The following is a 67,746-nucleotide window of genomic DNA, read 5'->3' on the forward strand; positions in this document are numbered from 1 at the left end:
TATTTCCATGATGTGTTCAGTGTTTGTTTCTCATTCCAATGGAAAGAGAATCTTTTTAAACAAACCAGTCGTCCCCTGTGGCATTGGCTGGGCCAACACACAAGGAGCCGGGAAGGGAAGTATGCTGAAGAGTGCAATGACCGGGACAAACAGGTTTCTGCACCTGAGTCAAGGGAGAGGCAGGAAGTAGCGGAATCTCATGAACCAGGAGGAGGTTTTTGGACGGCAAAGAGCCAGGTTTAATCATCTCTGGGAGCATTAAGGCGAGAGGGCCAGATCCAGGGCTGCAGACGAAGTGCAGCTCTGGTGTGGGGGCAGAGGGGGGTTTCAGCTACCCCAGTGGATGCCTGTCACAGAGCGTGGGGGGATACAAGGCCCTGCACACCCGGCTTCCTGCTATTCACCGTGACTCTCAGCCAGCCAGTAAAGCAGAAGGTTTATTTATTGAACACAGTCCAAGACAGGTCTTGCAGGCACAGACAATAGGACCCCCTCAGTTAGGTCCATCTTGGGGTCCCAGGGGCACCACAGCCCCATTGGGGGGCAGAGCCCCGTCTGGGCTCCCTCCATTACCAGCCAGCTCCTGCAACCCTCACTCCCTCCAGCGTCTCTCACCCAGCCTCCCCCGGCTCCTCCCCCAGCCTTTGTTCAGTTTCCCGGGCAAAGGTGTCACCTGGCCCCAGCCCCCTCCTGGGTTCTCACGTTACATGCTCCGGTATCTTCCCTCAAGGCCAGTCTCCCATCCCCCAATGCAGACCGTCCTAGCCACACTCCCCACTCAGCATTCAAAGCCCACATTAAGAACAGTCCCAGTTCGTCACAACGCCCCCAGCCTCTGGGCAGCTCTACTCTAGGCCAGCTGCCAAAGGGGCTCGGTGGTTATACGCGGCAGGCACGCCCCCTCCGCTGGGGGCAGATGGACGAGTCCCGGTCTGCAAAGGCGGCTCTGTGGATCAGTGCTGTGACTGCCATGCAGTGGAGAACCTAGGAGCATCCCTGGACGGGGCTGCAGAGCCACACCCCCCAGTGGGCAGGGAGGGCACGAGATGCTGCCGGTTGATGCTCTATAGCTGCATGAATTGGCACGTGGATCCCTAACCTGGTCTCTAGGCCCTCAGGTCATGAGTTGCTGAATTCATCAGGGGAACGAACTTTGACGGCTTTGCCGGCGGCGGCCCACCTGTTGTGTCTCCCCCCCCCGCACCCCTTTAGGAGATCAGGCCCTACTTGTGGGGAGCCTCTTATTGCCAAAGGTCCACACTGCCCACTGGGGGAGAGACCTCTTATATCTGGTGAATGAAGGTGAAAAACTGATGGAGAAGCAACCACACAGCCCCAGGCAGATACAAGACACCTAGAACATGACTCCCCAGGGAATGCCACTGCAGCCGTCCAAAGGGGTTCTGCCAGCACTGGCTTCAGGCCCCCCCCTCACATGAGTTTCACCCATTGCCATAGAAGCAGGCACAGAGCAAGACCCTCTGTCTGCTCCCTCTCCCTTTGCCCCAGACCTCGAGCCGAGTCACCAGGCCACTCACTCCAGAAGAAGGCATGAAATGAAGCCAAGAGCGCTGTGCTCCCAGCGCAGGCAGCTCCTGGGTTGTGGTCTCGGACGTATGTCCCCCCACCACATACTGGCAGGGCTGTGATCTCTAGGTGCAGATGAGGGAGAGGGCAGCAAAGGGGTGAAAGTCATGGCGATGGAGTTCAGAACAAAGTCTGGAATCGGGGGCGTGTCTGGTGCTCAAAATAAAGGGCTGACTTTCCATATTTAGTCCAAATAAACACAGGCCAGGCTGGGAGCAGGGAGCTGCCAGACTAGAGCCTTCCAGGGCAGACCCAGCCCAATTCCCCACATGGGAGGCAAGGCTGAGCCAAGAGCCCCTGCCCAGCCCTTGTGTCACCACAGCACCCAGCTGCTGCCCTTGGGTAGCTTCTGCTGACCCAGAGCCCCCAGGTCCTGCCCTGCCCCTGAGCAGGGGGAGGAGAGATGGCAAGTGCTGCTTAGGAGCGGGCAGCATCCTCCCAGGCCATGCAAGCAGCTGGCAGGATGCCATGGGGACAGTGACACCTGCAGCTCAGAGTACATTCCCTTCCCACGGCACTGAGGGAGCCACCCTCTCTGCACAGCCTGACCCAGATACAGAGACGGGGATGGAAGCAGCCCTGGACCAAGCTCCCCACCCCTAACCCCAGCAGGTAACCTCAGTCTGTCTCCCTAAGATCTCCCCAGCCTCACAGCTATACTCCCATCCTCTCACAGCCTCCCAACTCCCAGATACACAGCTGGCCCAGCCCAGTCTGCTGAGATGCCTGCCCAACCATGGGCGCTAGCCCCCACTCTGCTGACAGTCCGCTTCCCTGCCCCCCGATACTTGGAAGAGGGCCCCTTGGTCAGCCTGACTCTGGCAGGGACAGTTTCCACCCCACTCCCTAGCAGGGCATCTCCCCCTAGCCTAGCACTGGAGAGGCTGCTGGGGCTTGCTCGCCCTCTCACAAGAGCAAGACAGGGAGGGCTGCAGGAGGGAATGTAAAGACCAGCTGGCTGTTACTACTAGCCATTCCCCTTGGGCCACTGGGATCTGGGAATGCCCCCAGGGCAGGGATGCCATGGGAAAGGCAGCAGGATGGGGTGGCCCAAACATAAGTTGTACTTGCCTCATACCCCCAGCTCAGCACGTGACTTTCAGTGAATCACTGATATCCCCAGACCTCGGCTTCCTCTTCTAGCACTGTGACCTCACTGCATTAATTAGTGTTTTTAAACACACTAAACACCTGACGAACTACTAAAGTGTTATAATTACCCAGTTAGCCAAGGCATGCACCTGCCCCCTCCCACCCCACTGCCTTCTATTGGTAAAATCAGAGCTCCACAGCTGTGTGTCATGATCCCTGTTTTCCTAACAGCTGCTGGAGATTCTCCTTTAGCTCACACAGAAGGGGTAGAAGGAGCAGAGGTCTATACCCGGCTGTAACCCTGTGATTTCAAATGGCCAGTGTAGCACAATAAAGTCTTGAGGGGCCACAGATTTGTTGCAACATTTCTCATTGTCTTTTGGCATCTTCTACAGCATCCGCCTGTGCTGTGCCATTAATAACCCCGCTTCTTCCCCTGCTGCCTTTGAACCTGCTCCACTTTGGTTTTGTCCTTGGCTGGCTGTTTGGATTCTTGCAATTTGTACTGCTCACATCGCTGTGGTATCCGGGCCCCAACACCACGCAGTGCTCACCAGACAGAAGGGCCGGCTCTTCTCCCCATTCGCCGGCTGTGATGTGGTGTGGCAGCCCAGCACAAAAACCACAGGTTCCACCCCATCAGGCCTCTTCTCCTGGGAGAGCATCAACCCCTGGTCACGCACACAGAGACCATCAAACCGGCGCCTACGCACAGCCGTTCCCCAGTGCTCCCCGCTGCTGAGCGCAGCCCCCCAGCATGGGGTTTGTAGGCATCACACAGAGAGGGGTGTTAAAGAGTGATTTCAAGGCGTGGCCTTGCGGGTGTTTTCCCGCACACGTGGGCAGCATGGGAGAGAGCACGATGGCATGGTGGGGAACATGCCAATGGGCGCCGGAGGTGTGGCTGGGTAAGAGTCAATATGGAGGGCAGGGATGGGCTAGGCAGGGACGAAGGGCAAAGACAAGGCATCTGGGGAGTGGAGCAGGGGGCAGCAGTACAGCGACACGGAGAGGAGTGGCAACAAGTCCGGGAGATAGTGGGGCAGTGGATGCCAGCGCGGGCTCCGCCCCCAGAACAGGCAGCCCCCCCATGCCCTCCCCCCAGTGCGGGCTCAGCCCCCCCCCCCAGCACAGGCTCCGCCCCCAGAACAGGCAGCCCCCCATGCCCTCCCCCCAGTGCGGGCTCAGCCCCCCAACATCCAATCCCTGTACAGTACAGCGTGCCCCGCCCCGCAACCCCCAGGCACGGGCACGGGCACCTCCCTAGCCCAGCCCCGCCCCGCGCCATTCAGAACTACACGCCCCAGAATGCCGCGGGCGGGGCGGGGCTCTGGCCACGGGGCGGGGAGGTCAATGAATTGAAATGAGCCAATGGAGAAGCAGCGTGAGCCGGATTGGGCGGTCCGCGCCTGGTGACTGGTGGGAGTGGGTGTGTGGGCGGGGCTGGCAGGTGGGGGTTGGGGGCTGGCGCGGCGGGCGCCGCTCAGTCCCAGCTGCGGCAGGAGCGGAGCAGAGCCGGGACGTGGCCGAGGCTCATGGCCTGGCCGAAGCAACGCTACGTGAGGTGCGCGGGGCAGCGCTCCGGATTAGAGGGGAGGCAGGCACTGACTAATCCGGATTGAGAGTTTGGAGGGGCAGCGGCCAGTGTGGGTTAAAGGACTGGCCATTCCTAGTTGAGGATGGGGGCGGTGCTCTCCGATCCGGATTAAGGAATTAGTGGATCTGGCTAATCCTAGGGAGGGTGGGTGGGAGGTCGGGTGGTCTCTAATCTGGATTGTACAATTGGGGAGATTGCCAAATCTGGATTGGGGTGTTGTTTGCTAATCCTGATTAAAGAGGGGAGGGAAAGATGTTGACCAACCCCTCCCCCCAACCCAAACAAACCCCAAAGTTGGGAAAGTCTCTCATTTAAACCAAGCCCTGGCTCCCTGGGGCAAACTATTCCAGAGCCCTGCCCTGTGGGTTTTTCCTTCCCTTCCTTAAAGCGTCCGGTAGTGCCTACTGTCAGAGATGAGCGACTTGTCTTATCTGGTTTGGCAGTTCCTACTTCCTTTAGTCCATTCGGGGGGCGAACATAGAACCAATCTGCATTAAGGAAATCTGGGACCCCGGCCAGTGCCAGCGTAGAACCTGGTAGGAGTGGGTGTATAGGCTATACAACCTTCCACCACAGGACTAGTTTATTTGGACCTGAGACAAGCCATGCCTGAAAGCTGCTAATGGCTATTTGGTGGTTTATGTGAAATGAGCTCGATACCCACCTCACAGCTGGGGCTAACTGGTGACCTGAGTTGGCTCAGCGGAGAGGCCGTGGATGGGGCGGGCTCCCTGTCGCCCCAGAGCAGAGTCCTCCACTTTGTCTAGTAGCCTGATGACTTTCACCAGCACTAAACTCTGAGGGCAACAAATACAATGGGCAGGGCAGGGGGGAATTGGCCAGTACTAAAAAGGTGGGTATGCTTGGACCAGCCAATCCACAATAATAAACTGGGGGTAACTGATATGATTGGCCACTTCCCTTTCTGGATGTAGTTCTTTATGCCCAAATATTGTACCTCTCTGAGGTGGAATGTCTCTTATTTTGGTTTTAATAAGATCAAACTGTATTTGGGGAATCTCTCTTCCTGATCAAAAAGGAGGTGTTGTTTGTGGGTGGGTGGATGGTGTCTCTGGATGAATAAATTGGGGCGGGAGCGTGGTTAAGGGGCGCTGGCAGATCTGGATGCATGAACGTGGGGTGTAGTGCTGGAGAAGTGGTCGGAAGCCTTGTGTGAGTGGGACGGATGCATTTAGCTCAGGCTCTGGCAGAGCATAGCGTGTTGGTGATGATCTTGGAGTATGCTGTGGTTTGCTTTCAGAGTGACTCTGTTTCCAGCACTGGGATTAGCAGCCAGTGAAACAGCTGTAGGTTGATCCCATTTGCCTTTCAGCAGAGGTTTAATAAATCCAGGAATCTCTTTGCAGCTTCGCTGACACGCCTGCAATCTGTTCCTTTGCAGAATTCCTTCTGTGAGCTGGCAGTCCCAGGACAGCACGGGGCCTGACCCCGGCCCTACGGCCCGCTCCCATCCGCTCACTTCCACGCAGCATCCAGCCCTGAGAGCTGCCCAGAACAGTGCAGTGACTGAGACCAGGCCTGCCTCCCTGCATTTGGCGTGAAGGGAGACAAGCATGTCTGAAGAGAACCTCCTGAGCATGGATGAGGGAGCCCTCCGGAAACTGGTGAGTCCCTCCTGAGGTGCAGCCCCATGGGAATGTGCGTGTGTATCTCGTCGGTAGCTCCTGACCTTGGCCGTGTCCTCTCCGCAGAGCGCTCAGACCTTCCCTGCTGAAAGAAAAGAGAAACCACTGCTCAGTTCACCTTTCTGCTTGAGCCTTTCCCCTGATAGCGTGGCAGCTGTAGCGCATGGTGGTTGGCTGAGCGCTGGGGCTCTCTGGGTGCCTGGGAGTATGTGTCAGGTGTTCAGCTGTAATCAGGATGGGACGAAGAAATGGAAACAACTCCTGTAATTTCCAGAGCACAACCTGGGCAGGACGTATGTACAGCCTGCTGCTGCCAGAGTCAGGCCCTGCCCACTGGGGTTGTGGCTCTGTTTCTGTTTACACTGTAACTGTTGCTGGGCTGGGGGGACTCGGGTACAGCCCTGCCATGCTTTGGTCTTGCAGTGTAAATGGGACGTTTGTGCACCTAGGCTCTGGCACAGTTTGGGATCTGGTTGAGACCAGTTCTCTCCCCATGGTGGAGGCAGATCAATGCCGTGGCTGTTAGGCCCTGTCTACGCTTTCTTTGAAACTGGTTTCCTAGCTGCTGGCTTGCTCGGTGCCTGGTGGCGTTGCTGCGCTATGGGCATGCGATCGGATGAGCTTGGCTGGCACAGCCGGAGGGGTTGGGAGGCTGCTTGTTTGTAACTCAGGAGGTAAAACGTCTCTGCCTGCTCCCCAGAGACCCCCTGGGCCAGGTCTGGGCCTGGGAACGGCGTGAACGTGGCTGAAGCTAAGCAGTGCTAGTTTGTACTCAGGCCTGGGCATAACAGAAGGGTGAGCGGTCCTAGCCCACTGCTGTGTGGGGTGGGGGCAATGAGACGGGGCGAGTCTAGTGGAATGGCCTGGGCTGGCCAGCTCCCTGGGCCTGGGGGTGCTCCATACCGTGGGGCCTGAGCGAGCTGTGTCTGCAGCCCCTGCGTTTGGCGCCGGTCGCTGGCTGCAGGGCCTGTTGCCCGTCACCCCAGTGCCTGGAGATAACAGTGACTGGCCCCTGGGAGCGCCCTGTGTGAGTGCCTGCCCGGCGTCCCTAGCTGCGTGCTGAGCTCTTGGCTAAGGGGGGCTCTGGGGTCCCTTCCCTGTCTGGGACTGCGAGCTCTCCCCACTGAGCCAGGCGCGTTGGGCTCCAGCCACTGCTCCCACGAGGGTGCTTTGCGGCCTTACTTCCCCGTGGGGCTGAGTGAGGTGGGGAGCGCCGCAGTGTGTTGGCCCAAATCTCCTGAGGCGGCTGCTGCTTGCTCCCATGGGGGGCACAGGGACCCTGGGGGATCAGCTCCTGCCCCTGCCGAGCCCCCCCCCCACCACCAGTGCCTGACGATGGGGGACATGCATAGGCAGAGAGGGCGGTGGGTGCCCAGTGAGCAGCAGGGTTAGTGCTCGCTCTCTGAGGAAGCAGGGGTCTGCCATGCCCTGCCTATGTGATGGCCCCGTGCGGGCCCGACCCCCTTGTTCTGGCACCGGAAGGGGAGAGGGGGGGCTCTGTGCCTGGCACGGTGGGGCTCTGGCAAGCCGCTGTCCTGTTGCTGCTGACCGTATCCCTGGCCTTGGCGTGCATCAGTCCCTTCTGCAGGCTGCCCCAGACGCACTCTGCCACTTGCCCCATCGCCTTGCCCTGCTCAGCTGTGCTGCTGAGCCTGGCCTCTGGGCTCCTGCTGCCATGGACAGGGGTTGATGCTGTTGTTGGTCACCTGCCTTGTGCTTGTTTGGCTCCGGCCTCTGTCTCCTGTCCGCTCGGGTGGCCCTGCCCTGCTCTCTGCTGCTAGAATCCAGGCAGAGCAGGAAGCGCTCTGCCCCCTCTCTGCAGGGCCTCTGCCCTGGAGCAGCCAGCGCTCCCCATCTGCTCCAGCTCCCTCCTAGGGCGTGTCTCGAGTTGCTTAGCGTGCCTGTGGAAGGGACCCCGCGGGCTGGGGCAGAAACCTCCCATCCCCTTCCTTTCACCACCCACTTGCTGAGCCCAGCAGCAGGTAGCTCGAGGACCACTGGCTCCTTCGGCAGCAGCACGTCCTCCTCTGCCCTGTTTCTCACCCGGCCTGCTGGACAGACACTGGGTCCCAGGGCAAGGCGTCTGCAGTCCCCCCCGCAGTAGTAACCCCCACCCTAGGCCCCCCTCCCTGCTCAGTGTGTCCTGCCTGCTGGAGTGGTCAGAGAGCTCCCAACCCAGGGTCAGGAAGTGGGGGGGCTCCTGAGTGGGTGCCAGCCAGCGGTCTGCTCCGGAGCACACCGCTGGGGCCGCGGCCGAGCAGGCGGGGCTGCAGCCTATGTGGCTGGGCTGGGCTGTCCTCAGCAGGGAGGCTAGATTTCCCCTCTTCCTCCCGTGGGCAGTCCTGGCCCCCTGGCTACCCCCAGCAGAGCAGCTCAGCGGGAAGTTAGCGATGGACTGCACTGGAGATGGGGGCTGTGGCTCATTGATGGCCGATCACCCAGGGTGACACACTGGGGCTGTCGTGGGGTGGGAGTCCTCCAGCTAGGGCCCTGGGCTGCACAGCGGCCCGGAGAGCCTGGTTCTGGGGGACAATGCTGCCAAGGGCCCCATGCTGCTCTCTCTGCTGTGGGGCCAGGCACAGCTGGACTGCTCCCCCCCTCCCCATCTCGGCCGCTGGCCTCGAGCGGAGGTTTGGCTCCGGCGCTCCAAAGGCCTAAACTGCTAGTGACCGAGGTGCTATGTCAGTAATCCTGGGAAATGGTTAACGGCAGGAAGCTGAGTCAGCCTGGGGGGAACGTCCCGTCTCAGCAGGCGGGCGGGGGCTGGAGACCTGGCACCCCCTGTGGGCTCGGGGGGCCGGTGCCTTGGCCTGTCCGTCCTGCATGTGTCTGGGAGCCAGCCCTTGGGAGTGCGCTCTGGGTGGCAACGTGGGGACCGACCTCCCCCCCAGGCTCGGCGGGGGGGGAGTGGACTGACCCCCCCCAGGCTCGGCGGGGGGGAGTGGGACTGACCCCCCTCTCCCCCCCACAGGCTCAGTGGGGGAGAGGGCAGCCAGAGCGGTAGTGCGGGGAGCTGCAGAGAAGAAGGCTGTCGCCCCCACGGAGGGGAGCTGACGTGAAGGGATGGAGGAAGCTGGCAGTAGATCAGCAGAGGGGAAGGCACTGGACAGCAGACAGAGCAGCCAGCTGGAGTGAGAGTTCCTGCGGGGAGCCCGGGTGTGGCTGGAGGGTGTGACTGATCCTCTCGGCGCGGGGCGAAGCTGTGGCAGTGCGGAGAGCTGTGGGGGGCTCCGTAGTCCAGGCCAGTGGAGGGGGAGCAGGTGCTGTGGTGTACCCGAGCAGTGCGGCGGCGGAGGTGTGGGTGCAGGAGGTGAGCTCAGGGCGCAGGATGAGGCCAGTGTTACAGCCTGCGCTGAGAGGGGGAAGGGGGCATGGGCACGGGGGTGCAGCCTGGGCTGGGGGGAGAAGGGGGCGGGGGTGTGACACTCCACTGAAGCATAGTCTCGGTGGAGGGAGCAGCCATGGGGCGAGCTGGGGCACCTGGTTTGCTAGGTAGCAGCGGGGCTGGGCTGGAAGGCACCAGGCGCTCACACGGCTGTTGGGAGAGCAGCGGGCCTGCCCGGTGCCAGGGGAGCGATTGCAGTCAGACGCTCGTCACTGGCTCCATGGAGGAGGGTGCTTTCCGGGTGATGCCCGGAGGAGGGGAGCTCTGCTGAGACCCTGCAGGGGACGGCGTTGGGGCAGGGGTGGTGGCAGCTGTTGGAGGGTTACTGGGAAGGGCAGCAGTGTGGGGAGGTGGGAGGGGCATGAGAGGGGCCTGCATGTGATGCCCAGCTTGTGTGGGAGCCCCTTGCCCTGTGTGGGGCCCTGCTGTGGGCAGGCACTCCCCAGTGACAGCAGCTGGTGCTGGATGGCTGTTTGGGAGCCTTATCTTGTCTCCAGCACAGTCCCGTGACCGTCCCCTGCCCAGCGCCCGACTGCCCCCTCGGAGCCCAAGGCCCTCGCTGAACTCTTGTTTGGATTGCTTGCTGACGGGTCTCCAGGTGCATCTGTCCTGGCGCCTGGTTCTTGTAGCCAAGGCCCTGGAGTCTCGTGTGGACTCTGCTACGGTCTGGCTGCGTGACCTGAGCGGCCCTGTGAGGAGAGCGTCTGTCCTGCTAGAGCCTGGTGCTGGGCTGTCACTCGGGCCCTGCCCTTCTGTGCGCTTGGAGGGTGAAGAGAAGAGCCCGGGCGCCCAACTCGACCTGCTCTGAGTGCGTGGAGCTGCGGAGCCCTCGCCGAGGCCACGGCAGAGAGGGGCTTTATTTCTGTTGCCAGGCATAGACCACAGGTGCCCTTAGCTGTGCCAGAAACCCCTTTGTGCCTCAGTTTCCCCTTGAATTCTCCTCATACCACTGTGGAGCCAGGGACTTGACTCAATCAGTGATGGAGCAGCTCCTCCGCTGGAGGGTGTGCTCAGAGGGGGAGAAGCATGGCTGGGGATCCAGCGATGGCTGTCCCTCCTCCTCTCTGCCCCTCCAGGGGCGACTGGGCCCAGCTGCTCCCCACACAATGCGGCTTGTCACCTGTGCGCTCCTCCGGCCTGGCAGTGGCTGCTGTGCCTGCAGGATGGGGCATGTGGGCAGAGCAGCAGGGGCTGGGCCCCAGGCATTGTGGGGGAAGGGGAGTGGTGAATGGGTTTCTCTGACGCGTGTCACTCTTACCCTGTCTAGGGCTAGGATCCCCATCCCTGGCTGTGGGGGGAGCCCCCTGCCCAGGGGCTGTCCCTAGCTGTGTGCTCTGCCTCTGGCGCTGGGAGAGGCCCCTTCCGAGCTGGCATGGGAGGAGGGATTTTTCTGCTGGCTTTTGGCTCTGCCTGTGCTGGAAGAGGATTAGCCATATAAGGAGAAACTGCCTGCCTCTCCCTGCACTTCCTCCCCCACTCCACGCCCAGACGCCTCTGCTCCCCTCTGCTTCCCCCTTTCCAGCCCTAGCTCCCTTTAAACCAGTGGGGTTCTCGCTCCCTCCCGCCCTTTCCGCTTTCCTCCCCATGCTTTCCTGAGGGGTTTGCCATGGGGGTGGGGGGCTGGCCTGTTCTTAGGGGGCACCATGGGGGGGGGTAGTGATCTCTGCAGAATCCGCTCCTGGCCTGTGCAGGCGCTGCCTGTCTCGGGGCTCACCTGGCTGGTTCGCCCGGGAACCTTCCCGCCCCCGAGCTGGGTGTGTGCCAGGCTCCCTGGTGCTGTGCTCTGCCAGGGTGGCGCTGCCTGGCCCAGCTGGCAGCTGATTGGCTGGTTTGAATGTTCACACTGCTGCCTCCTCTTCTGAAAGGAGCCGGCCGGCTCAGCCCATGCGGCAATGAGGGACGTGTGGCCAAGCCTGATCATGGGGGAGGCAGAGCCCCCAGGTCCTGCGGCCTGCATGGGGTGGCACCAGCCCCGAGAGCTTGCCCTGGCAGCCCTCCTGGCAGGGCTGTGGGGCGATCAGGGGGATTGTAAATGTGTCTGAGGAACATGGAGTAAAATCCTCCCAGAGAGAGGGGGGAGACTTGCACCCTGGCACACAAGGCCTGGGGCAGAGGGGCCCGCGCTGTCGCCTGGACACCCCCACCTCTCGCACGCAGCTGGATGCATCCGTGGACTCCAGCCCAGCCTGTTAAGCTGTGCTGAGCCCCCCTCTGGACCAGGGTCGACCCAAAGCTGGGGCATGCGCCCCCCTCCCGGCCTCTCTCACATTCCAGTCTGGCTCATTAGAGAGGCAGAATGCAAATCCCCTCCCAGCTGGGGCCAGACAAAGGGCGGGCCAGGGCTGGAGGGGCGCAGGTGTAGGGTCCACCTGTTTCTTCACTGATGCTGGCTTTTGGGAAGGCTTGTGTCCCCCCCCCCCCCCCTTTGGATCCTCGCTTTACCTTCCCTCAAGCCCTCTCCCAGCCCTGGCTCTCGCTTTCCCACTGATCCCCCTCCCCCACCCACCTGCAGTCCTTCCTTTGAACTGTTGTGCCGTGTTATGTGCTGTTAAACAGCTGCCACGAGCCACCCCAGAGATGGCTGCCTGGGGCTGGGATGTATGGCTTCATAGAGACAGGTGGTCCATAGCGCCTTTAGAGATGCAGGCCATGAGAGAAGTGCACCCAACTACTGTCCGTAGCTCTGTCTGCTCAGTCCATCCGTCCATGTGCCCAGTGTCTGGCTCCTTGGTGCCCCTCTCTCCGTTCTGTGCTGGCTCCCTCCGGTCCTTTGCCTTTCCCCAAAGCCATGCGGGTTTGGAGGTAATTATAGCGGCCTATAAATGGGAAAACTTGCCCTGTCCCAGTGCCGGGGAGAGGCCTGTGAATGGCAGGGGGCTCTGGCACTGCCAGGGAAGCCGCCCACCCGTGACTTGCTGGAGCCCTGTTTACAAGGCCACATTGTATGTTTCGCTAGGCAGGCGTTAGCTCGTAACCGTTAATTTACTGCCTGGCCGGGGGGGGGGGGGGGTGCGCGAGTGCCTCTGGCACGTCCCGAGCTGAGCAGGGTGGAACGTTCAGTCCTTTCCCTGCCGATCGGCTCAGGCTGTGGTTTCCAGTACATTTGTTTCCCCTGCGCTGCTGGGCGCAGAGCATCGAGGGCTGTTTGTTTTCCCTGTCCTGGGCTCGGTGCTGACGTGGGTTAGAGATGTGGATGCTTCCCCTGCTCTGTTGTAATCTCTCCTCCGCGGAGGGAATGCTTTCCAGGGAACCAAGCGCGGAGCAATACCTTCTAGAGCCGGCGCAGTGCTGGAGACCCTGGCTGGCTTCTCTCCCTTTCTCCGTTCTCCCCCATGCCGTCTGGCTGGCTGGGAGCGAGCGGGCTCCAGAGGCCCAATATTGGAAGAGAAGCCTGGTCTCTGGCTGGGCTGCTCCCCCAGAAAGCATTAGGCTGAGGGGTGCAGCTGCGACTGGAGAGCTGCCAGCGCTGGGCGAGCGTGATGAGTGCCATTCTCCCAGCTGGCCTGTGTCCTGGCCAGTGCTCTGGGCGAGGAAGGCCATGTGGGGCAGTGGTGTGGGCTGCAGGCCGTGTCTTGGCAGGGAAGGGGTGCGGGAGCTCCTGGCCCTTCGCTCTGGGAGTGTGTGTGCCAGCCATGTTGATTCAGGCGGTCCTGCTCCCAGCAGGCCAGTGTGACCTGCCCTTCCTGCGTGGCCCGGGGGCCAGGCACGCCGCAGAGGGACGTGGGGCGGCCAGGAAACGGAGCTGACAACGAAGGCAAATGTGACCCATTATCCAGGAAATGGGGCCGGGGCCAAGCGCTGTCAGCAGGATGGGGGAGGGAGGCCCGCTGCGGGGGGGCAGGCCGGGGGGAGCAGTTCCCTCCTTCCTGCTCCGATAAGGAGCTGTAGTGCCAAAAGGCAGGGACAAGAGGCACCTTCTGTCCACACCCATGAGGGGGAAGGCTCCAAACCCCTCCATGTCCCCTCCCACCGTCCCCATTCTGCCCCCCTCCCTGCGCTGCCATCTCTTAGGAGTGATGTCCACAGGGATATCTGTCCCCTCATGCTGGGGGCTGGGCAGGCCTGTACCCGCATCCAGTGGGACGGGGGGTGGGAGGGGGCGGTGGTGCTCGCTCAGCAGCTGGTCACAGCCTGGGGATCTCATTCGGAGCAGCTGGAAGATCCACAGGGTTGAGGGCTCATCTGAGCCAACTGCCCCCGCACAGTGGGGTGCTGGGCCTGTCGCCCACGGCTAGCCGGCGATGCCGCTGCCTTGCCTTGGGGAGAGTCCATCTGATTTCCCCAGGCCTCCCCCCACCCCACCCCCGGATTTCCCTTCTCCTGGGAAGCCGCGTCCTGCAGCTGAGCCCTTCGAGGGGGCTGGGGCTCCTCCGGCTGGTCTCTCTGGCTGGGGGGGCGGGTTTGCTGCCTCGGAGCTGTGTCCACACCAGGCTTTTCCCCCCAGCAGTGGCACTGCAGACAGGGCCCTGGGCAGTGGCTGCTGTCCCCCCCCCCCCCGGGGCCCCCCCAGCAGGTCTGCACATCACAGTGGCAGGGCTGGTGGCTGGAGCAGTGGTAGGAGCCTTGAGCTTGGTGCACCAGGGGCTTGGGGGCTGGAGTGCCGTTCGGCGCCTGGTAAGGCTGGGTGCTGACGGGGGGGACCTTGGGGCAGCATTTGGAGAGGGCTGATCAGGCAGACGCCAGGCCGGATCGGCTCAGCTGCCAGGGCCTTTCCAGAGGCTGTAGGTGGAGGCCACTTTGGTGGATGGGAGGGGGAGGGGCTGGAACTGTTGGGGGGGCGTGCCCCCCACTCACTCTGCATGGCAAATGCAGGGGGTTTCACCTCTGATCCTCCCCTCCCCCAGAACGTCCTTGCTGATGCTGCACAGGGAAGCCCCTGCCTAGGCTGTGGGGTCCCCTGTGTGTCTGAGCTCTGAACAAGCTATCCGCTGTCCTGGCCAGCTCCGCTCTGCGGGCCTCGGCCTGCCTGGCCCCTGCTTTCCTCTGCGCAAGGGGCAGGGCTGCACTCTGTCCCTAGGGGGCCTGGCTGGGCTCTGGCTCGGGCGGGGGAGGGGGATGGGACATGGGCTTGTGACACCCCCACATGCCCAGCTGTTAGCAGCCCCAGTGGGGGAGCCCAGGACTCACTGGGGGAGGATCTGCTGCTAGGCGCCAGCCAGGGAACAGCCCCAGAGCTGAGGGGCTGCCCTGTCTGGGTCCCCTTTGTGCTCCCTCGGGTGCTCCTGGCAGTGTCCCCCCCAGGGCTCTGGGTACGCTGCTGCCACGGGCCATCTGCCCCGCCCCGTCCCACTGAAGCAGGTGGCTGAAACCCACCCAGGAGTTGGTCTGTGTGCTAAGCGCTCCTGCTGCTGGGGGCAGCCGACCCTGCAGGCTGGCAGCTGAGGGGGGAAGCACCCAAGCCGGCCCCTGTGGGCGGTGGCTCCTGAGGGGCAGCACGTGCCCAGCTCTCGGCACGTCAAGTCCCTGCCCTGGGGTGGGAATAGATACTGTTTGTGTGTCGCCAAGCCAGCCGTTGCTAGGCCTAGCACTGGTCTGACTCTGAATGGCCCAGGGGCTGTGGCCCAGGCTTCCCCCGGAGGAAGCCCAGTGCCAGGGCACGTGCTTCCCACCCCACAAGCTCTTGGTCCTGGGGAAGCTCCAGAGAGGAGCCGGGGGGCTCACCCTGCAGAGCAGGCAGCGGCACTAGGCGGGGCTGGGCCATGGAAGGGCAGAGGGAGGTGCTGTCCCAGGCTGGGTATGCTGGTGCCCCCAGGCGGGGAGAGGCGGTGCTGGGGGCAGAACGGCCTGCCCTGGCTGTGGGATGTCATGAGGGGGAGCCGTGGCTTGGCCTTGGCCTGCTGACGATTGCCGTATGCCCACTAGGGGTTCACCCCGGGGCAGGGCACACCTGGCTCTGGGGGAGGAGAGGCCTGGGTCTGCCAAGGGGAGGGCAGGTGGCCCCCTGGCCCAGGATGCTGTGCAGTGCGCCCTAGCCTCTCCTGAGGTGAAGAGTCCGGCTCAGTCCCGCACTGATTCCTGGCTGGGCTGGGCAGGGCGTGAGGAGTGCAGAGCTTGTGCCCCCATCCTGGCAGGGAGAAGGGCCCTGGGCCCCACGCTGAGCTCAACTTCCTCCTCTGAGCCCCTCGCAAGCTCCTGCCCTCTGGGAGCCTGACTCCCGCATCCCTCAGGGCCTCTGGTGACTGCCCCAGTGGCAGCCCAGGGCTGAGGTCTCTCGTTGCCCCCGGCCTGCACAGCCATGCTGGAGCGTGGGTGGCTTTGAACCAAAAGGGCCATTGGGGCAGCTGGCCTGGCAGCACCATGGGGGAGCCTGGGCAGTGGTGGAATCCCGGCTCTGTGGGATTGCTGAGGGCAGGCAGGAGCACTTGGCTTCGGGGCCAGGATGATGGAGAGAAGGGAGAGTCTGCAGGGGAGAGTGGGGCAAGGTACCAGCCTGGGCGGGCTGCGTGGGGGTTGGGGGCATCAGGCTGTGAATCTGAGAGACCCCAATGGAGCTGGCTCATGGGAGGCGTGAGCCCTCCCAGCCTCCTGGCTGATCCCTGTGCAGCCTGTCTGCAGATTGAAAGGGTAGCGCTGGCAGGCAGGGTTTCCTGTCTGTGGCTGGGTGGGGTGGGTGTCTCCATGTGGTGTCTCCTGCCTGCTCTGTGTGCCAGCGCAGTGCGTGGCACTGGATGACTGACCTAGGGCTGTGGGGGGAATGTGCCTGGTGCTGCTTCCTGGGGACAGCAGCTGGCCTGGCTAGTCAGTGTGGAGTCCCCTCCGCCCCCCTTTACTGGAGAGCTGGAGCAGCTGCCGAAGAGGGGCTGGGAGGAAGCCCGGAATGGAAGGGGTAATTTCCTCATTAGCTGCCCAGCCCTCGCACACCCGTCCCAGGGGAGCAGCAAGAGGCCCTGTCTCCTCCCAGCTGTTCTCCCTGCGCCTCTCTCCAGAACTGACTCGCTTTCCTTGCCAGGGTTCACGGGGTCTGAAGCCGCTTCCCTGCCCCAGGGGCCAGAGGCAGGGCCCGATCCTGGCTTACAGCCCCCCGTGAGAGATCCCTGCCTGGGGCTGTGTGGAAGAGAGCCAGCTGGACCCTGGCTGGCAGCCCCCCTGCCCCAGGGGCCGTTCCCAGCTGTGGTGAAGAGGCACCAGTTGCCGCAGGGTGTGAGAACCAGCCGCAGCGTGGCTGATAACACCTGTGCTGATGGGGAGGGGGTCCCCACTCAGAGCCAGACGGGACTAAGGTCGTGGCTCCAGAAGGGAGCAGGTATCTCTGGCATGCTTGCGCTCTCCAGCGCATCGGGCAGTCCAGCGTGAGCCCTGTGCCACTCAGCCCCCTGCTGTCTCTGGCAGCCTCGTCTCAGAGTGGGGTCCCACTGGTGCATCCCCGGGGCTCAGACGTTCTCCCAGGAGGTGCCTTGTAGCCAGCAAAATGCCACCTCCTGCCCTGGCGTACGTGTCCTGGGCTTCAGGGCAGCCTGTGAGTGAAGGGGAGAGGGATGCCCAGGACTCTGCCACTTGGGCCCACCAGAGGCCCCGTGGCTGGTACCTGGCTATCTCCCCTCCCCTCCCCCCCGCAGTTAATCTCTGCTCGGTATCCCTTCCATCCCTCCTTTTCCTCCCCCCGCTCTCCTGTCTGACCCCATCTCCACCAGCCCGAGGGGATGAGCTGGGGCTCCCGGGAGGGGAATCTCTCCTGTTCTCTGGGGATCAGGGGCAAGGTGTCTGGCAGGCCAGCGCCCCCCGCACAGCATGGCACAGAGCACTGGTGACCCGCGCTCGCCCTCCCACCCGGCTACGGGCTCTGGATAGCTGCGGGCCCTTTGGGCAGCCGTTCTGGGCCAGGTGTTTGGGATTCAGGCAAGGACTAGCAGCTCCACCGGATGCTTCAGCGTCTGGGAAGCAGAGTCTGGTGCAGCTCTGAGCCACCCTGCTGGCTGGTCCCCCCACCCCGTGCCTGCTAGCTCCCTAACCTGGTGCATCAGAGCCGCTCCCTAGGGACTCCACCACTGAGCGCCCTAGTGGTGGGGAGGGGGTCTGGGGCAGGCAGTGTTTACCCCCCTGTGGGTGCCTGGGCTTCCAGAGGCACCAAAGGGCACTGGCTTCTTGGGGGTGAGAACTGTCCTGGCACCTCCTCAGGTGCTGTCCTGGCACCTCCCGGAATGACGCTGCATGTTGGCAAGGTGAGCTCTGGCTGCGGAAACGGGGGAGCTGGTGGCTGACCTGACCCACGCCATGCTCCATCGTCCCCCCAGCGTCGCACGTGGGCTGGATCCGGCTCGCTGCTGAAATCCGGGCCCAACCTGCCACTGCTGTGTCCAGGCTGGAAGTGGGAACCTGGGCTGGAGCTGCCAGGAGGGAAGTGGGGGCTGGGGGAAGCCTGGGGCCCTTGCCTCCTGGCTGGCACCTGTGGGACTCCCCCTCTGTTGAGTGGTTGCGGCGTGTGGCCAGGAATCTGGAGTGGGGTCTCCCCTCGGGGGGTTTATGGAGCGGTGTCCCTAGCTGGCTGATGGGGAACGGGCCCAGGCTACAGATGGCTGGCGATGTTAATTCCACCCTAGCCCAGTCCCCCAAGAAACAGACAAAGGCTGGGGCTGCCGGGATGGGAGCTGCCTACCCCCGGGGGGATGTGGGTTCACCTCCTGCGCTGGGGGTCTTTCCCCTTGGGCCTGGTCAGTGGGCTGCAGGGTTTGTTTGGCTCCATGTGCTCAGGGGCAGGGGAGGCGGAAGCAGGAGCCCAGGCTGGGGCTGGCACCGCTGCTCCCACCCCTCAAAGGCTCCATCTCGAACAGCAGCTGGTTTGGGTCAAATAGTTTATTTTTAACAAATTCCATGAGAAATAGCGGCTGGAGCCAGTGGCTTCTTCAGCCCTGACACGCTGCAGTCAGAGAGGCGCTCCGGCTTGTGCAGGGCCCAGCTGGCTGTGCTCCTGCCCTCGCTTCCCGGGGTCTCCTGGGTCCCCACCCCTTGGGGCTGGGGGTCTCTGGGCTCCCCCCTCCCGCTAGGCCTGGGCCTGGCTTCCTGCACCTGGCCCAGCCGTGGGGTCCCTGGCTGGTCCCTGGAGACGAGTCCCTGTGCAGAGCAAGGCAGGAGTGCTGCCGCGGCAACAGCAAGGGAGCCACCCTTGGCTCCTCGGCCAGGCCCAGGGCCCACGTGGAGCCGGCGGTGCCCTTCGTCCTCCATGCCTGGCGCTGCCCATGGCAGCACTCTGCAGACCTGTCTGAGCAGCCTTCCCCAGAGCGGCAGCAGGGTGTCCCGTGTGGTGGGCTGGCTGAGGCCGCTGTGCTGCCGGGGGGTGCGGGGGAAACAGGTCCTGTTTTGCCCAGGGTTTGGAGGGGTGCTGGAGCTGAGGTCTCTGAGCTGGGCACGCTGCCCCCCAGGACGCTGGGAGCCCAGGTTCTCCACAGCCACCCGCGCCAGCTCCAACCACTCCCGAATCTGTGCACTGTTCCCTGCCCCTCCCACGGGCCTACCTGCTGGGCATGCCGTCGGAGCTCGTCTTGTGGCAGGACAGGGCGGTGGCTGCAAACAGTGTCTGACCAGGCTCCTCTGGCTCATGGAGCAGGGGGCCCTGTTTGCTCCAGGCGAGGGGGAGCTGCTCCCCAGGGCTCTCCCTTGGGGCGCCCAGTCGCTGATGGGAACCTGGGCCCAGTGCTTGGTCACTGCACTGTGCCCCCTGCTCCCCCATTCTCTGGGCAGGCCAGTGTGGCTTGGCAGTGCGTGTGTCTGTGTGGGGGGGACGGGACAATAGCTGGACATCGCTCCCAGCCAGAGCCCAACCGAAGGAAGGGACATAGGGATCAGAGCTTGCCGCGAGATCGACATCCGGAAACGGGGCCTCCCGCGCCCTGGCACGCTGCCCTCGCCACTCCGGCGTCTCCCTCCAGCTGCTGCAGCACCCAGGATAGGGCCCCCCGCTGCAGGCAGAGAAGCAGAGCAAACTCTGAGGGTGGGGAAGGGAACAAAGGGGTATTGGGCGGGGGGGCAGGGGCTGCGGTGGTCAGGGGGAGTTGCATTGGTGCATTGCGGGTGCCTGTCGACCCCATCCCATTACCGTCTCCGCAGGCTCCCTTTGCCCCAAGCAGACCCAGCCCTTGGGCCTTCCATTTTCTTTCCCGTCCAACCACCACCCTGTGCCCCCCGGACAGATCTTTGTCTCTGCAGAGGGGCCTGGCCTGGACGTGCCCTGGAGTGTGCTGCCAGCTTCCTTCCTCCCCGGGGCAAGCGTTGGCAAGGCGGCAAGTCCGCGGCATGATCTGAAGCTGGACAGTGTGGGCCCAAGTCTTGCCTCTGTGTTCTGCTCCCTGCCCGGGCACTGCCAGCTGCAGTGTCGGGAAAGGCCAGTTGGCCTCCTCCTGCCCAGTCCCTGCTCTCTGTCCCTGTTGGCACGTGCATGTGTGACGCTGCCTCTGAGAGCCACGCCGGTGCCCCCGCTGCATAGGCACCCTCTGCTTTGTGTGCTGGGGCCGGAGGGCTGTGCGCCAAGGGCACACGCTGCCTGGCGAGGAGAGGACAGTGCCCAGCAGTGTGTGCGGTGACGCTCCCGTGCAGCTAGCGCAGTGGCACAAACAGCCCCATTGTGCTGAGCGGGGGCGGGGGGTGGCGGGTGGGGCGCTCAGCAGGGGTGGCACTGACCGCCGCTCCCTTGGGAGAAGGGGGCTGGATACATAGCAGGCTCTAGCCGTCCCTGGGTGACCTCCCCGCTCTGCTCTGCTCTGCTCCTCAGCTGGAGGCCACGCTGGACCTCGCTGAGCGGCGCCAGATCCGCTCGGCCATCCGGGAGCTGCGGCGCCAGGAGCTGGAGCGGGACGAGGAGGCTCTGGCATCCAAGCGCTTCCGCTCGGAGCGCGGCAGCCGCCGGCAGGAGAACAAGGAGAACTGGCTGCGGTGAGTGCAGGGGCTGGGGCATGGAGTGTGGGCCCCGCCACACCTTGTGGGCAGGGCTGAGCTGCCCACCCCGGCCCAATGGGCCTGGTTTATGGAGCAGAGTCTTTGCCCCTCCCAGCAGGGATGGCAGTGCCCCTGGCAGGCAGGCCGGTGCTCGCTGCTTCCTGGATACCTGGTCCTCCTGCCGTAGGGCCCGTGTGGGATGAGGCAGGCTGGGATGGCAGCTCCTGCTTGCTCCGTGCCCCTGGTCCCCACAGAGGAGAAGCTACAGCTCGGCTTAGGGGAAGTGCCCCCATCCTGGCATCATGCCGTCTTGGCCCCTCCCTGCCCGCACCACCAGGAAGCTGAGCGTGCACTCGGATTTCTGGCACTGGGGGACAGCCCCGTTCCCCAGCCTGTGTGCCCCTGGTCAGACTGTCTCTCTGCAGGTCTCAGCGGCTGGAGGAAGAGCAGCAGAAATCCCTGGTGCTGCTCTCCGGGAAGCTCGACTCCATCACAGACGTGGAGGAGCTGACGGCTCTGGTGAGTTGCCCTCCAGGGCGTGGGCTGCTGGCTGCCCTCTGGGGGAGGGAATGACCCCGCTCTGGCTCCGTTCCGGGAGGAAAGTCTGCGCTCTGCCCTGGGTGTGGGGTGGGGAGGATCTGGTGCCAGCCAGGGTGCCTGCTGCCTTCCAGCTCGGCTCCCGTCGCTCCCTCTCCTTTCTTGTGATCAGGGCAGCCAAGCACAAGATGGGGAGCTAGGACTCGTGGGTTCTGTTCCCAGCTGTGCCCCTTACTCGCTGTGCGACCTGGGGCAGGCCATGTCCTTGACCCTCTCTGTGCCTCAGTTTCCCCTTGGTAAAACAGGCCGGGGTGCGGGTCCATTGCTGTACCCTTGCTACTGCTCGCACACTCTGGTTGGGGGTCCCCCAGTCTCGTCAGCGCCTTCCCCCATCTGCCATGTCCCATCACCTTCCGCTCCCTTCACCTACCCTGTCTGAGCAGCGTCTAGGGGAGCTGTGGCCAGGCAGTGCCTGAGCAGTGCCGTCAGGCTGCTGGCAAGGCGCAGAGGGCTGGGCGGGCATGGAGCCCCCGGAGCCAGGAGCAGGGTGGGTACTTGCCATAGTGCCAATGGAGCAGTTGAGATTGGGATCTCTCACAACCCAGGCTGGCGAGCAGGGCTGTGCGTATGGCAGCGCGGGGGCAGAGCCGGCTGTCGACTGGCACGTTCTGGGGTCTCCCTCTTGGGGGCTAGGGCTGAAGGAGCAGGGCAGTGGAGGGTGTCTCGCCAAGGGGACCTGAGTCTAGGACTGCAGTGTCCTGGTGGATGGGAGGTGGGGAGGATGCAGACGGTTTGGTCTCCCACTGGCGTGGGGGTGCGGGCGGGAGGAAGAGGCTGCTGGCTAGTTTGCCTGGAGTGTGAGCTCCTCCCCAGCAGGTGCTGCACCTCCCACCCTTGCCCCCAGTAGGCAGCGTTCAGTGAGAGCGTCTGGAGCACTGTTCCCCCAGGGCAGCGCCTGACCACCTAGCCGTGGGGAAACTGAGGCAAGGCGGGGACATGCCTTCCCCAGGTACCATGGGGAGTTTGTGGCAGAACTGTCACTAGAACCCAGGAGTCCTGGCTCCCAACCATCCACTATAACCCCTGCTCTGTGCTCCCTCCCTTCCTGCCCCTGGCGCCCATGCATGGAGCAGTGGCAGAGGGAACCTGCACTGTGCCAGGCGGATCATACGCCTAGACAGGATTTCTGGCGGCTGCTGAACCCACCTGGCCCGTGTGGGAGTGGGTTGTAGCCGAGCCTGGGTGGGCTGGACCTGGCGCTGGGGGCGCTCCCTCCCCCATCGTGCCAGGAGCCTGGGGTGGCTGTGGAGCTGAGAGAGCCCATGTTGTGTCCCTTTCTGCCACAGCTGCGAGGAGCCGGCGAGTACGAGGAGCGCAAGCTGATCCGGGCCGCCATCCGCAAGCTGCGGGCCAACGAGATTGAGGGTACGGCACCCCCGTCCCCTGGCTCCTTGCGCAGGCCTAGCCTGGCTCTGCCCCGGGCCAGCTACTCGTTAACCGGCTCCTCCCTCCCTCCCTTCCAGCTGCAGCCTCGGCAGGGAGAGCCCACAACAGCCGGAAAGGGGAAAATGAGCCACTGGCCTCCAAGGGGAAGGAGAGCTCGGATGGGGGCAGCTCTGTGGTGAGTGGGGTGGGGGGAGCTCTGTGGTGAGTGGGGTGGGGGGAGCTCTGTGGTGAGTGGGGTGGGGGGAGCTCTGTGGTGAGTGGGGTGGGGGGAGCTCTGTGGTGAGTGGGGTGGGGGGAGCTCTGTGGTGAGTGGGGCAGGGGGGAGCTCACCGGTGAGGTGTGGGGCCGGAGGGAGCTCTGTGATGAGTGGGGTGGGGGGGGAGCTTGCTGGTGAGGCGTTGGGCCGGGGGGGGAGCTCTGTGGTGAGTGGGGCGGGGGGGAGCTCGCCGGTGAAGTGTGGGGCCGGGGGGGGGGCTCTGTAGTGAGTGGGGCAGGGGGGAGCTCAGCCTCCTGGAGCTCGTCAGTTCTCGCCCCTCCCCGCCCCCTCGAGAGAAGGGCTGACTGGCTGGCTTAGGGGGTGGGAGCTGGGCTGAGCCCTTTTTCCCTCACCCTGGGGACTTCCAGCCACTTCCTCCCTGGGCTGGATTCAAACCCGCCCCCCAGAGGAGCACGGCAAGCTGCTGAGGGCTTGCTCCAGGCTCCTGAGGAGATGTGTAAGGGGGTGGCCTGTACGTCTCAGTCCCCGGGGCAGGCCGGGCAGTGAGGAGCACTGAGCCCTCCCCAGGGGAAGCCCATGTCCCCCCTTGGGCTCGGGGCCGGCCAGGTTCTCCGCATCTCTGCCTCCATTCAGGTGTCCCGCGGGCTGCCCGCTGCCGGCCCCAGGCCCCACCGGGGGGCGACTTGGGAGCAGGGTTAACGTAAACGCCCAGTGCTGGGGGGTGGGCAGGGACAGCCGGCCAGGGGCCCGCCGCTGGGTGCTCCCTGTCGGGGGGCTGGCAGCCGGGCTGGCACTCACTCCCTTGTCCCCCGGGCACAGGTAGAGGACCTGGAGGAGCGGGAGCGCATCCGGGCTCAGATCCGGGAGCTACGCAGTGAGCAGAGGGAAGAGCCCCACAAACCGGATGCCCAGGGTGAGTCCATGCAAATCCTGCCCCCGGGGCCTGATTTCCATAGGCAAAGTCCGGCCCGGCCCACACCGGGGCAGAGCCTGGGGGCCCAGAGGGGAGGGCACAGAGCCGTCTTCCCCCGCTGGTCATGCAGGGGCAGTGGGGCAGGGTGGGTGGGACCCCGCCATGCCCTGCTCAATGGGGTCGTGGCCTGTAGGGGCTGCCTGCTCTCTCCCTGGCAGCCGCCCCTTTCCCAGGCTGCAGTGTGGGGTCGGGGCAGCACCCCGTTTGCTGCTGGGCCCTGAGCAGGGGTCTTGCCCTGCAGGGCCGGGACATGGCAGTTGATGTGCGGCAGAGAGCGGTGGGAGAGGGTTTGCCCCAGTCGGGGGTCTCACTCGGGAGGGGGTGGGGGGGACTCTGGGGCGAACTTCCCTCATAAGAAGCTGGTTCTTACTCTTGCAGACCCGGCCTCGGGGACCCTGCTGCTCCTGGACCCGCTGCATCCCCCGCGCTGCTCCTCGTCCTCGGAGCTGGAGCCGCAGCAGAGAGCCGAGCCCCCGGAGCGCAGCTCCCAGAGCCCTGAGCCCGGCCCAGGGGCAGAGCAGCCCTGCGCACAGGAGGGGGACGGCCAGGGGCTCGGCCAGCCAGAGGCAGGGGGCAGTGGGGAGCCCAGCCAGGGCGGGCCAGAGCAGCAAGAGGCACCTGCAACCACGGGCGACAGCTGCCCAGCGGAGGAGACTCGCCGGAGGCTGCCCAGCGACGGGAGCCAGAGCAGCCAGGTAACGGGACAGCTGCCCCTCCCGGGGGCCTGAAGGGGAGTGCCCAGGAACGGGCTGGGCCTGCCCTCTCTGCTGGCCGGCGCCCACGGGCTGTATGGGACAGGGTGGAGTGGAGGGCTGAGCCGGGCCCTGCGAATGCTGGCCGCTAGGTGGCTGCTCACCACAGGGACCCGCTTTCCAGGCCTGAAACAGGACGTGAGCGAAATGAGTCTGGGTCTTAACACGTCCCCATTGATCAGCGACACAAAACTCCCCTGCGCCTCGCAAGGTCAGCCCAGAGTGGCATGGCAGGGGGCTGCAGGGCAGCAGGGCTGGGGCCGGATTATCAGGGGGCTGTGTTGGGATTGAGGGGGGTGGGCAGAGCCGGGGGAGAGGGGCAGGGCTGGATTGGCAGAGGGCTGCGTGGTGGGATTGAGGGGGGTGGGCAGAGCCGGGGGAGGGGGGCAGGGCTGGATTGGCTGGGGGCTGGGCAGAGTCAGGGGAGGGGGGCCAGGCAGGCAGTACCCAGCACCATCTGGCACCTGTCGGATTGAGGCGTTGCTGGGGCTAACCCTCCACCTCCCCCTTCCCCCAGGTCAGCGTCTGTGTCAAAAGCCAAGTGCCCGAGAAGCCGGCCAGCTCTGCCAACAAGACGACGCGAGCTGGTAAGGCGCAGGCGCAGCGCCATCCCCTCCCCCACGCCATTCCCAGCTGTGCCTGGCCAGGGCCTTGTGGTCAGGGAGCCCCTGCCGGGAGTTGCACCAGTGGATGGTGCCCACTAGTGTATATGGACTGTGCGTAGGGACCTTCCTGCATCAAGTGAGGGCTTCCTTGTATGCTGGGGCACCGAGGCTGCGAGCTTCTCCGCAGCAGTGCCCCCTCTCCAGTGATGCTGCGAGCTTCTCCGCAGCAGTGCCCCCTCTCCAGTGACGCTGCGAGCTTATCTGCAGTAGCTCCCTGCTGGCCATGTTGACTTGTGCACCCCCTCTCTGGGGATGTTTTGCAGACACCCAGCAATACTTCTGCTGGGGGTGCTTGTGTGAGCATTGCTGGGAGCTCCCCTGTGCCAGTCTCCCCCTTGGGGCTGCGAGCTTCCCCACAGCAGTGCCCCTTCCAGTGTGGCCATGCTGCGAACTGCCTTGTTCGGGGATGCTGCTTCCCTCTGGGCTGGCTGCAGAGTCGGCTCAGAGCTCCCTGCGGTGGTGCCACCCTCTAGGTAGATGGCGTGGGTGGACGGAGCTGTGGGCTTTCTTGCAGCAGTGCCAGGCTCCAAGGTAGGTCAGTGGGTGGTGCTGTGGGCTCCCAGCTCAGTGCTGCCCTCTGGGGGAGGCAGCGTGGCCTTGCTGGGGCTCCTGGCCAGCCTGTGTCCTCGTTGCTCCAGTCTGGCCACTCGAAAACGTTGAGCCTTCTGTGACCAACCTCTGGGCTCCTGGCCGGGCACAGCTGGGTCTGTACTCAAGCTGGGGGATGTGCACCCCGCCCTCCACCGCCCCCCTGGGAAAGGACAAGCTTCCCAGGCAAAATCAAGCCCACTCCTGGCAGAGAGCGAAGGCAGGGGGCACAAACATGGAGGTGCCTTGGGAGACTGGTGCATGTCTGTGTGGGGGTCCTAGAGGGGGTGCCCCCTGTGACCCAGGCCTGTGACCCCTCCCTGACCCTGCTCATCAGCTGCCCCTGGTCCCAGCTGATGTGGGAGCGGGGCCGGGCTGGTGCTGCTGACATCCCCTGCCTGCTCGCTGGGCTGCTGCAGGGCCATGAAAGGGAATCCGTGTGTGCAGCAAACTCCAGCCTTTTACATTCTTTAGCCCAATAAGGCCGGCGGCTCGGCACCGCTGTGTGCTCTCCTGGCCCTCCACCCCGCTTTGCTGGCTGGAGGCGTCTCAGCGGGGGAGCTGGGCTCCCAGCTCGGGGGACCGCCCCACACTTCGACTCGTACCATAGGCCTGCTGCGCCAGGCAGCTCCGGGGCTTCCCCCCCTTGCGGGCTGCTGCCGCTTGGGGAGCTGGAGGAAATAGCTGAGACCCTGGCCCTGGTCAGCCCCCCTGCTCCCCTGACTCAATCTGCCAGGGTCTCCGCTAGGCCGGGGAGGGGCTGAGATGAGTTGGGAGTTCCCTGCAGGACAGGCTCTCGGGTTGCTCTCCCAGGCGGAGCAGGGTTCATTGTGCATAGCCCTTCTCCAGTACCCCCCTGGGGGGAGCATCTCTGCGCCCTCGCTGACTGGGCAGGTGCTGCCCCCAGGCATTGAGCAAGGCCGGGTGGAGGCTGGCAGCGGGAGCAGAGGGAGTGCGCAGGAGGGGCAGGGAGGAGACCTGGAGACCTACAGCCCTGGGGTCTGCCCGGAGCCGGGACAGGCACTGCCCCATGCATCACTCCGGTCAGGGGAGGACAGGCCCCTCTCCATGGTCAAGAGGGTCCCCCTCACAACCACCAGGCCCCCTGTGGAAGTGGGTCAAGCCCCTAGGCTCCCCAACAGCCATCAGAGGGTGACTCCTTGGCTGGCAGAGGTGGGCTCGGCGTCCCACTGTGTGAGCCTGGCTCTGTTGCGTGGTGCCAGGCAGGTGCTGCGGTGCCCGCGTCCCTGCCCTAGAGCAGGGGGTCCTGGGGATGACCATGCCAGGGCAGCGAATGGAGCAGGAGCTGCACAGTGCGCACCGCGGCGGCTGCGATCGCCCCTCTGGAAAGGGGGACGTTTCCCGCAGACCCCAGGGCAGCCCCTCCCCTCGGCTCTCACCGCAGGGCTGTGCCCTGGCAGCATCTCCCTCTGGGCTGAGCCTGGAGCTCACCTGCTGGACTAGCCCCCGGCCCAGTCTGTGTGGCGGGGCTGGTCGTAGTGGAGGGCATGGGGGCGCTGGTGTCTGGCAGCACAGTACTGTTATCTGTGCTCGTGGAGGGTCAGGGGTCCTGGTTTGACCAAGTGTAACCCCTGGGGCCAGGTTCCCAGGGCAGACGCTCACGGCTACCCCTGCAGGTGGGCTTTCCCCGGGCAGTGCCCCGGACTGGCCCTCAGCACATGGCCCTGCCACAAGCTGGCGAGGCGGGGTGCTCGTTGGAGGCCCAGGCAGAGGGGGCACAAATGCAGCCCGTGCAAAGGGGCTGGTTCTGCAGCAAACCTTGCACTCCTCAGACACCTCTGCAGGAAGTTGGCCAGGTTCCCCCAGCCTGGCAGTGCCCTTGGAGGGGGGCAGGCGGGCGGAACGTGGGCCCTGTCCCTGAGTCTGCCCCGCCTGGGGACTCTGTGCTCCAGAGCTGGGGGGCAGGGCTGCAGTCTGCCCTCTGCTGGCCACGGGCCTGCGCCGGCCCAGATTAACTCACCCCTGGCTGAGGGCTGGGTACCCGTGGGGCAGGGCGGCCTGGGCCCCTGGGGGTTGCGCCGGGCTCTGTGGCGGGGGGCTCAGCCTCCCTGGCCATGGGGCGGGCCGCGGGTTGCTGTGCTCAGAGGTGATGCCTGGTGCTGCTGTTCTAACGTCGCTCTCCTTGGCTGTGCTATCTGCATCTCTGAAAATGCTACCTTGGTCTGGTCCTTCCCAAACGCTGTGGCTGGCAGCACCCACCCATGATGTGCCAGGAACCCCTGCCCGCCAGGATCTCCACCGCTACGCCCACATGCCGTCTGCGCCGTACTCCCCGCTCCCGGCCCGCAGCACTGGTAATGCCCCCTCCCCTTGCCCCCTGGCCTGTGCTGTGCCCCAGATCCTTCCCGCAGCAGGAGCCCCGAGAGAGCTCTCTGTGACACTGCCTGCTGCCGCTCTAGGGGTGCGGTGGGAAGGGGCCCCGGCTCTGGCTTCTCCAGAGAGCACGCCAGCCACCCTGCAGGTGGGGCACCTGCCCCGGGGGCATGAGAGCTGGTGCAAGGCTGCCTCTCCGCTCCCCCTTTTGGGGTAATGGGCTGGCGGGGTCCTCCTGAAATCTGACTGAGCTGGGGGTGAGGATGCCTGGCAAAGCACTCCAGTGCCAGTCAGGCTCTGTGCCCACGGGCGGGTGAATGGCTCGAGTCCTCACTCTGCTCCTGTCTCCCCTTCCAGAGCCCGCGCGGGAGCAGCCCTTCCAGAGAGCCAACTCGGTGCGGGAGCGCGTCCGCAAGTTCACCTCGGACTCCCTGGCCCAGCCTGGTCCCAGGTCCTGCAGCCAGAAGTGGGAGAGCCCTGGCAAAGGCTCCTGGGTCCTGCAGCAGCAGCTCCTGCGTCCCCAGGGTGCCTGGGGTTCCCAGGCGGGCAGTGCCCAGCGCACAGCAGACTTACCCAGCGGTCCCCGGTGCGGACTCAGCCCGGCGCCACCGGGCCATGCTGCCCTCCGGGGAGCCAAGGAGGGCTCGGGGGGCCCCCCAGCCAGCAGCCGTGCCGAGCACCACACCTCCTCCACGGAGGCACAGGCTGCGATGGCTGGGGGCCCAGCCTGCCCTAAAGAGGAGGGCAGCTCTGTGGGGAGGAGCCAGGCTGGCCAATCGCAGGGCGGCCGGCTGACGTCCCCCCAGAGGCCCATTGAAAATGCCGAGGGAAGCTCGTCCGGCACAGAGGAGCCTGGCGCCCAGCACGCTGCCTCTCTGCCCAGCTGCCCGGCCCAGCCCCAGCCTCCTGCCTGCGGCACCAAGGCCAGCGCCAGGGACGAGGACACCATGAAAACGCTCTTCACCATCGAGATCAAGGATGTCAGGGCCCAGCCCGTCAGCAGCCGCATCGTGGGCGTGCCGGGCAGCCAGCGGGCAGGTAGGTTCCACAGCGGCTGTGGTGGCAGGGCTGAGCTGCCGACGTGTGGGTCCCACGGCTCGGCTCCTGGGAGAGCTGCGAGCAAAGGGCAGCCGCTCCTGAGCGTGCCCAGGTGGGGCTCATGGAAAACCAGCAGAGCCTCGACCTGCTCTTGGAGTTGGGCTGTATGGCCCCAGGGCTGGCTGCCCCCTGTCCCAGCCAGGGGAGTGTTGGGTCCAGCCGAAGGGCTGTGGGACACTCCCTGGACATTGGGTCCTCACCCCCAGGGAGGGATTCCTCCCAGGCCTGCCCCAGAGCTGGGAGCGCCTCGGCTTGCTGTGGGTGCCCAGGGGCCTCAGTCCCTCACTGTGGAGCAGGCAGGTCCCCTGCTGGGGAATCTGGGTTTCCTACGGGGGATCCCCTGCCAGGGCTGGGGGATCCCTGTGACTCTGGACCCGCCCTATGCAGAGGCAGGGGTGGGCTGCACTCTGCATGGTGAGCCCTGGCGCTGGGGGAATGGACTCTGCCCGGACCCTGCATGGGCTCTGAGAGGATGGGGGACAGGTGTGGGGGCGGGGGGCGGGTCTGAGCCCTGTGTGGCTCCGTGGGGTGTGAATGTTGGGGGGGGGGGGGGAGGTGCTGAGCTAGCCGCGGCCGATGCTGGCTGGCCCCAGCTGTCTCTCAGCCTCTACTCTCGTGCCCTCCCTTCCTAGAGCTGACCCTGGGGCTGCGGAGTTCACCCATCCGGATCAGCAGCAGCAGCACCGCTAGCGGCACCGGCAGGGTCAGCACAGCCAGCAAGGTGAGCCCCCCACCACCGCGGGCCTGGGTGCACACGAGGGATCTGCTGCCCCTGCAGGCGTCTGAGTCCTGCCCTGCCGCACTCTATGCCCCCACCTGGGCACCTCGCGCCCGGTGCAGGCTGTCCCCGGGGGGTGCTTTACCAGCGCAGTGCCCTGCCCTGCCCTGCGCAAGGGAAGGATGCCGGCAGGTACGGGAGTTTGCCAGCCCTGGCTGGCTGGGCCTGGGGGGGCACAGAGCAGGTGCCAGGAACGGGGGGGCTCAGGCTGTGCGAGGGGGGTGGGGAGGGAAGCAAGTCCCTGGGCCTCCACTGGCTCTGCTGTGAAACCAGATCCTGCCCCAGCCTGGCTATGGGCCCCGCGGCTCCCGTCTGGGATTGGGCCAGGCCTGTCCCCAGCCCCCCAGCGTGTTTGCCGAGTCGGCTGGGGGGCCCTCGCCACTGAGCCCAGCGAGCGCCTGGTGGGGAGCTGTCACAGCTGCCCCCCCCGGTGGCCAGGTCAGAGCAGTGTTACTCCGGGAGTTCTGTGATGGTGTGGTCTGTGTGGGGGTGGCAGCCCAGTGTGAGGAGTGTGTCCCCATCCCCCCCACACCCTCTGGAGATCCTGGCCTCACTCTGGGGTCACATGGGGCCGAGTGACCCCATGAGCCACGGACAGGACCCCAGAGCCCTCGCAGAGTGCGGGGTGGTACCTCGCTGGGCACAGCAAGGAGCCGCCTGGGCCGGACCCTGCCCATCCTGGCTCCGGAGGGGGATTCTTGGGAAGGACTGGAAAACGTACCCCTTTTCCCCTGCCTGCCTTTTCTCCTAGGGCAGTGGGTCTCAGACTTCTGTACTGGTGACCCCTTTCACATAGCAAGCCTCTGAGTGTGACCCCCCCTTATAAACGATAAACACTTTTTAATATATTTAACACCATTATAAATGCTGGAGGCAAAGTGGGGTTTGGGGTGGAGGCTGACAGCTCGCGACCCCCCATGTAATAACCTCACGACCCTCTGAGGGGTCCCGACCCCCAGTTTGAGAACCCCTGTCCTAGGGGGTTAGAGCTGGCTGGCGTCGGGGAGTGGCCACCTAGCCCCTAGGCGGCTGCTTGGAGCTGGGATTCCTGCGTGTGGCCAGGCGTGCGCCGGGGGGAGGTGTGTGTGCCAGGCATGTGACCCGGGGAGGGGATGGCGTGTGTGCGTGGGGGGTGGCCCTTGGAGCTGAGTCAGCGAAGGGAAACATACAGCTGGGCGCGCGCCCCAGAGGGAGGCAGGCGTGTGCAGCTGGACATGTCCCCGGGGGGGTCGGGGGGCAGGCGCGTGCCCCCAAGTGGGAAGAGAGGGGAGGGGGTGGGCACGTGTGGCCGGGACCTGAGCTGGCCGGGCATGGTTGGCACTCTTGGCCATGTAGGGTAATGCAGAGCACTCAGGCATGTTGCAGTGTTTAGGAAAAACAAAGGCGTCAGGGCCAGACTGCAGTGTTGTTAGGGGCCCAGTGGCCGTGGGGCCCAGGATGACACCAGGCCTGGAACGTGCCCCTGTGGGTGGCTCCCCCTTGTGGCAGGAGTCTCTGCATCTCCCCTTCCCCAGGAGGTGCAGCACCAGAGTCCTGTCCCACAAGACCCCTGGAGCTGGAGGAGGGGCTGAGCCGGCCTGGCCCTCCCCAGGGTACATGAGGCGCCTCTGGCTGAGTCTGCAGCTCTCGGCCGCTCTGTGTCCAGGTCCCCGTGGGGGCCACACTCGGGGGGGCTCCCTGCAGGAGCAGCCACATAGGCTCCGGCCCAGCCACCACCCCGCAGCCCTGGTGCTCCTGAGCCCTACCCTGAGGGAGCAGCGGGGGGCTGTGGGTCGGGATTGAGGGGCATCCGCAGGGCAGACTGGGGGAGGAGGGCAGCACCTCCGTGGGAGCCGCGCACTCAGCAGGGACAGCTCTTGCTGGGTGTGTGGGGGGGGTGGCTTCTCCCACACTAATGAGCTAACGCGGCCCCATGGCCCGGCTGTGGTGCGAGCTGCCCGTCAGCTCTCATTAAGGTATTAGTGTGGAGGGCACGGAGCTGGGTCTGCCCGGTGGGAGAGCGCAGCTGCCAGGTGGGCGCCGAGGCTGTCCGCAGGGGAGAGGGGCAGGAGGAGCAGCCCACAACCTCTTCCAGGTACAGGTGGCCACGGGCATGGAGTGCGCTGTGGGGCTGGCAGGTGCTTGGGTGGGGGGCCAAGGGGACCGTGCTCTCAGGTGCCCATGCGGAGGGTGAGCAGTGTGGCTGCGGGGGCGGGGGGGGGGGGTGTGCTTTATTCCAGGGGCCCCTGCGGAGGGCGCTGCGTGCTCCTGGGCCCTAGAGGCTGAGGGTGGGCGCGTCACTCCTGCTGCTGCTTGCTGCCTGGGAACCTGATCTGCCTGGCTGATGCTTTATTTACCAGCCGTGCCAGGTGCTCACGGGAGCTCAGCGCCCCCCAGGTGAGCTGGTGTTGGAGCAGAGTCAGCAGTGGGGCTGGAGCTGCCTGCTCGGAGCCCCCGGTGGGGGGGCAGCAGCTGGTGGGGAGTGGCCTGTGACGCAGAGAGGTTTGGCTCCGGTGGATGGAGCAGGCCGGGCGAGAACAGCGTCCCTGCCAACGCTGGCACTGGGCTGTGCACACGGGGGCCATGGGGAGGGAGGGCCCAGAGTGAAGATGAGGACCCCCAAGCGGAACAGGCAGCCCCGCCCCAGAGGAAATCCTGCCCCTATGGCCCATGGAGGGTAGGGGAGCCTGGCCTGGGCCTGCAGCCACCTCCTGTCTGTGCATTGTGCTCTCTGCCCCCAGGCTGGGCAGCGCCGGCCCAGAGCCCAGATGGAGGCCTCCCCTCCTGTGGGTGAGATCCATGCACGGGGGTGCTGATGCAGGGGTGAGGGGCTGGCACTGTCAGGGCGTGGGACGGGAGCTGGGTGCACTGCCTGGATGGGCATGGGTGGCACTGGGAGGCTGCTCCTCCCCAAAGGAACTGCAGGGCTGTGTGCTGAGGGCCCTGTCTCCCCCTCCTTAGTATGTGGGGAGGGGACGCTAGTGCTGGCCTGGGGGAGCTGAGGTGCAGGGGGTGGCACTGCTGGGGCTGGTCTGGGTGAGTTACAGACAGGTGATGGGGTGGTGGGGGCAGCATGGCAGGGGCTGGGGGAGTGTGGTGGGGATCGGCATGGAGGGGGCTGGGCTGGGGGAGGTGTACTGAGGGAGCAGCATGGCGGAGGCTAGGTGTGTGGGGTGGCGGGAGGCATGGCGGGGGCTGGGAGAGGTGGGGGGTGTACTGGGAGAGTGGCACGGGGGGGGCTGGGGGAGTGTGGTGGGGGTGGCATGGCAGGGGCTGGGCTGAGGGAAGTGGGGGGTGTACTGAGGGAGCAGCATGGCGGGGACTGGGTGTGTGGGGTAGGAGGTGGCATGGTGGGGGCTGGCCTGCTCTATCCAAGCCCCTTTCTACCCAGCAGTGCTTTGGTTGACCCTTCCCCCATTTGCTGAGGGCGAGTCCCCGGGGGACAGCTCAGGGGGAGCCCAGGCTGAGTGTGGGGGTGGGGAGGTAGGTGGCTTGCACACGAGCATGTCCTAGTGCCGCCCCCCTGGCTTGGCCACCTGGCCTGAGTCCATCACTGGGCTGGGAACTGTCCCAAGTTCAGCACCTCCCCACCCGGCTCCTGTGTCGGTCCCTCTGCCAGGCCCTGGCCTGTGGATAAGAATAGCTGGGCTGAACACAAAGGCCTGCTGGTGGAGCCCAGCCCCAGGGAGGGGCAACGCCTAAGAGCCCCTATAAAGGGCTGGGAGCGTGCAGAGCCCACCGCCCAGAGCTGGCAGCGAGAGGGGCTTGACCACACTGCGTCTCGCCCCGGGAGCCTGCGGCGTGGCAGCGAGGGGCCCCGCCGTGCCCACGTCCCATCCCCAGCCAGCACCATGCCGGGGGTGCACCTCCCCAGCCTGGACAATGCCTGGGAGGCGACGGTGGAGGAGATCCAGCTGGACCTCCAGGCCTTTCAGCTGGCCACCGAGAGGCGCCTGGAGGAGGCGCTACAGCAGTTGCAGCCCCTGGCCAGCGCCCTCAACGACTTGAAGGAGGAGCACCTGGTGCTGCGGGCTGAGCAGGCACGCCTTGGCCGGCAGCTGGAGGTGCTCACGCTCTGGCTGGGAGCCCAGGATCTGGAGGAGAAGGACCCCAGCACCCTCTTCCTGGAGGCACAAGATCCCTGTGCCCACTTTGCGGGCACCGAGGAGCCCAGCAGCCCCGTGGCCCATCCGCCCACCTTCTCCAGCACCCGCAGGCAGTCGTCTGTGCACCTCTCCAGGGGCAACAGCTTTGTGAGTGTGCAGGCTCCGGGCAGGGGAAGGCGGGGTGGCAGGCCCACTCCCTCCAGTGGACGGCTTCCCTGAGAGCCCATCCCATGGGCAGCGTTGGCTGGCTAGGTCTTGGGTCTGGGGGAAGGAGGCAGGGGTGGGCAGATGTTGCTGGGCAGAAGCCCTGGTCTGCCCCTGCTGGCTGGTCTGAAAATCTACTCTGGGTGCCCAGTGCCGGTCCCCCCGCTGGGGCCAGGGCAGGCGGCCGGCTTGGAGCTGCCTGGGCGAGGCCCCTGTCGGCCCTTCCCCAAGCCTTGGCCCCTGGGCAAAGGGAAGCTGTTCCTGCGGTGGGGGAGCCCCAGAGCTTGCGCCAGCTGCTGCTGGCCCAGGCAGGCGCATTTTCACGGGGGATTAGCTGGGGCTGTGGCAGGAGATTACAGCTGGGGGTTGCTGGGGGAGACCTGTGCCAGCCGAGGCTCCCATCACCCGGAGCCAATCCAGGCCGCCTGCCTTGCATTGCTGACGTGCCATCTGGAGCAGCCTGTTGTGCTGGGCGTTGCTGCCTGCCCGCGTTTGTTTGCAGGGACAGCTGGCCTGGGGTCTCCTTACCCCAGCTCCGAGCCCAGCCGGGAGCTGCGCCCTCCCGCGGGTGCTGGGGCACTATGGGCAGCGTCAGAGCTGCTTGCTGCTGAGGCTGTGCGGGCGTCGCTGTGAGCGGGATCTCCCCTGGCTGCTGGGCAGGGAGGCGCGTGGGCCGCCTGGATCTGGGTGTGGCCCCTGCAGGGATAGTCTGCCTGAGCACCAGGGCTAGTCGGGCCGCTGAGCGCACAGCCCAGCGGGCCCGGCTGACAACAGGCGTTCGGCCCTGCCCTAGGCTTGGTTCCTCCCATCACTGCCTGCCTACCACCAGTCCCGGCCACAGAGGCCAGCTTCCTGCCAAGGGCGCTGCGCATCTGGTCCGCCCCTGCCCCAAGGGCTACTGGGAAATCCCAGCCCTTGGTCCCCTGGTGTTTTAGCCAAAGAGAACTGACCCCCAGCGAGCCGCTGGGCAGAGTGAGAGAGGCTGCGCTGCCGGCCGTCACGCCCAGAGGGCAGCTGTGCTGTATATGTTGGCCTGCCATGGGGGGCACCCTGCTCCAACGGGGCTACTGTCCCCTCTCAGCCCCTCAGCCGGCCAGCGCCAGGGTGCCCGGGCCCTGCTGCTCTGCCAGGGGGGTGCAAATGGAGCCAAGCAGGTGTGGGCTCAGCCCCCCAGCTGACACCTCAGCCCCCGTCCGCAGGCCTTTGTGGTGCTATTTTGGGCCTGGCCGGCTGGCTGGGCTGCATTCGTTGGGGGTCGTGTTGACAAGGAGCCGGCACCACATGATTGTTCAGAAGAGGCTGGGCTTGCCTCGTTGCCAGGGCAGCTCCTGATCCCCAGCCCAGGATCCTCTTTCCGATAAGCCCCTTAATCCTCCTGGAAATCCTGTGCTGGAGCTAGAGGCGTCCACGGTGCCTGCTGTCCAGCCCACCCGCCGGCCCGGGCAGCCCCCCTGCTCGCTGGGTGTAGCTGGGCTGCCTGACGTGTATACTCACTGCTGCTGAGCTCGCATGGGCTGCTTGGACCCTCGTGCCTGTGTTAAGGTTGCCAGTAGCCCTGTCCCCGGCTCTTCCATTCCCCTTGCAGGGTTCTGCGTGCCCTTTGAGGCGGAGAGCAGGAGTTGGGAGGGTAGGGAAGGAATCGCCCGCCCGCAGGAGCAGCACGTCTGCCCTGGGCTCTGGTGGTGTGGGGTGATGGAGCCACCGGATCGGAGCTAGGGCCAGCGTTGGAACAGTGTCTGGGAGGAACCCTTCCATGGGCCAGATCCCCGGCATCTCTCACTTCCTCCAGGGGAAGCCACGCGGCTTCACCGCCTCCTTAGACTGGACCTCTGGGCCTGCTCCACCCCGTGAGCTCTGGTCAGCGAGTCCCGCTGAGACAGCCGAGGGGGACTTGTCCGCTCTTGGGGGATGCATGCACCTCGTCCAGCCTGTGCAGTGACACTCGCAGTATTGTCAAGCCAGTCGGGTTTATTAGTCACAGGATGCCCTTAGGGCAGCCCAGAGGAATGAGGGGTAAAGCATCGTCCATTCGGGGTCGCCCTGTGCCCAGCCAAGCTGTAGTGAACTCTGGCTCTCTGTCTGTCTGACCTTGGTCCAAATCCTCGACTGCCACTAGCAGCCAACACTTGTCCCCCAGCTCACACCTCTCCGCACCCCTGTTTCTGGGCTGGGAAATGCTGGGCAGCCCCCTTGCTGAGAGGTGGGGAAGTCCATGTGCCTCTGGGTCCTTGCTTGCTCGGTGTCAGCGTCTCGGTAATTGGATCTGCTGTTGTGTTCTCCAGAGCACCACTGAACTTGGGCCTAAGGGTCAGACAGCTAGGCCACACCCATATCTGTCTCTTCGCCTGCCCAGAGTGCAAACAGCTTTTTTCCATCTGCTAGTGACAATCCAGCACAGAGGGGAAACTGAGGCACAAACTGATCTCCTGAAAGTATTACAAAAAATTCCTGCTTTGTCACATGTGGCTCAGTGGCAGAAGCCCAGGACTGGGAGGCAGGACTCCTGGGTTCTATTCCCTGCTCCTGCCCTGGCCTGCTGGGTGACCTCGGGTCAGTCACGTCCCCTCTGCGTGTGGAGATGGTCAGGGCTGCCCCCAACACAGCTCTACTTATGGAACGCTGGAGGGGTGAGCGGGGCTGGGGAAGGGCAGGACGGTTCAGCCTGTCGTGTGGGCGTAGAGGATTGGCAGACAGAGCCTCTGCTGGGCTTGCTGGTACGGCCCGGCTCGATGGGTAGTGGGAGCAGGGCAGATGGTCAGGCAGTGGCATTGGCAACTCGGTAGGTGGCGCTCTTCCCTCTCGTCAGCCCATAGCTAATACCCAGCCTGGCGCTGAGGGCACGGTAGTACTGGGGTGTAAAACCAAGTCCTCAGCTGCTCGTGGGCATGCGCCCCGGCACGTCTTCCCAGGGCTGGGCGCTGGGGCTGTCGACCGGAGCTGCTCTCCCTGTGGGGCTGGGGGATGTATGCGTGGGGTTTGCCCGGGCCCTCGGCAGGGCAGGGCGCTCTGCAGCTGGGAGGTTCTCGACATCGGCCCCTCTTGTTGCAGATGGAGGCAGAGCTGGTGGAGCAGCCCCAGGTGCCGGTGCCAGAGCCGGAGCTGGAGCTGCCCAATGGGATGGAGAAGGCCCAGGCGAGGGAGCCGGAGAAGAGGAGCAAGCTGAGTGCTGAGGAGCTGAGCAGGATCGAGGAGGAGGACGTGCTGGATAAGATGGTACGTTGAGCCTGTCTCCTTCTGCCCCTGACTGAGCTACCCCAGCCGGCCTGTGGCGTAGGTTTGAGGGAGCAGTGGGGTTTTGGGGGTGGCTGTGGGGCAGGGTGCGGGTAAGGCCATGGTGGGGTCTGGGGGGGGCAGGGTGCGGGTGAGGCCGCGGTGGGGTCTGGGGAGTGGCTGGGTGGCAGGGCGGGAGGATGAGACCGTGGTGGAGTTTGGAGCAGGGTAGGAGTGAGGCGACTGTGGGGCAGGGTGGGAGTGAGGCTGCGGTGGAGTTTGGGGGTGGCTGGGGGGCAGGGTGGGAGGTGAGGCCTCAGTGGGGGCTGGGGGGCAGGGGGTGAGGCTGCGGTTGCTGAGGTTGCTGGTGTCGCACTTGCCTTGGCAGCTGGACCAGACGTCGGACTTTGAGGAGCGCCGGCTGATCCGCTCTGCCATGCGGGAGCTGCGCCAGAGGAAGAGAGGTAGCTGCTTGTGGCTCCCCAGGGGTTGGTGGCTGGGGGGAGCTGTGGGGGTTGGCACCTTGACCCTGGCAGCAGGCTGGCAGGGCCATGGAATGGAAACAGCAGAGGTGGGTCAGGGAGCCAGGAGCCGTGCTACCGGAACCTGAGCTGGCCTGGGGATGTCTGGGCCCTACCCCAGGGAGGTGCTTGGCGAGGCAGGCAGGCTCTGTAGCCTTTGCGGATCATTGTATGCGAGTCTCCCCAGTGCCATAGCCCTGGAGCCGTCTGGCATGGCAACATCCTGGGCGAGGGCAGCAGTGGCCTGGCTGGAGAACGGCCCCGTGTCTCCAGCTCTCAGTCAGGGCAAGGAGTTCCCCACGGGGCCCTGACTCCTGGACGTGTTGCGGAGGATGGACTGGGCAAGGCTGCTGGGCACCCCAGAGATGCTGTGGTGGCTCCATGCCGGGCAGCATCCATCACCCCCGGTGCCCTCATCTCCGCGTTAATGCCGTCCCCCGTGTGCATTTGCAGAGCAGCGAGACAAGGAGCGGGGCCAGCGGCTGCAGGAGGTGAAGAGCCAGGCCGCAGCGGGGAAGACAGGCCATGCCACCGAGACCACCACCCGGCAGAGCGCCCAGTCGGCTGATGGCTCGGCCCGCCACACGCTCACCAAAACCGAGCACCTCGTCCAGTCCAGTAAGGGCCCTGCAAGGCCACTGGGCGCTACCGCTTGGTCTCACAGCCTGGTCCCACTCACGCCCAGCACAGCCCACTCTGTGCCACCCTGGCACGGGCCGTCTCTGCTGTTCTCTGCTCTGCCACCCTGGCACGAGCCGTCTCTGCTGATCTCTTCTCTACCACCCCGGCACAGGGCCCGTCTCTGCTGTTCTCTGCTCTGCCACCCTGGCACGGGCCCGTCTCTGCTGTTCTCTGCTCTATCACCCCAGCACAGGGCCCGTCTCTGCTGTTCTCTGCTCTGCCACCCTGGCACGGGCCCGTCTCTGCTGATCTCTGCCATCTTGGCACGGGCCGTCTCTGCTGTTCTCTGCCACCCTGACTCGGGCCCGTCTCTGCTGATCTCTTCTCTGCCACCCTGACTCGGGCCTGTCTCTGGGTGCCTGCCAGTCTCTGCTGGCCTCTTCTCTATCATCTCCCAATGCGCGGCCCCTGCTCTTGGAGTCTCTCTCTGTTTCTCTGTCCTTCGCCGCCCCTGTGCCGACGGTGCTTGGCTGCCTGGGCTTCACTCTGAAAAAGGGCCCCTGGGCCCAGGCACTCCAGGACAGCTGGCAGCCGTGGGGCCTGGTTCCCCAGCGCTGACATGCTCTGCCTTGCCGAGAGTCTGCTGGGCTCTGGAGGTGCAGCCTCTGTGCCAAGAATCGCCTGCTCCCCGGGGGCTCCAGGGACATGCCAGCAGCGCTGTGGCAGGCTCAGGGAGAGCTGGACCTGGGGCACAGGATTACATGCACCATGGGGAGCCCCCAGTGAGCCTGGCCCACGGCGTGGCAGGCATGGGGCCTTTGGGGCGGCCAAGGGTCTGTAACAGGGCCCGGCCCCTTGTTAAAGTTGGGCCTCCCACTGGCTGGCTGGAGCCATCCCTGGCCCTGCCTGTCCATTCCTGCGCTTCCTCTACCTGCCAGCAGCCGCTGCCCAGGCTGGTATGAGCTCAGGCAGCCAGGCCCTCCAGCATGCCCTCCCCAGGGGGCTCTGCCAGCAGCCAGCAGGGAGGGCTCCCGTCCAGGGCTGGGACTCTTCTCTACCCCATCGGCCTGTGTGCTCTGCCCTCAGCTGCACCCAGCTGCCTACGCCTGTGGCTCTTACGGTTCCTTCCTGGTGCCACCGGCCTTCTCAGGCATACAAGGAAGCTTGGCCACATGGGCCCTTCCACCAGCTGCTCTGGTGCTTGGCCAGGCCCGGGTCCGGCTGGGTGGCGCTCTCCTCAGACAAGCCTGCCCTGCTTCCTACTGCCTCTGCTCCTTTCGTTCCCTGCCACTGGCCTGTTCTCTCCTGTCTCCGGGCTGGGGCAGAGCCTTCTCTGCATCTCCTGCCGTCAGGCCGGGCCTCCCTGCCTCTTTCTGCCCCGTACTCTCTGTTGCCTTTGGAGCCTGCTGCGCACACGCCCATTGGCCTGGCCTGGCCTTCGCGGGACGCGCTGGCCTCACTCAGCTGCCTCTCTGCAGCCACGCCGGCTCTCTGGCCCTGCCCTCTCCAGGGGCAGGTGCTCTAGGTGTTGGCCTCGCCCCACCCTGGCTGATCCTTCTTTGTCTTTTCCTCCCTTTGCAGATGACGGCACCAAAACCTCCCGGATGACGACAGTGGAGTCGAGCTACACAAAGAGATCGGAGAGTAAGGGCCCTTCGCCCCCCTCCTGGCCTCTCTCCTGCCACCTGGTGGCAATTCCCCCTTCCTCTGGGGGCACCTGCTTCCCCGTTGGCACTGGGCGCTCAGCCCTGGGGCGGGGGGAGGGGCAGCCACTTGCCCATTGGCGCTGGGCCCTGGTGGAAGCAGGCTGCGGCACCTCTGGGCAGTGCCAGGCACAGGGAAAAGACAGCTACCACTACCTCCGTCACCAGTGCCTGAGGTTCTTCTCCTTGCCTCTGCAGATGGCAGCACGTTTGTCCAGACCAAATCCTCCTACAGCTCCTCATCCAAGAAGGTGGGCAGGTGAGTGACACCCTGCTGCATGGGCAGTGCCCTCTGGGGAGAGGTGGAGAAAGGCATGGCAGCTCCATGTGTGCCGCCCGAGCTCCTTGGGCCGCTTGTCCCCCCTGCTGGGGTCCATGGGTGGCACAGGCCTCTACTCACCGTATTTGGGTGTCCCCAAGGGTCAGCGACCTTGGCTACCCTCCACCCCCCCAGGGCAGCTGCTGTCGCCCAGCCTGCTACGTGTCCTTCCAGCAGCCCCCGCGGGGTGTCAGCCTTTGGGGTCTTGTGATGTCTCCACGTGGCTGAGTGCCGGGAGAACCCGGGGCCTGTCACTCGGGGATCTCTGAGCACTGTACAGACCCCACTGATTTAAGGCTCCCACAACCCTGAGTGGTGTCGTCCCTGCCACACGAAGGCAGATTCTCCCCTGGCTTGGGGGGCCCCGTTGAGACCTTTGGGCCTGCAGCTGAGTCTGGGGAGCTGCAGCTGCTCCTTGGGTCCCCCCTGCACCCCCTCCCCGGGGTGCTGTTGGGACCTGGCTGAACAGAGACCCCCTCCCATGCTGAGGCTGTCGCTCTCCCTCCCCCAGCATCTTTGACCGCGAGGACGAGAGCAGCTCGCGCCAGGGCAGTCTGGCCGCTCTGGAGCGGCGCCAGGCCGAGAAGAAGAAGGAGCTGCTGAAGGCTCAGATTCTGCCCAAGACGTCGGCCACACAGGCGCGAAAGGCCATGATTGAGAAGCTGGAGAAGGAGAGCGGGAGGTGAGGCGGCCGGGGCAGGGTTGGGCTGGGTTGGGCCAGTGCTGTGGGCAGTTGACCAACATGCTCTGTGTGTGCTCCCTGCAGCCCCTCGAGCCCGGCCATGTCGCGGGTGGCCGTGCAGCGCTCCTCCAGCTTCGGCGTCCCCAACGCCAACAGCATCAAGCAGATGTTGCTGGACTGGTGCAGAGCGAAGACCCGGGGCTACGAGGTCAGTGCCCCCCTTCCCCTGCAGCTCCTGGCCAGGCTGGGCCCACTCCCTGCCCCCCATCCTCCGGGGCTAGGGTTGCCAGGTCTGGAACACGCAGTCGAAAAGGGACCCTGAAGACTCCAGTCAGCACCGCTGACCAGGCTGTTAAAAATCTGGTTGGCGGTGGTGCCGGTGCAGCGGAGCTGCCTGGCTCCCGGAAGCGGCCGGCATGTCCTGCCTGCTCCTGGGCAAAGGGGCAGCCAGGGGGGCTCTGTGCGCTGCCCCTGCCTGCAGGTGCCGACTCTGCAGCTCCCATTGGCTGGGAACCGTGGCCAATGGGAGCTGCGGGGGCTCCGAGCCACCTGGCCCCTCTGCCTAGGAGCAGGAGGGATGTGCCGGCTGCTGCCCAGAGCCCACATCTGGAACCCCCTCCTGGACCCCCACCACCTCCCAGCCCAGAGCCCCCTCCTGCACCCCAAACCCGGTCATCCCTGGCCCCAGCCCAGAGCCCGCACCCCCTCCCGCAGCCCTCACCCCAACCACCTGCCTCAGCCCAGAGCCCCCTCCTGCACCCTGAACCCCTCATCCCTGGCCCCACCCCAGAGCCTGCACCCCCAGCCGGAGCCCACAGCCCTTCCCACACCCCAACCCCTTCCCCAGTGAAAATGAGTAGGTGAGCGAGAGTGGGTGAGAGCGAGTGACAAGAGGGAGGGTGGATGGAGTGAGTGGGGGCAGGGCCTTGGGGAAGGGGTGGGGCAAGGGTGTTCAGTTTTCTGCAATTAGAAAGTTGGCACCCCTATGGGGGCTCCTAGCAGCAGGTCCTACTCGCCCCCACCCTCCTTCTGCTACAGCTCCTGGCCAGGCTGGGCTCTCCTTTCCCCTCCCCTTCACCCCGGTTCTTGGCTGGGTCAGGCCCTAGTCCCCACCCTGCTCCCCCATCCCCTTCGGCTCTTGGCCAGGGCCTGCTCTCCTCCCAGCCCGTAGCCGGGCTGGGGCCTGCTCCCTCTCCTGACCCTGCCTCTGCCCCACAGCACGTGGACATCCAGAACTTCTCCTCCAGCTGGAGCGACGGCATGGCCTTCTGCGCCCTCGTCCACAACTTCTTCCCCGAGGCCTTCGACTACACACAGCTGACGCCCCAGAACCGCCGCCGCAACTTTGAGGTGGCCTTCTCCTCGGCAGAGTACGTACCCCTCCCCGCCGCACAATGCGGGCCGGGGCTGGGGCCCATCCCGCTCCGCTGGCTCAGGAGCGTGGCACTGCCCTGCTCAGGCTGGCGCAGGGAAGCGGCAAGTGCCCCTAGGGCTGCCTCTCCTGCGAGCTGAGCCGGCTCCCTGCTGTCCTGCCACGTGCTTGGGGCTCTCCGGCCGGCTCTGCTGTTCCCAGCATGCCGTGCGTGGCTGCTCTGGCCTGACCCTGGGCAAAGCGACGTCCGTGCAGGTGCACAGGAAGCCAACGCAGCCCAGTGCTCAGTGCAGAGATGTCGGGCCAAACCCCTCTCGCCCCGTAGCCCTCGGAGCCCTGAGCATCGCTGAGATGGCCCCGGAGCTGCCTTCGCAAGGGACTGAATGATTCCCCAGAGAGCTCCTTGCCACGCCACTGAGCCTTCCCTGGCTAACCCTGGGCGCACGGAGCCCCTTCCCCTGCCACCGTCCCCCTCTTCTAACTGCTTGAACGCGGGAGGAAAACCTGCCGGCCGAGGTCCCTCAAGCTGCCTGGGGCTTGACTGGCGACGAGTGGGGAGGGGATGGCGAGGCTGGCGGGGGCCCTGGTGCAGTGCAGCGCTGCAGCCCAGGCAGCTTGGGGCTGAGTCCCGCCCCGGGGGCTGGGCCGCTATTGCAGCTTCCTGAGCTCCCCCTTTTCGCTTCGGTTTCCTGGGGTGCTGAGAAAAGGGAGCGGGTCCAGCTGGAGGCTGAGTGTCAGCCCCTCTCCTTCCTTCTGTCTCTCCATCCATCCATTCATCCACCTATCCCTCCTTCCCTTCAGCGGCTGGCTGCACCCTTGCGGAGCCACAGGCTGGGGGGGTGTGGGGATGTGATCTCGGAGTTCCCTTGGCCCGTGCAGGCTGCCCTGCCGGCGATGACGTCTGGGGGCCGGGAGGCCCCACATGGCGCATGGGTGTCAGCTCCCCAGGCCCGCGCGCTCTTCTGTCTAGTCCGCACAGGGTACAGCAAGCGGTGGTGTGCGGGGTGCGTGTGCCTGGGACGTCCGCCTTCCTGTTAATTATGCCTTTTGCCTTAACGGGGACCGGTGCGTGGACCATGAGAGCAATCGATCCCTCCGGCCTGGAAGCCAGGTGGCCCTTCCCCTTCCTCCCCCTCCGGCCCTCGGTGAGCTGCTTGCACCGATTCCAAGCGGAGCCAGGCGAGGAGGGAGCCGGGCCTTCCCCTCTGCCACCCCATCTATATACGCAGCTATATAGAGAGCCACTCCGCTCTGGAATCCGCTCCTCAACCACTGGTTGGCGCCAGAGCACTTCACTCCCTTCCTCTCCTCCTCCTCCTCCTGTCTCGCTCTGTTCTTCCGCTCTGGATCTCCTCACGCTGGACCTCACACTCCCGCACCTCTGACTCCCCCTGGCTGTGCTCGTGTAGCCCTGATTCCTGTTAGTCTCACAGTGCCAGTAGTGCAGCGGTACCCGGGAATGCGCACCCTCCCCAGAGCATGTGTGAACTGGAGCGTTGTTATGGCCCCAGGGGAATGTGAATTGGATTGATACGTTTCTCTTGTTCTCTCTCTCTCTCTTCCCCCCCCCACCCCCACCCTCTCCCCGACTGGGCTGTGATCACTCGCTCCCCCTTTCCCCCTGCCCCCAGGAAGCACGCAGACTGTCCGCAGTTGCTCGACGTGGAGGACATGGTCCGGATGCGCGAGCCGGATTGGAAGTGTGTGTACACATACATTCAGGAGTTCTATCGCTGCCTGGTCCAGAAGGGGCTGGTAAAAACCAAAAAGTCGTAGCCTTTTTACACCCCCGGGAGCGATGGTGAGAATCTTCCTCTCAATATACCGCCCAGCCCTGGCTTGGAGGGGGCAGCGAGGGGCCTGGCTGCGCTGTGCTGAGTTGGGGGCTAGCGGGCAGGGGTGAGCCTGGCAATGCCCAGGTGCAGCTGTGCAGTAGGTCAGGGGAGGGGGGTGAGTCCTGCCATCCATGGGGTGAGGGTCTGGGGGGCACACTCCTCTTCCCAGAGAGCAGGCCAGCTGTCAGGGCACCAAGGGGCAGAGCCCTGTTAGCCAGACTGACTCTGACCTGAAACACTGCCCGAGTGTCAGCATCTAGAATGGGGGCCGGGGAGGGGACCAGGTCATCGCCCCCGAGCACCGCACTCGGGCTGAGCCACAGCCTTGGCCCCCGCCAGGCGGAGGGGCGCCCTGACGAGATTTCCCTCCCCAGCTCTCTGAGCCCGGGATATGGGGCACGGGTGGCTGTTCTGAACTGCTGCTTTAATTACACCTCCCCCTGTGCTGGAGCAGCCTGCTGCTGGATCGAGGGCTGGCAGCGCGACTCCTGCAGCCCTCCCCGCCCCATTGCTCGTGCTGGCAGGGCCAGGGGGCTAGTGAACTCCTGGGCCTGGTGCTTCCTCAGTCTGTGTCCTGCCAGAGCAGCCTTCTCACCCCCGGCGCCTGCTCCCAGCCCTGTGCCGCAGGCCGGCGAGGCTGAGCCGGGGTTCAGGCGAGGTGAGCCAGCCCTCCCACTGCAAGGTGCCTCCTCGTCATATATGGGCAGGCGACGGGAGCAGGGAGCCTGGAAAGTGTGACTCAGGCACGTCCATCACGCTGCTCTTGTTAGTGTTTGGGCCTGTCTGTCTGGGGGCATCTCTGCTCCCGCTGGAGCCTCCCCCGGCCCCCGCGCACTGCAGGCTCAACTATGCCTTTATAAGGGCAGGGATTCTCCTGAGGCTGCCTAGAGCTTTTCCATCACGAACCCAGCCGGCCCGGTGCCGTGGGGGGGAGGGAGCTAGCTGCCTGGGGCTGCATTTCCAGAGGTGCTGGAACCAAGGGGAGCAGCAGCTGCTGGCCGAGGGCACCTGGCCTCCAAGCCCACCAGAGCCAGTAGGGCCCCCCAGGCTGGAGATGTCACTGCAGTGATTGCCCACTCTGCTGCAGTGCCGGACTCAGTACAGTGAAAGAACCATTCGGGGCCTAGGCCCGGAGCAGGATGGGTCGGCATCGGCCCAGCTGTATGGGAGGGGAGCTGCGGGGCAGAGGGCCTCTGGGGTAGTTAAGTGGGCAGGGCTGGGGGGGCAGAAGCCCTTACCCCCCCGGCCCCGGTGCTCTGTGCTGAATGTCCTGAGTGGTGCTGGTGCTGCCCAGCAGACCCTGTGCCAGGCTTGGCTCTCACCTCCCCTCTTCATGCCCACGCTGGTGGAAGCAAGCAGGCACTGTTGGGGGAGGGGGTGCAGGGCAGTACCTGCCCCATCTTGGCGCTTTCGGCCAAATGCCTGGATGCCGCTGGGCCAGCGAGCCCCTTTCACTCCCAGCGCCAGTGGTCCTGGCAGGGGGCTGGGTACTGGGTGTGCACCGAGCCCGAACCCCCCCTTCAGCGCGTACAGGGGCTAGGCCAGGTGGGCAGGGCTGAGCAGGGGTTGGCGAGAGCGGGAGGCAGGGGTGGGAAGCTCCGCGTGCAGGGCAGTGGGGCAGCCAGCTCAGCACAGGTTCTCGTGTGGGTACCCAGCTGGCGGAGGGGGAGCCGGGCTGCTGCAGCGGGGCGCGGTAGTGAGCAGCAGCTCCCAGCTGTTCTGTCGCAGGTCCGCAGCCGTTCACTTCATGTCCCAGCACTGCAGGCTCCGAGTCCGTCTCAACTGCCCACAACTGACTTACCGCCCCGCTGTGCCCAGGCGGCCTGGGCTGGGAGAATAACACCCTGCGAGGGGTGCACACTTGGTGTCAGCAGCAAACGGCTGGTGGCTGGAGCTCTGCCACGGCTCGCTGAGAGACCTTGGGCAAGTGGTGCCTCGGTATCCCCACCTGCAGAGGTGGGAGGATGCTGAAGGGGCTAATCAGTGGCGGGGCAGCACGTGGAGCTCCCTGGCTGGAAGGCTGCTGAGTGATCTCAGCCCTGCACCATGCAGGCCGAGGGTGGGCTGGGTGGGGGACTGAGACTCCTCCCTCTAAGGCACCGTGGGGCTGAGCTTGGGGGAGGGCGCTGGTGCAGGGGAGAGGTACTCTGCTGCCAGCAGGAGGCACTCCCCTGCATCTGTGAGGGGAGTCAGGCACGGGGTCTCTGAGGCCCTGGGGGCAGGCCCCTCCCCCTGCCGGCCTTGCTGGGGGGGATTTCCTGCTCTGGGCTCTGCCCCGGGCCTGAGCAGTGCAGGGAAGGCCTGGCTCCTAAGAACTCAGCCATGCGCTGGTAGGAAGCCTGCGCCGGGCACCATGGCTGTGATCAGCTGGGCTTGGCCTCAGCCCCGGCCAGGGAGCTGGCTGGGCCAAGCACCATGCTGGTGGCATGGGCCAGGCTCTCCCAGCCTCCACGCAGCGCCATCGCTGCTCAGTGCCCGGACAGATGGGGGGGGGAGGGGTCTTCTGGGTGATGGGGCTGTTTCCCAGTGAGTTGGGGGGTCCTGGGTGCTGGCTACACAGCTGCCACCGCTGGGGGCTGTTCCTTCCTGCCGCCAGGCGTCTCCCCAGCCTGCTGCACCCGGTGCCCAGGCCTGTTCAGCAGAAGGGGCTGATGGCTGGGGGCAGAGGGATCCTTCGTCTCCCTCCAGCACTTCCACGCAGGGATCTCTCAGCGCTTTACAGGCACGAGCCGCCTGGGCCCTCAGTCTCACCCCAGCCCCCGCTGGGCCGGCCGGCCGGCCGCTCTGGGGGTCTGTGCCAGCGCTGGGGAGGGGGACGCTAGCTCCAGGCTTGTGCTCACCCCACCAGCCCTTGCTCCCTCTGCAGTTGGGATGTCCCTGAATGCGCGGCTCTCCCCTGAGCGCGAGCTGGGCAAGGCCTGGCACTGGGTTACCAGCTCCACTCCTTCAGGCTCGTCCCTCTGCCCCTCCTGTGCTCCAGGCTGCTGCTCTCTGCTGGGGGGCTTGGCATTGCTGCAGAGCCCCAGTGCTCCCCCGCTACTGCTCCATGATTTAGCCATCTGCCCCTTTAAAATCCACTCCCCCCGTTCCGGTCCCAGGTAGCAGAGCCTGGCCAGCCAGCAGGGGGCTCAGGGGAGCCTCCACTTCCCCTTTCCTGCACTGTTTGCAACAGCTGCCGTGGCCCTGGGGCTAGTGACAATGGCTCCCAGCAGAATCTGCCTCTGGGAGCCTGTGCTTGGAGCTCTGGGCCAACAGGGTCCTGCTGGGCACGGAATCTGGGCCGGGCACGGAATCTGGGCCATGCCCGGCCTGGCCTGCCCCCCACCCACTGCTACAATAACATCTGCCTCTGCTGCAGCTTCCCCTGCACCCTCTCCTGGGGAGGTGGGGGGCGCTATGTGCCCCTGGGGCAGGCGAGGGGCTGGTACAACACTAGCAATCCTGCTGCAGAGGTTAACCCATTCTTGTGCTGTGGCCCAGACCCTCAGCACTTCCTCCCTGGGGGCTGCACCCAGGGCTTCCATGATGCTGCTGAAGGTGGGTCTGGCAGGCACCCCATGGGCTCAGCCCTGAGCCTTTCACCACCTTCCCTGCAGAGCAGCCCTCCAGGGGAAGGTGAGGTGCCCCCTACGAGGGGCGCAGCTTGGCTGGGTTCCAGGTCTGGCACCCTGGCCCGTGCCTGGTCGGCTCATCCGCTCTTTGCGGCGTTTGGCTGAGTGTAGCCTGGGGGATCATGTTTGGGTCGTAGCTGCACTCCCGCTCCCTTTGCAGCCCCAGTTCTCTTTGCTCCAGGCGCGGTTTCTGCCCCGGCTGCTCGCAGGGAGTTAATACACCATAACCTTGCCCCCCTCTGCTTTGGCCATGGTGCAGCACAGGAACTACAGCTCCCAGCATGCATTGCCTCCCCGGGTGCTGAGCTGCAGGCTGGGACCTGTAGTCTCCATGGGCCTCACCTTGATTGGCTGCCCGTGGGCCCTGGGCAGCTCTGCTGTAGCATTTCTCACCCTTGCCCTGTTGGCATGGGGTGTGCTGGCAGGGCCGTCCCTCCTGCTCTGGGAAGGACGGCACAGGAGCTGTTGGTGTGTGGAGCCCAGGCAGGCCTGGGGTGCGACCTGCAGCAGCAGAACATTTACAGCAGCAGCCTGGGCCAGGAGCTGCTGTGTGCCAGGCCGGGTTGGCGCTGTCGTCCCTGGGGGAAGCCGCAAAACCAGGCTCCTGCTTCCTTCCACTCTGCGTCTGCCCGGGTGCTGGCTCGGGGAGCAGGGCTGGGTGTTTCCCTTGGGGGGGGGGGGGGGGAGCCAGAGCAGGTCGCAGCTGAGCTGCTTAGTGGGGTGTGCAGCGCGGCACAAGGGCCAAGGACTGAATGGGCTCTGGGGACTGACCAGCCCTGGAGGGACCTGGCTGGGGTCTGGGGGAGGTGTGGCAATGTGGGGTGTGCCTCTGCCCATGCAGTGCCTAGACTGCCCGTCTGCACCCACTCACTCCCCTAGCTTGTATCCCAGCCAGGCTTAAAATCCCCTGCTGTCACGCCAGGGGCGAGCCTCAGCCCAGGGCTGATGGAGTCGCAGCCTCGGCCTGGGGAGCTGTAAGGAAATGGGTTTCTCGGGCCTGGGCGGGGAGGGGAGTCTGCCAAGGCAGGAGCGTACCCATTCGCCCCAGGCTCAGGCACTGCGGACTGCCTGGCGTACAGCCCAGCGGGCAGCCAGTTTGCAATCAGGAGTGTTAGGGAGCAGAGCGGCAGCCTCCTCAGCCAACGGGGGCCTGCCTGGGTTGTTCCAACGCTGCCAGTTGATTGCCAGAGCTGGGGAAGTGGTGGGGCGGGCAAGCAGTGCCTTCTGCCGTTGGAGGCCTTGGGCTACCCTGGGCCTGACCCTGCAATCTGCCCAAGCCCTCGGCCTGTGGACATGAGGCTGGGAGTTGAGGGCATTAGCGGGATCAGGCCCTTTGCCCGGGGCACCAGCTGTGATGCCAGTGGGATGATTGTGCACATTGGGGGGGGGCACTGTGATGGGCTGGGCCTGTGGGGAAAGGAGCTCGCCCACCCTGGGGCGAAGGGGACCTGTTGGCAGGGTTCTCATTATGCCATTGGCTGCAGGGTGGGAGGGGATGGGGGATTGAGGGAGCACAGGAAGGAGCTGTGGAGGAGGAGGCTCTTGTGGGGAGAGGGGGTGAGTCCCGTGGTGTGTGGGGTCAGGGGCTCATGCAAACGTCTACCCTTATTCTGGGTGCCTGCTGCCCCATGGCTGCAGGCTGCCCCGTTCCTGTCAGAGGGGCCAGGCAAGGGAGGAGGCTGCCATGGGACTCAAGGGGTGGGAGGCTTAGGACAGTGACGGGAGGGGTGACACTTCGGCTCCCCAGCCGGGCAGTGTCGGGGGCAGTCTCCTTTCTCTGGGCACATCCCAGGAACAGGTTAACACACAGGCTGAGGGCATGGCCCCTCTGGGCACCACAGGCTGGAGGCGAGCGGAGAGGCCAGGGGGATGTGGGATGGCCTGGGGCTCTGTGAGGGCAGCTGCATTCAAGTCAGGACCAAGGTTTAAAGGCAACGGGCACTAGCCCTGGCCCCACAGCTGAGCGGGAGGCCCCGGGAGCCAGGCAGCTGAGGCAAGCTCAGGGGGAGAGGGGCAGGGACGTGGGAGAGGGGGCAAGGCAAGGAGGGCTGTGAGGAGAGAGAGCGGGATACGTGGCAGGTGCCAGCTGTGGGGGTGATGGGGCCAAGTGCCTGGCTGGCTGGTGAGAGCCCAGGGGCCGGGCAGTGTGTTGTGTGGGCAGGACCTAGGGAGAAGCTGCGCTGGTGGGCACCCCACCTGCCTGGGCGTGCGTTTGTCCGAGATGTTTAACTGAGGGGAGAGGCTGATGCACCAGGGTTACCTGTGCCAGCTGGGCCTAGCGGGCTGCTGGTTGTGGAGGGAGCCCTGGGTGGTGGGCTAGTGCCTCTGGGCGGGGGGCCATGCAGGATGTGAGCAAAGCCTGGTGCTTGGGGGCCGGGGCTGTGACCGGGGAGGGGCTGGGTGGGGTTCCTGCAGAGGGGGGGGTTGGGTGTGCGGTGGGATCTGAGCGGTGGGGGCCGCGTGGGCTCTTGGCAGGGCAGGGGCTGGCCTGCAGGAGGCAATCGTGCCCGCGGCTCATTGCCCTCTCTCCGCAGGATGCTGGTTGACTGCATGCCCCTGGTGGAGGTGGAAGACATGATGATCATGGGGAAGAGGCCAGACTCCAAGTGCGTCTTCACCTACGTGCAGTCCCTCTACAACCACCTGCGGCGCCATGAGTTACGCTTGCGGCAGAAAGAGTTCTAGAGCCCCCTCCCCGTCCTGCCCCCGCTGCCCTGGGCACGGCTGCAGCGTGAATAGACCCCCGCTGCCACCCTGCAGGGACCCAGGTGTGCAGAGGGGGGCTGCCCGCCCCCAGCAGACCTGCCCAGCCACCAGGCTGCCCTGAGGGGCCTGGGTGAGGCCGAGAGACTGGCCCTGCACTGTCTGTGCTCTGCCCCCTCTGTCCATGCCATGAGCTCCCTCTGCCCCATGGCAAGCTGAGCCCCCATGGTCCCGGCCTGGTCCCCCTGCCAGCTTGGCTCTCACCCCCCTGCCCTGTGCTTTATATAGTATTGTTTTAAGTTATTCATGTTAAAGGAATTGTTTTTATACTGTGCAATACCCCCCCCCCCCGCCCCCAGGCTGGGAGAACCCTGTGTACGTCTCAGGCTGGCTGTGGGGCCAAGGCCCTGCCCTCTCTGGCTGTGGCCCTGGGCGCCGCCTGGTGCTGTAGACACCTGGCCCAGGGGCTTGTCGCTGGAGTTAGGTGGGCAGGTGAGGGAGCGGCCTGGGTCTCTGGATGCAGCATACGTGGGGGGTGGGGTTCTCTGCCCTCGGGGGGAGGTGCAGTCCAGAAGGATGCTGCTCACACTCCTGCTTGCAGCCCTCTCCCTTGGCAACTTCCACGCTCAGCACTGTGCCCACCCCTGGGGGCAGTTCCCCCATTGGCACGCTGCTGCCTGCTGCTCACCCCCAGGAGGCACCGCCATTGCTGGGACCCACAGCCCCTTTGCCCTGGGGAGCTGGACTGGAACCTGGTGAGGGGGTGGGCTCCTGGGCCACAGGCTCTTCCCAGTGGGGCAGCCCCCCGGGGCTTGGCTTGGTACCTCCCACTTGATTCCCAGCCCTCCAACCTGACTCTGGGCCCTTTGCACTCAAGTGCCACTAGCCGATTGTGTAACCATTTCTACACCTGCATAGACACTTGTATCACCACCAGCCCGACAATAAAGTTCTGTTATACAGGGCCTGGCCTCTGCTCCTTGTGTGACAAACTGGGACTGTTCTTCATGTTTCCTCTGAATACTGTGTGGGTGCCTCAGTTTCCCCCATGCATTTCTTAAGTCTCTAGGGGGTGAGATTGTTGCAGAGCAAAGGGCCAGTGTGCATAAATGGCTGGCACTCTGTCTCCTGGCAACTAATGGCCGGGGCCCTTCACCCCTGCAAGGAGATAGCTAAAGGTGTTGGAGACCAAAGGAATCAGGTGACCTCCTGGCCCAGGGAAAGGAACAAAGCAGAAGAGGAGGGGCTGGAAGGGGAGTCAGTTTGGAGCTGACTGGGGCAATGGAGGGGAGCCCAGCTGGGGCTCAGGCTTCCCAACAGGGCTGTGGTGTCCCTGGGACCCCCAAGATGGACCTAACTGAGGGGGTCCTGTTGTCTGTACCTGCAAGACCTGTCTTGGGCTGTGTGCCAGTCATCTAAATAAACCTTCTGCTTTACTGGCTGGCTGAGAGTCCTGGTGAGTCGCAGGAAGCCGGGGGTGCAGGGCCTTGTCTCCCCCACACTCCGTGACACCTTGCCACCCCTGGGTGGGCTGGGCAGAGGGCTGCCTGCTGGCTATGATAATGCAGTGGGGCCCTTTTCCCACTGCCCTGGCTCTGCAGGCTGCCCTGGTTAGCACTGCTACCCTCCCATTGCCGGGGGTGGGGGGAGGCATGGGGCGTGCATACAATGTGCCTTCCTCTCCTTTAGGGGAAGGGCCCTGCGTTCTCTCACCTGCAGCTCTGCCCAGTTCTGGCCTGGCCAGCTCCTTTCCCGGCCAGCAGGAGCTGTGGCCAGCTCCAGTCCCTCTGCCCTGCTCCCCTCTCCACCACCAGCTCGCCTGTGATGGTTGCGGCCCCCCAGCCGGTGGGTTCATGGAGCAGAGCTAGGCCCTACCTCCTATTTTCCACCCCCAACCCCGTGGCTATGGCTGCAAAGTGGATCCCCGTGGGCAGAGAGCCTCCTGGAACAACCAGCAGGGCTGTAGCCTAGGCCAGGAGGCAGATGGGTCTGTCCCCCTGCCCTATTGGTGTCCCTGTGCCAGGCTGCTGCTCCTGGCCCCAGGGAGCCAGGTTCCTGCAGGAGCCAGGTGTGAGGTATGGGGGGCTTCTGAAGCCAGGCTGCACCTGAAGAGGCTGCAGTGTTTCTGGGGTGTCAATGCTAGGTGTATTCCTGGCTGAGCCGCACCCACATCCCCTCTGCTCTGGCTCCCAGGATCAGACACTCGTCCTCCCCCTCCCCGCTGGCTACCACCCCTGGCTGAGATCCCCAGTACAGGCTGGGCTAGGTTAAGCCCAGCCCTCGTGTTTAGAAGGCAGGTGCTGCTCCAGCTCCCACCAAGGGAGCAGCTCCCAGTGCTGACGCAGCGGGGAGGGAGTGGAGCCGTGTGGTTAGCGAGGCCCCTGCACAGCTCCACCAACCCATTTCCTGGACACAGGGCAGATCCCGACTCGGCCCCTGGCTCTTCTGCAGGGCCCAGCTCCTGCTCTGTACATCAGTCAGGCCCAGGCCCAGCACCCCAGGCCCAGCAAGGGGGTTTCCCTCCCCTGCAGCTGGGGAGCCAGCAGGGGGCAGCAACAAAGAGCAGCTGGGACTAGCCCCTAAAAGCCCCACGTCTGGTCTGAGCCCCCTGTTGGAGCCACCAGCTGCAGCCTGACTCCAGTGCTGGTTCCCCGCGCCCCCCACCCAGAGCCCCTGTTGTGCTGATGGGGGGTTGGGGTGGTGTTCGCTGTAGCCCCCTCCCCCACCCGCTGGGTCACAGCATGGCTCCGACTTGAGCCTAGCCTGCGAGGACCCCCAGTCGCTCCCACCCCACACTGGCTTCAGCTGTGCAGGGCCAGCCAGCTGCATGGGACAGGCCCTCCTAATGCACGTGTGGGGTCGGGCTCTGACAGACACCCCCCACCCCCAACCCCCCAGGAAGAAGATGACACACTGCAACAGGTGGGGTGAAGGGGCCTTTATTCCAGCTCTGGACACAAGCCCGTGGACCACAGCGCAGGGGGCAGCGACCCTGTGCCCTCTGGGACTCAGCTCATCCACCCTCAGCACCCAGAGCTTTCAGCTGAGGGCTTCATTCTGTCCCTGCAGGCAGGGGGCCCTGACACAGCACAGAAGCACTAGCAGGCTGGTCCGGGTGCCAGGGGCCTGTTAACAGCCAGGGGAGGGCAGCTGACCCAGGGCTGGTATAGACCCTATTGTGCCCTGAACAACGCCCCCTGGGGGGCAGAAGCTGTGTCACCCCTACCAGTGGGGTGGATGCACAGCTCCAGTCCGCACACCCCTCCCCATGCACACGTTTGGCTGCTCTCTATAGATCTGGGTGTTCCTGGTTGCCAGGCTTCCTGGGGGGCTCGCTCTTGGCTGCGGGAGCTGGGGGGGAGGGTGCTCCAGGGCTCTGCTCCTTCGCTTGCAGGGTGGGCAGAGGCCTGGCTGGGGCGAGCTGGAACTCCTCAGGCACCGGGGCATCAGGTGCCTCCTTGTGGTAAAATCCCAGCTCCTGCACCAGCTGGTTAATCTCCTCCCGGCTCATGTCACTCAGGGGAATTCTCTGCAAAAAACAAACCAGGGATTGCTGTGCCAGACATCCAACAGCCCCGGCCCAGCACCGACTGGCCTGCTGCTAGTCACAGCTGGGCCAGCAACTCAGCTCCCTCCCACAGCTAGGACCAGGGCTCCTGTCAGTCCAGCACCATGAGCACCAGCCCCACTGGCTTTCACGGGATGACTGCAGAACGCATCCCCACAGCCAGAGCTCCCACCCTGCTCCCCACAGTGCCCCCTGCTGGGAGAGGCTGGGACAAGAGGACCCAGTAGCACCCCTCTCCCCCCACCCAGCCAGCTCTTACCTCCAGCTCCTCGTATCGGAAGCTGACCAGCACAAGCTCAGGGTCGGCTCCGGGGAGATGCTTCATCACCAGGTTGTGGCTGGAAGGTGCCCTTAAGGATCCTGGCAGTGATGGGGCAGGGCCCTGGCCTGGCATCAGCATCCACTGACCACGGCCTGGGGGACTCAGGGCCCCAGGCCTGGAAGTTGCAGGGTCCTGTGTGTCCCCTGGGCTGGGAGAGCAGGGCACGGGCCCCTTGCTGACGTGCGATCCACTGAGCAGCCCAGCAACCCCCAGGCTAGCTCCTGGGATGACACCGGCCCTAGCACAGTGTCTAGGGAAGCAGGGGGCTGGGGCTCTGGCCCCAGATGTGGTGGGAGGCAGTGTGGGGTTTAGCCTCCAGCAGGTGGCTGAGCATCTGCCTCTGGGGTGCAGCATCTCTGCTTCCCCTCCCCCCAGGCACAGGGACTTGATGCTATTTCTGAGGGTAAAGGGAGCTTGATCTCATAGCCCCCATCCCCGGCAGCCCTGGAGCCACCACATCCCACAGCGCTGGGCGGGTTACTGGCAAATGATCGTCGGGCTCCAGAGTGAACACTCAATTGGGGTGAATGGGAGCTCTTGGCCCAGGCTGTCTGCAGACTCAGGCAGGCGCCACAGACCCACTGACACGCACGGGGGTTCACAGCCTTGCAGGCTGGAAATGTGAGCTTGGATCTTGGAGCCAAATCCCGGGGTTGCCAGCCCCCTCCCCATCCACAGCCCGGCTCAGCAAAGGATACTACAGAGGGATGTCCTCGGTGACAAAGGCCTTCACCTGGAAGGGAGCAGAGATGAGCGCCGCCCCCGAGACACCCCAAAACGGCCAGGAGGGCTCCCCCCCACCGCAGAACCTCCAGGGAAAGCAGGAGGCTGCATGAGAGCTGTGCACCTGCCCATCCTGCCAGAGCTGCCCTGGCAGTGCACGGTGAGAGCCTGGCCCCGGCACAAGCAGCGCCTGGGGGAGGAAGGACCCCAGGAGGAGGCCAAGGGGGTGCCCCAGTCCCCTATATGGCAGCCCAGTGGAGGGGATGGGGCTCCCAGGGAACGGCAGCACTCACCTCCTTCAGGCGGCTCAGCCATCATCCTCCGCAGGTCTGCGGGAAAGGGAGCGCATGGGGAGTGAGAGCTGCCCCCAGCCCCCCCAACCTCATTGCAATCTCCCCACTATCCCCCCTGCAATTCCACCAGCAACCCCCCCATCGCCCTGCAGCCCCACCTGTAACCCACTTCCACAGCCCCACATGCCCCTTGCCCCCTGCAATCCCACTTACAACCAACTTAATCTGGCTTTGCACCCCCCCCCCCACCCCTCTGTAGGGCACCTCTCCCAATCCCAGGGCCCCATCCTGCCCTCTGCTCCATCCCACTGACCCCACCCAGACCCAGCTGGTCCTTCTATGGCCCCCATCAGCAGGGTGTCTGAGCTCCTCCCAGTCTGTAATGGGTTGGGGCTGTGCAGGGCTTGCACCCCCAGGCCAGAAAGGCAGTGAGTTGCCAGGGTCCCACAAGGAGCCTGTGGCAGAGCAGGGGCCCCCAAGTTCTCTGCCCCAGCCATGGGGCCACCCTTCCTCTCCTCCCCTGGGCAGGGTGGGCTGCTCCTAGCTGTACCCGGCCCCTCCCCGCCTGCCCCTGCCCCACACTGGGCTCCTCCATGTCTCCAGGGCCGGTCACCAGGAGAAGCAGAATGCCTGGTTGCCATGGTGATGAAGCAAGCATCAGGTTGTCCTAGTAACAGGTCATGTTAATGGTTTCCAAGGGAACTCATCAGGAGGCTCCACCCCCCCCCAACCAGAGTTTGGGGGTTCATCCCCACTAGGGTTGTGCCTCTCCCCACCTTCCACTGGTGTGTGGTCACCACCCAGCTGCCCCATAGCACTGCCCCCTGCCCCCAGGTCATCTGCCCCCCATCCCAGCACGCTGGCCCTTCCCCAGCTTCCCTGCGACCCGGGGACCCCTCCCTGGGATGGGGGGGGGTGGATGCCGGTGGCCACTTGGCGCGGCAGAGGAGAAGGCTCTCACTCCCGGGACGGGACGGGTGATGCGCCTCTCCCCAGGCAGCAGCCAGCGACCGGCTGCGGGCGGTCCTGCTCCAGCCCCCCGGGATCGGCCTCCCGCCCACCCGGCTACTCCGGTTCCAAGCGCTGGCACAGCAGCCCGCTCACGGGGCTCGGAGAGCTTGGGGAAGAGGGATGCGCTAAGACACCGGCCGGGGAGGCAGGACACCCCCACCCATCTTGCCTGGACACCCCACGTTCCACTTCCTGCATGACCCACTCCTTATCCCCAGGGCTCGGCCTGGCCCCCAGTCCCCGATCCGCCCCCGCCCGCCCCCTCGCTCCCCAGCGCTCCTCGGCCTGGCCCGATCCCCCCGTGCCCGCCCCCCGGCCCGATCCCCCCACGCCCGCCCGCCCCCTCGCTCCCCAGCGCTCCTCGGCCTGGCCCGATCCCCCCGTGCCCGCCCCCCAGCTCGATCCCCCACGCCCGCCCGCCCCCTCGCGCCCGCCCCCCAGCCCGATCCCCCACGCCCGCCCGCCCCCTCGCTCCCCAGCGCTCGGCCTGGCCCGATCCCCCCGTGCCCGCCCCCCAGCTCGATCCCCACGCCCGCCCGCCCCCTCGCTCCCCAGCGCTCGGCCTGGCCCGATCCCCCCACGCCCCGGCCCGTCTCGCTCTCCAGCCCAAAGCAGCGGGTGGTTCCCCGCGCCCCCCGCCGTTACCTCCACCTTGCCCCGGGCCAGCCCCTGCAGCTTCCCCCAGTCCGGCTCGTAGGCGCGCAGCGGCGCCAGCAGCCCGGCCAGCAGCAGGAGCAGGCGGCGCATGGGACCGGGCCGGGCGTGCAGGGGGCTCGGAGCGGAGCCTGCTGCTGGGGCCGCTGCCACGTCGGAGGGCGGCGGTGCAAGCCGGGAGCTGCGCCCCCGCCTGTCCGGCCGCGAGGGGGGGCCTCCGGCCCCTCCCTATGGCACGGCGCCTCCCGGAGCGCTCCGGTCCCGGGGCGGCAGAGCGGGCCCCGAGCCACTGACAGCCCCCGGCTAGAGCTGGAGGGACACAGCGGTTCTCTCCCCACCAGCCACACGGCCCCAGGTTAACTCAGGACTTGGCTCCAAAGGGAAACCCCGGGGCGTCACTCACCACACCGGGGTCATGGTCATTCCGGAGTGAGAGCGTGCACGTGGGCCCTGCACCAGGACAGCTGCAGCTCGGTAATTGTACTGGTAAAGGGAGAGAACCCCTGGGGTTTAATTAAATTGGGGCAAAAGGCCATGTGGACGCTCTGATTTCAGTGTAAACCAGGCTTGTTTCATTTAGGTTTGTGTTTAAGCTAAACCAAAATGAGCTGCTCTTAAAAAGTGTGTCCCCTTAGGAGTTAACTAAACCAGTTTAATTAAACCAGCACCAGTTGTGTGTAGACAAGGTCCCTAGGGGATACCTGCTGTCACGGAGTCCCCGGGCGATGCTCTGGAACTGCTCCCCACAAAGCCAGTCAGGACTTTGGGGAGCCTCCTCTCCCTTGGAGCAGACTGTTTTTAGGGCAAGAAGCTCACACGGCTTCACCTCCTGGGTCTGACCTTGGAGCATTCAGCCTATGCCCCTCCGTGCGCTTCCCACAGCGAGTCCGCCCAGGCGGGGTCCTGGGGAAGCCAGAGGGTCCTGCACCCCCACTTTGCAGTCAGACGTGACTCTCGGCCAGCCAGTAAAACAGAGGTTTATTAGATGACAGGAACATGGTCTAAAACAGAGCTTGTAGGTCCAGAGAATGGGACCCCTCAGCCAGGTCCATTCTGGGGCCCAGCGAGCCAGACAACCCCATTTGCACTTACTCCCCGTCCCCAGCCAGCTTCAAACTGAAACCCCCTTCAGCCCCTTCTTTCTGGCCTTTGTCTTTTTCCCGGGCCAGGAGATTACCTGAACTCTTTGTTCACCTTTAGCTATTCCCTTGCAGGGGGGAAGGGCCCCAGCCATTTGTTGCCAGGATACAGAGTGTTGGCCATTTATGCACACTGGAGACTTAAGAAATGCATAGGGGAAACTGAGGCACCCACACAGTATTCAGAGGAAACATTAAGAATAGTCCCACTTTGTCACACCTGCTGCTTCCTTTCTGTACCTACAAAGAGCTGCATGGAAACTTGTAAAAGACACCATAATATAGGCTCAATTTAAATGTATACCCCAAATTAAACAACATAGTAAGAGAACCAAAAAAGTGCCACCGTGGCTAAACAACAAAGTAAAAGAAGCAGTGAGAGGCAAAAAGGCATCCTTTAAAAAGTGGAAGTTAAATGTTAGTGAAGAAAATAGAAAGGAGCATAAACTTGAGCAAATGAAGTGTAAAAATACAATTAGGAAGGCCAAAAAAGAATTTGAAGAACAGCTAGCCAAAGACCAGGGCCGGCTCCAGCTTTTCTGCCGCCCCAAGTGGCAAAAAAAAAAAAAAGAAGACCAGCGGCGGCACTTCGGCGGCAGCTAAATCGCGCCGCTTCTTTGGCGGCAGTTCAGTGGCGGGTCCTCCCTCTCTTCCTCTTCGGCAGCAGTTCGGCGGCAGCTCAAAGAGGACGAGAGGGGATGAGGGACCTGCCACCGAATTGCTGCAGAAGACCCGGACATGCCGCCTCGATACTGGACGGAGTGCCGCCCCTTTAAATTGGCCGCCCCAAGCACCTGCTTCCTACGCTGGTGCCTGGAGCCAGCCCTGCCAAAGACTCAAAAAGTAATAGCAAACATTTTTTTAAGTACATCAGAAGCAGGAAGCCTGCTAAACAACCAGTGGGGGCACTGGACGATTGAGATGCTAAAGGAGCACTCAAGGACGATAAGGCCATTGCGGAGAAACTAAATGAATTCTTTGCATTAGTCTTCATGGCTGAGGATGTGAGGGAGATTCCCAAACCTGACCCATTCTTTTTAGGTGACAATTTGAGGAACTGTCCCATATTGAGGTATCATTAGAGGAGGTTTTGGAACAAACTGATAAACTAAACAGTAATAAGTCACCAGGACTAGACGGTATTCACCCAAGAGTTCTGAAGGAACTCAACTGTGAAATTGCAGAACTACTAACTGTAGTTTGTAACCTATCATTTAAACCAGCTTCTGTACCAAATGACTGGAGGATAGCTAATGTGACGCCAATTTTTAAAAAGGCTCCAGAGGTGATCCTGGCAATTACAGGGCGATAAGCCTGACTTCAGTACCAAGCAAACTGGTTGAAACTATATCATAGAATCATAGAATCTCAGGGTTGGAAGGGACCTCAGGAGGTCATCTAGTCCAACCCCCTGCTCAAAGCAGGACCAATCCCCAATAGTAAAGAACAGAATTGTCAGACACAGAGATTAACATAATTTGTTGAGGAAGAGTCAACATGGTTTTTGTAAAGGGAAATCATGCCTCACCAAACTACTAGAATTCTTTGAGGGGGTCAACAAGCATGTGGACAAGGGGGATCCAGTGGATATAGTGTACTTAGATTTTCAGAAAGCCTTTGACAAAGTCCCTCACCAAAGGCTCGTAAGAAAAGTAAGTTGTCATGGGATAAGAGGGAAGGTCCTCTCATGGATTGGTAACTGGTTAAAAGATAGGAAACAAAGGGTAGGAATATATGGTCAGTTTTCAGAATGGAGAGAGGTAAATAGTGGTGTCCCCTGGGGGTCTGTATTGGGCCCAGTCCTATTCAATGTATTCATAAATGATCTGGAAAAAGGGGTAAACAGTGAGGTGGCAACATTTGCAGATGATACAAAACTACTCAAGATAGTTAAGTCCCAGGCAGACTGCGAAGAGCTACAAAAGGATCTCTCAAAACTGGGTGACTGGGCAACAAAATGGCGGATGAAATTCAGTATTGATAAATGCAAAGTAATGCACATTGGAAAACATAATCCCTGTGACCATTTGCACCTCTGAATGCCACCGGCTGAGCTTGGATGCCACTGAGTCAGGCTATTCTGCCAGCCTGGGTCCTCTTTTCCTGGCCTTGCTGGGTTGGGCTCACAAGCCTCTTCCAGCCAAGCACGCAGGCAGGGCCACTCCCAGCTGCACAGAGAGACAGAGACCTGCTCTGGAAAGATTCAGCCTTCGGGGCTTGCCCCAGCACTGTGGTGCACACTCCCTTTAAGGGGGACAAACCCAAAAGTTTTATGAAATTCACCCCCTCCCTCAATGTGGAGGAAGATACACACAACTTCTTGTCCCCCCAGTTAGAAATTACATAAACTGGGTTATATTATTGTCACGGAGTCCCCGGGCGATGCTGTGGAACTGCTCCCCACAAAGCCAGTCAGGACTTTGTGGAGCCTCCTCTCCCTCGGAGCAGACTGTCTTCAGAGCAAGAAGCTCACACGGCTTCACCTCCTGGGTCTGACCTTGGAGCATTCAGCATATGCCCCTCCGTGCGCTTCCCACAGTGAGTCCGCCCAGGCGGGGTCCTGGGAAGCCAGAGGGTCCTGCATCCCCACTTCGCCGTCAGACATGACTCTTAGCCAGCCAGTAAAACAGAGGTTTATTAGATGACAGGAACACGGTCTAAAACGGAGCTTGTAGGTACAGAGAACGGGACCCCTCAGCTGGGTCCATTCTGGGGCCCAGCGAGCCAGACAACCCCGTCTGCACTCACTCCCTGTCCCCAGCCAGCTCCCAACTGAAACCCCCTCCAGCCCCTCCTTTCTGGCCTTTGTCTCTTTCCCGGGCCAGGAGGTCACCTGATTTCTTTGTTCACCTTTAGCTATCCCCTTGCAGGGGGGAAGGGCCCTGGCCATTTGTTGCTAGGAGACAGAGTGCCAGCCATTTATGCATACTGGCCTTTATCCCACCACCTAGAGACTTAAGAAATTCATAGGGGAAACTGAGGCAGACACACAGTATTCAGAGGAAACATTAAGAGCAGTTCCACTTCATCACAATTATAAACAAGAAATAAGTTTGTTAATTACAAAAGGTGAATTTTAAGTGGTAAAGAGGTAGCAAACAGAACAAAGCAGATTACCAAGCAAATAAAACAAAGCATGCAACTAAGCTTGCGTCACTAAGGAAATTGGTTACAAATAGTAATTCCTCACCCTAGATATTGTCTTAGGTAGATTCCTTCACAGGCCAGATATCTATCCAGCCTGGGTCAAGCAGTTCTTCCCCACCCCGCTCAGGGCCAGTCCTTTTGTTTCCAGGTGTTTTCAAGTACCCCTCTACCTTGATATAACGCTATCCTCGGGAGCCAAAAAATCTTACTGCATTATAGGTGAAACTGCGTTATATCGAACTTGCTTTAATCCACCGGAGTGCGCAGCCCCGCCCCCCTGGAGCATTGCTTTACCGTGTTATATCCAAATTCGTGTTATATCGGGTCGCGTTATATCGGGGTAGAGGTGTATCTCTTTGGGCGGAGAAATGAACTGAAGACCTTGATTGTTTTCCTCCCCTACCTTATATAGGATTTCCATAGGCGGGAATCCTTTGTTTGATTCCCCCACCTCCCAGTGGAAAAGTTCAGCAGTCCAACTTTTCGTGAGTGATGTACCCGAGAATTTGGATTCTAATATCTAGACTGTATTGTTAAATCTAGTCACCTACATTGGGTTATTGCTGATTCTGGGCTCTATGTATCACGTGACTTTTACAAACTAACTTTATATTTGTGGCTAATCTAAGCACTATACCCAGATGTACAGACACTCTTTTCTCAACCTATGTGTTACATAATTTTTTTAACATTAGCTTTAATACAATTTTTATATCAGGTGAACCAGGTCTGACTCTGTAGTATCACAGCATCAGTGGCATAGCCAGCTTCTAAGAGGAGGGGGAGCAAACATAAAAAAGGTGCCCCCCCGGCTCCTCCTCTGGCCACGCCCCCCTTGGCTCCTCCTCCGACCGCCCCGCCCCTCCCCCCCATGGCTCCTCCAGCCACCATGCTGCGCCCCCCCCCCCGCTCCTCCGGCCGCGCCCGCCATCCCCCCATGGCTGCCGGCTGCGCTGCGGGCGGCCAGCCTGCGCCTCCCCTCGCTCCTCCGGCCGCCTTTGGAAAGACGCCGCTTTTGGCAAATTTGCTGAGGGGAAGCGGCTGCTTCCCCTGCACCCCGCTAGCTACGCTGCTGCGCAGCATCCATGAGTCATGGCAGGATGGAGTGTCCACAGGAAGGCCGAGCTTTTCACAGTCCGTTGTCCTCGCTGATGAGCCAGTCGCCCGGTCTGGCTTTTCCATTGTTGTACCTGAAGTGTTAGCAGGGGGTGTCACCCAAAGTAGCATAGCTGATATACAGATACATGGTCAATATTCCTAACTTCAGATACAGAAATGATACAGGCATACACATTGGCTAATCACATTCAGTAAATCATAACCTTTCCAATGAGATCTCACAAAACCCATCTAACATCTCCGTTATATCATATTCATATAATAAGCATATTTTCATAAAGACTGTGGAGTGCAACGTCACAATCCCAATTATGAATATAAAATGATGGGGTCTAAATTAGCTGTTACCACTCAAGAAAGATCTGGGAGTCATTGTGGATAGTTCTCTGAAAACATCCACTCAATGTGCAGCGGCAGTCAAAAAAGCATACAGAATGTTGGGAATCATTAAGAAAGGGATAGATAATAAGACAGAAAATATCATGTTGCCTCTATATAACTCCATGGTACGCCCACATCTTGAATATTGAGTGCAGATGTGGTTGCCCCATCTCAAAAAAGATATACTGGAATTGGAAAAGGTTCAAAAAAGGGCAACAAAAATGATTAGGGGTATGGAACAGCTTCCGTATGAGGAGAGATTAATAAGACTGGGACTTTTCAGCGTGGAAAAGAGAAGACTAAGGGGGGATATGATAGAGATCTATAAAATCATGACCATTGTGGAGAAAGTAAATAAGGAAGTGTTATTTATTCCTTCACATAACACGAGAACTAGGGGTCACCAAATGAAATTAATAGGCAGCAGGTTTAAAACAAACAAAAGGAAGTATTTTTTCACACAACACACAGTCAGTATGTGGACCTTTTTGCCAGAGGATGTTGTGAAGGCCAAGACTCTAACAGGGTTCAAAAAAGAGCTAGATAAGTTCATGGAGGATAGGTCCATCAATGGCTATTAGCCATGATGGGCAGGGATGGTGTCCCTAGTCTCTGTTTGCCAGAAGCTGGAAATGGGCGACAGGGGATGGATCCCTTGATGATTACCTGATCTGTTCATTCCCTCTGGGGCACCTGGCATTGGCCACTGTCAGAACAGGGCCGGCTCCAGGCACCAGCCGAGCAAGCTGGTGCTTGCGGCGGCAGCTTGTAGGAGGCGGCATTCTGTCCAATCCTAGGGCGGCATGGCCGCTTTTTTTTATTTTTATTTATTTTTTTTTGTTGGTGGTGTTCCGCTCCGGCCGCCCTGTAGGTGGCGGCGGCGCAGAGGACGGGAGCGCCCTGCAGCAAGCCTGGCAGGGCAGCCCGCGTCCTTCCCTCCCAGCCGACCGGAGCAGCGCAGAGCCCTCCTGGCAGGCGGCGGGGCCGCGTGGCAGCGCCCCGCTGAAGCCCTGGCCGCCCCCCTTCTCTCTCTTTCCCCCCCGCTCCCTCCCCCTCCCCCCGCTAGCCGGGGCACATCTGCAGCGCAGGGAGTCCCCCTGCACCCTGGCTCCGGCCGCACCGCAGGTTTTTTTTTATTTTATTTTTTTTGCTTTGCCATTCTGGCCGCCCCGTTTTTTTTTTGCTTGGGGCGGCCAAAAAGCCAGAGCCGGCCCTGTGTCAGAAGACAGGATACTGGGCTAGATGGACATTTGGTCTGACCCAGTATGGCCATTCTTATGTTCTGTCATGAGTCTCAGGATAATTATTGTTTTCCTTAAAGCCCCAGCTCCTGGAGTCATGTGGAGATGTGATGATTTCAGCCTTCATTCTTAAAGAAAAAGTAAGTTTCTAGCCCTCGTGACTGTGGAGAAAGCTTCCAAATGTGACCCCAGTGCACCCTAAAGGCCCCAAAAGCAGAAGGCAAATAAAAAGAACCCCAAATCTAGTATTTTACATAATCTTGGGATTTTAAAGCCAATCTCGTGATTTCGGTGAGCCTAGCTCATGATTTTTGAACGTTTAAGTTTGGCAACACGTGTCGGGCCCTCCTGGCTGGGAGAGAAAAACAAACCCATCATGAACGTGCGACTCTGGCCTGAGTCAGCAGAGAGCCTGCAACCGTAGCTCGGAGGGGGAGAGTGGCCTCCTGCAACTCTGCAGGGGTGGGGTCAGCTCCAGTGCCCCCACAGAGACCATTTCATTGGCACCGGCATTAACTCCTTCACTGCTGATCATTTCAGCAGGCACAGCCAGGTGAGGCATTCACCCCTGGTGTGGAAAGGCCCGGCTGCCACAGAAGTCAAGTCACCCAACCCCCATCTCTGGCCTCCCCCAAGGGTGTCTGCAACGGGATTTAGCTCTGGCAAGGCAACCTCTTTGGCACCGACACCATGGAGCGTGTGGGCACCGCATAAAATCAATGGCATTTAATAGCAGAGGAAACAGAAGTGGTACCAGGAGGGATGGGTCACTTGGGTGCATGCTGAATCCATTGCCAACAGCCGCAAATGGATGTAAAGGAAGCGGCTGCCGATGCCCGAGCTGGGCTCTGAAGGGAGAGGAATCCTGGGGCCCTGCTGGCGAATTCAGCCCAGTGGCTGCAGAATACACACCTGCTGCCCAGAGCTGCTGGCACCCAGGCACATCCCTCCCCCTGTACTGCCCCTGCGGCCCCCTGGCTGCACAGGTGGGCTGGGATAGGCTAAAAGACTGGAGCTCATGCCAAGCCCCAGTGACGGCATCCGAGAGTGTCTGTGCTCCTGGGCAGGGACGGTGGCTAGTCTCTGCTCCCTGGCTGCCGGGTTGGGGAATCCAGAGCAGTGTGAGTAAGCGAGCCAAGCGAGTGTGATGGCCAGGAAGCAGTGTGCTCCTTTGCAGGTGAGCTGGAGACAGCCCCCTGATAACAGCCCTGCTACTAATATAACACTTAGGGCTCCCCGCTTGTTGTGGGCAATGCTGCAAAGAATGGATGAGTCACAGCCAATGTGGGTAAAACCAGGGATTTGTGACTCAGTGGGGAGGGAAGGTTTGCAAAACGCTCAGTGCTGATTTAGCTGTTACCACTCAGAGCGAGATCTTGGAGTCATCGTGAATAGTTCTCTGAAAACATCCACTCAGCGTGCAGCGGCAGGCAAAAAAGCGAACAGCATGTTGGGCATCATCAAGAAAGGGATAGAGAATAAGACAGAAAATATTATAATGCTGCTATATAAATCCATGGTACACCCACATCTTGAATACTGCGTGCAGATCCGGTCGCCCCATCTCAAAAAAGATACATTAGAATTGGAAAAGGTAGACAGAAGGGCAACTAAAATGGTTAGGGGGATGGAACAGTTTCCATATGAGGAGAGATTAAAAAGACTGGGACTTTTCAGCTTGGAAAAGAGACGACTACAATGGGAAAAAATCTTGACTGGCGTGGCGAAAGTGAATAAAGAAATGTTATTTATTCCTTCACAAGAACCAGGGGTCACCCAGTGAAATTAATAGGCAGTAAGTTTAAAACAAACAAAAGGAAGTATTTCTTCACAGTCAACCTGTGGAACTCTTTGCCAGAGGATGTTGTGAAGGCCAAGACTATAACAGGGTTCAAAAAAGAACTAGATACATTCATGGAGGACAGGTCCATCAATGGCTCTTAGCCAGGATGGGTAGGGATGCGCCCCCATGCTCTGAGTGTCCTTGGTCTCTGTTTGTCACAACCTGGGAGTGGACAATACTCCATTGCCTGTTCTGTTCATTCCCTCTGGGGCACCTGGCATTGGTCACTGTTGGAAGACAGGATACTGGGCTGGATGGACCTTTGGTCTGACCCAGTCTGGCCGTTCTGATGCTGTTCTTAACTCTCCTGTGTGGGTGGCTCAGGAGAGGTGTCATGGATCCATAGGTCCGGTGCTCTTGAATGGCTCTAGAACAGTGTGTCAGCCCCCTTAGGGTCACACCCATAGGGTCACTATGGGAAGCCGCTTGGCTTCACCGCCTCCTGGGACCAAACTTCAGAGCCTTCAGCACCCCCGTGTCACGCTGTGAGCTCCCTTCAGGAGTCCACCGGAGTTGGAGACCTGAGGGAGCCATGTGCCCCAACTCCCTGACTGTGGAGTGACTCTCAGCCAGCGTGTAGCAGCAGGAGGGTTTAGTAGATGTCTGGAACACAGCGTGGAAAGTCCTTAGTTAACATGGAGAACAGAAAGTTACAGCCTGGGCCATCGGGGGCCGTCCAGAGCCCTCTGACCCCTCTTCAGTCCCAGTCCAGAAGCTTCAGTTCTCTCCTGCCTCCAGCAACCCGTCCGCAGCCCTTTGTGCTCCAGCTGGTCACATCCCACTGGCTTCCTAAGGAGGGTGGGCCAGGCATGGTCATTTGTTGCTAGGTGCCAAATCTCTGGGCAATTGGAGTGGCCATTCTCTTCTGGCACTCTTCATGGGCATGGGCCTCCAGGCGACTAGGCCTCAGGCATGTCTGTATCTCTGGGTCTCTGCAAAGAGCAAGCAACCTTTCCCCCAACCCAGTGAACCATGCACCACATAGGGGAAACGGAGGCACCCGCACTATTCATCCAAAATATTATGAAAAATTCCCACTTCCTCATGGGGGGGCACTCTCCCCTCGGTGTTAGCGCTGACCGCTGGGTCCCAGGACAGCACTAAGGGATGCTGGGCTGCAGGAGTGGTGTGAGTGGCTCAGCAGGGGGCGCTCTCCTCTCTGAGTCAATGCGGACGGTCCCAGGGAGCCCTGTGCTGACGGCAGCAGGAGGTGGCCCAGTGCGGGGAGCGGTTCCACCCGTGCCACTACTGACTGCAGTGCCCCGCGTGGCGCGAGGGCTGCTGTGCTGGGGGAGGGGTGACTCCAAGGGAGACCTTTGTAGTCTGAGAACAATCCCTGTTTTAGGGCCATGATGATTAGGCCAGGGGGGTCAGACCTTTTTTTGCTGGGCCTCCTTTGGAAAATATTTAAGGCTGTGGCGTTCCCCCGCCGCCCCCCATACACACACACACACACACACAAGAGCTAGCAAGTTACTGTACATACTCCTAGGAGCATACTCATGGTATTGCCACCCTTACTTCTCTGCTGCTGCTGGTGGTGGCGCTGCCTTTACAGCTGGGTGGCCGGGAAGCAGCTGCTGTACCCCCTCTCCCCCTCAAGCTCCCCATCACCCTGGCAATATTTGTTGTGATCTCATGACCCCCCTACAATTGCCTTGTGAGCCCTTTTGGGTCGGGACCCCCTGTGTGAGAAGCGCTGATTTAAGCGAACGTTAACCCCCTCAGGCTGCGGCGTTAGGCCCTGGGCAGAGCTGCTGAAGGGGCGGGGCAGTGGTTGCTTGTTCAGCTCTCGGTGGTCAGGATTTCGTAGCGAGGAGAAATGCTGCTGAGGAGGGATTCTCGTGAGAACTCTCTGGACCAGCCGGACTGCACCTG

General features: G+C 63.1%; 2 protein-coding genes across 2 annotated transcripts; one reads left to right on the forward strand and one right to left on the reverse strand.

Annotated features, from left to right (window-relative positions):
- Positions 1 to 17,445: 17,445 nt before the first annotated feature.
- On the forward strand, positions 17,446 to 50,409 carry SMTN (smoothelin). The gene is made up of 21 exons (XM_065417953.1): positions 17,446 to 17,466; positions 19,035 to 19,232; positions 20,010 to 20,170; positions 20,599 to 20,692; positions 22,057 to 22,135; positions 22,234 to 22,326; positions 23,182 to 23,286; positions 23,725 to 24,041; positions 24,616 to 24,685; positions 27,565 to 27,666; positions 28,043 to 28,723; positions 29,416 to 29,504; positions 36,899 to 37,063; positions 37,449 to 37,524; positions 38,035 to 38,199; positions 39,784 to 39,846; positions 40,104 to 40,164; positions 40,736 to 40,906; positions 40,991 to 41,114; positions 42,125 to 42,276; positions 50,259 to 50,409. Exons 1-21 carry the CDS (start codon positions 17,446 to 17,448, stop codon positions 50,407 to 50,409), a joined length of 3,138 nt encoding a protein of 1,045 aa, XP_065274025.1.
- Positions 50,410 to 53,716: 3,307 nt separating this feature from the next.
- SELENOM (selenoprotein M) lies at positions 53,717 to 57,091 on the reverse strand. Its single transcript, XM_065418013.1, has 5 exons — positions 56,990 to 57,091; positions 55,334 to 55,369; positions 55,016 to 55,050; positions 54,255 to 54,333; positions 53,717 to 53,956 (listed from the first exon to the last, which is right to left on the reverse strand). Exons 1-5 carry the CDS (start codon positions 57,089 to 57,091, stop codon positions 53,717 to 53,719), a joined length of 492 nt encoding a protein of 163 aa, XP_065274085.1.
- Between the last annotated feature and the right edge of the window lie 10,655 nt (positions 57,092 to 67,746).

The sequence above is a fragment of the Emys orbicularis genome, chromosome 16 (assembly GCF_028017835.1).
Source record: "Emys orbicularis isolate rEmyOrb1 chromosome 16, rEmyOrb1.hap1, whole genome shotgun sequence".
Lineage (NCBI taxonomy): Eukaryota > Metazoa > Chordata > Testudines > Emydidae > Emys > Emys orbicularis.

Excerpts from the sequence above, each read along its gene's own strand:
- SMTN (XM_065417953.1), top strand. The coding sequence starts at position 17,446 with ATGACGCTGCATGTTGGCAAG. Across the intron at positions 23,287-23,724 it reads CCACAAACCGGATGCCCAGG|ACCCGGCCTCGGGGACCCTG; the intron begins GTGAGTCCATGC and ends TTACTCTTGCAG. Across the intron at positions 38,200-39,783 it reads CGAGCACCTCGTCCAGTCCA|ATGACGGCACCAAAACCTCC; the intron begins GTAAGGGCCCTG and ends CTCCCTTTGCAG.